At 45.3% G+C, this 65,000-nt stretch overlaps 1 protein-coding gene across 1 annotated transcript; it reads right to left on the bottom strand.

Moving 5' to 3' along the window:
- Nucleotides 1-8,747: 8,747 nt before the first annotated feature.
- Nucleotides 8,748-30,496, bottom strand: LOC311119000 (phosphatidylinositol-binding clathrin assembly protein-like). The gene is made up of 2 exons (XM_084193752.1): nucleotides 29,260-30,496; nucleotides 8,748-10,077 (listed from the first exon to the last, which is right to left on the bottom strand). Exons 1-2 carry the CDS (start codon nucleotides 29,387-29,389, stop codon nucleotides 9,857-9,859), a joined length of 351 nt encoding a protein of 116 aa, XP_084049878.1. The 5' UTR covers nucleotides 29,390-30,496; the 3' UTR covers nucleotides 8,748-9,856.
- Nucleotides 30,497-65,000: the final 34,504 nt, after the last annotated feature.

Genomic DNA, 65,000 nt, shown 5'->3' on the forward strand with positions numbered 1-65,000 from the left:
AACACATCACTGAGTACCACTCTTCATATTTTCAAGCATGGTGGTGGCTGCATCGTCGACAAGGACTAGGGAGTTTTTTTATTTTTATAAAAGGAAACGGAATACAGCTATATGCACAGGCAAAATCCTAGAGGAAAACGTGGTTCAGTCTGCTTTCCAAACAGACACTGGGAGACTAATTCACCTTCAGCAGGACAGTAACCTTAAACACAAGGCCAAATCTACACTGGAGTTGCTTACCAAGACGACATTGAATGTTCCTGAGAGGCCTAATTACTTAAATCAGCTTGAAAATCTATGGCATGACTTGAAAATGGCTGTCTAGCAATGATCAACTTGACAGAGCTTGAAGAAATATTGTACAATCCAGGTGTGCAAAGCTCTTAGAGACTTACCCAAAAAGACTCAGAGCTGTAATCGTGCTCCTACAAAAGTATTGACTCAGAAGTGTGAATACTTATGTAAATTAGATATCTGTATTTCTTTTTCAATACATTTGCAAACATTTCTAAAAACATGTTTTCACTTTGCCATTATGGGGTATTGTGTGAAGAAGGGTGAGAAAAATCTATTTAATCCATTTTGAATTCAGGCTGTAACACAACAAAATGTTGAATAAGTGAAGGGATATGAATACTTTCGGCTTTTTTTTTTTTTTATCACAATATCAATCACAATTTCTCCAATCAGAATTGGATCAGAGGCCAACATTGGAATAATATTCAAATAAATGTTTCAAGTACATAAATAAAAAAAGCCTACAGGTCAAAGTGTAGGTCATATGAATATTGGCTACAGGCTCATGTCCAAACCGATGCTGACATGAGGGAGGACCCATAAAATGTAGCCAAACTTTTAATTAGACTTAATTACATATTAGGCTAAACACCAGTCATGTTTGACAAATATAATGAAGGATAATTAACATTAACGTCTAAAGGCTTGATTCTATCCACATACTCGAGGCATGGTTCATTCAGATCAAAATGGTCACATCACCCACCTCGAATCTGAGCAGAGGCGGTCAGCATTTTGAAACGATTTAACCATAAACTTAATTGTTTAAAACCTGGACATTTGTCATTTTATGAAGCATGTCTTACCTTGTTTCAAAGTAGCCTAGACAAAATACGACCATAGAAATGAAATAATTATTTTATAAAACACTTAATATGCCATTGAAACCAGCATTTTTCTCATGATCAATTAGTTTTCCAAATCAACTTTATTTTATTGTCCAGCAACCAAAGGCATAATCCCAGTCATATTAGTGACCAATGCTAGTCAATGCATCTTTAGATCTCCTTTCATAACCTCTAATGGATATTTTCATCTTGTTGAGCTTATAATATGAACAAATAAAAACAATTACATTTTAAGCTGAACCGTCTGATTTGTTGCATCAGCCTCATTGTTGAATCTTCCCCTTTTTTTTTACTTTTTTTTTTATGTGCAGTGGGTCTGTAGTCTCAGAACTGCCCCAGAGTCCGTTTTGACGGTATAAATATTTTTCCCCCACTGACGACTTGAATTTTCAGCACTGGAGGGAATTCTTTTTAGCATTTTGAGGACAAGTGACTTGAGCTTTTAGACAAGTAAAAACACCTGTCCTACTTGTCTGAAGGGCTAGTGGCTAAAAATGGTAATGTCAAGCCCTGGTGTGTGTGTGTGTGTGTTCATCCTGCTGGGCTGGGCCAGCCTGGAGCTCCGAGATTGGGTGTTTGTGCTTTACAGATAAGGGTACACACACACACATCTCTGTCCTCCCCTCATCATTCCTGTACACCCCACCCCACCTCGTGTCCACCCTGCCATTGAGTGTGCCATATGAGCCGTGTGCGCGCACAAGGTCGCTAGATTATTGTGCTTGGCAACCTCCATTAGTCAGTTTGACCCTACACACGATAACAGATTTCTCAGAGCTCTCCTCAATCTCCCCTCTGACATAACAGTCACGGTCAACACCTTTCTACAGCCTTTTTATTTTCTCTGACACACCCGCCTTTTCGTACCCTCTTCCCCGCTCTCGCTAACTCTCTGCCTTCCTCTCTGTCTCTCTCCATCTCCCTCCTTCCTCTCTCTCTCTCCCTCCTTCACTCAATCCCCTCACGCTTTGTCATTTTCTATCTCATCCATCTCTCCCCCTCCCTCCTTCACTTCCCTTCTCTCCCCCATCCTTCTCTTTCTCCTCTATTTACTCCATCTCTCTCTTCCAGGGTTATTAGTAGTTGTATTGACGACACAATCTTCCAGTGGCATCACTGAAGCAGATTGGCCCATTCTCTCTCCTCCTTTGACTCGCTCGCTCGCTCCCTCTCTATTTTTGCTTTCCTTTCATTTTCTCCCCCTCCATTCTCTCTCTCCTCCTCTACCTCTTTCTTCTAGTAACGTCACTGAGGCAGATTGGTCCATTCAGTATCTGGGACAGCAGGGAGGTGACTCATAGTGTTAGTATAGTTTATAAAACGGGTTGTTTGGATCCTGGATGCTGATTGGTTGATAGCAGTGCAGTTATAGAACCGCAATCCCAGCATTCTCCGGGTAATGCTTGTTAAAGACATGCTCCGGAACATTGGCGACCACTAACTCTTTTTTTAACCTCCCGCTTTGGGCTGGATGTGTCAGTGTGTAGTTCATACATGCATAATCTATGAGCATAATTACTGTCTTGCCTCAATTAGCCACAAAGCCTCTAGTTTGAAAGGGACTTTTTCTGGAAGCTGTGCTGCGCCATTTTCCCTTCATTTTCCCTCACGTGGGCCAGCACCCTAACAATTAGAGTTCAACCAATGAGCATCATGTGAGTGACAGCTAGCAAGAGGCACATCATGCATACATAGCAGAGCGAGCGAGAGAGAGCAATGACGGGGTGCACATATCTGCATATAATGTGACATTGTATGCAGTTTTTGGGGACCACTTTTGGCTCGTGAGCGCTATTTTCAGCAGTACTACAGTTAACAGTTCCATTATATTTATCAATACCCATCCACAGTCTCACAGCCCAGCCAGTCAACATTTGACAGTTTTAAAGCTAGTTTCCGGAAATTCTAAAAAAAAATTGTCACGGGGCTGAGAGTAAATATTGCATTTTGTGTTTACTTATTTTTTGCACGAAATGTATCCGCTATCATTTCTTATTACAGACAATAACTTTTGAACATCAGATCGGCAGTTACTAACCTCAATTCCGGCTTCAACTTTGACTCGTCAGCCCAGGGCTCTTTGTAAAATTCCGACCCAACTTTCCGTGACAGACTGACCAGGGGAATCCAGGTGAAAGCTATGATCCCTTACAGATGTCACCTGTTAAATCAAGCAAGCATACAAGGCCCTCCCTCGTCCCCCCTTCGGCAAATCAGATCATGACTCTATACTCCTGCTTCCGGTCCACAAACAGAAGCTCAAACAGGAAGCACCCTTGACGTTCTCCGTAGAGAAATGGTCCTCCGTATCGGACGCTATGCTACAGGACTGCTTTGTTAGTGCTGACTTGAATATGTTACGGGACTCCGGCGACAGCGTCAACGAGCTAACCACCTCAGTCACCGACTTCATTTGGCAATGCGTTGTTGACGTTGTCCCCACAGTGAAGGTTCGCTACTTCCCCAATCAAAAGCCCTGGATTAACACGGAGGTAGGCGCTAAGCTAAAAGGACAGGGCTAACGCACACAGGGCTATCGCAGACAACCCCGAGGCTACGACGAGGATGCGAACAAGACGTCCCGCTACGACCTCCGCAGAGCCATCACACAAGCAGAAGGACAATATAGGAACAAGGTGGAATCCTATTACACAGATTCTGACGCCCGCCGCATGTGGCAGGGGGCTACAGTCCATTATGGATTACAAAAGGAAGACCCCAGCCGTGATCTGCCCAACGATGCCTCCCTACCAGACTAACTCAATGCATTTTATGCACGCTTTGACAACAACAACATCAAGCCTTGCATGAAGGCCCCCCGCCATCCCGGGGTACTGGGTGATCTCACTCTCCGACGCGGGTATGGTTTCGAATTAGTGTTGTCAAAATACCAGAATTTTTGACTTTGATACTGATACCAGGATTTGTATCACAATACTCGCTACCATCACGATACTCGATATCAAAACGATACCATAGCAAAAAAAAGAATGCATTTTAGCCAAAGTCACAGAAAGAAACTCAGCTACTGCTGTTCAATCGTTGGGCATCTTTTAAGTTCAATATCATTACATTTGTCATTTTATGTAAATCTTTGCATTAATGAATCAAATCATATAATCAATCAATTAGACTTTGTTTTTACCAATCTAACAACATAATGGTAACATATATTTGAATGGTAAATCTATTGATAAACTGTGTAAATGAAGCTGCAGCCTAGGCCTATACACAATACAGGTGAATGCATATTCAATACGAGTGTGTGCATGCATTGAGTTTTGAGCTTGTTTTGGCTGATTTCATGGGGCTACAGATGACAAAAAAAATGTGTTTCCCTTCCATTTGTGACTTATTTTATTGTACTGATCAACAACATTTGCATAGAAGTAGCAATCTCTTTAACCCAGTAATGACATTCACAAGCTTTACACACACACAGTCAGTTGGATGAGGAAGGAGACGTGAGGCAGAGATACTTTTCTTTTCTTCAGTATCTCTGCGTGAAGGAGACAATTAAGGGAATTAATAAAGTGTGAAAATAAGCATATTTTGTATTATGGTTTGCATATCACAAAGTAGTGAATTCATGTTAGCTTTAGCTGTCAGCTAGCAAGGAAAGTTAGCCTACAAAGCTGGACGCTACCTGTATCGTCTTTTATTGTAAATTGTTCTAGCCTGTACGGACATTGTTTTGCAAACAGTAATTAACAGTTTCAACATTTCCACCGTGTTACGTTACTCAAGTATGTAAACTTGTGTGCCGCGTGAACGTGGCGCTAACCTGATGCCGCCCAGACTCCCAGTGCAGTGGTTCCAGATCTATCTCTAGCGATGACTAAGTGGAGCATGCAAGAGAAATGCACAGTGTGCGCACGCTAAAGGGGATATTGGCTACACTGATAAGACTTGATCCTCAAAGTCAGTACATACGACGTCAGACATTTGACAGAAGTACTGAAAGTAACACATTCTAGTACCAAACTCTTTTTTTTCCATGTTCTAGTATTGGTATACCATGCAGCACTATTTTTTTTAATCAGGTCAACACACGCAAACATGCAGGGCCGGATGGTATTCCAGGGCGCGTTCTCAGAGCATGCGCAGAACAGCTGGCAGGCAAATTCACGGTCATTTTCAACCTCTCCTTGTCCCAGTCTGTAACCCCCACAAGTCTCAAGCTGACCACCATCATTCATGTTCCCCAACAACTCTAAGGCTTCATGCCACAATGACTACAGCCCTGTAGCACTCACCCACCTAGATAAGAGGAATACCTACGTGAGAATGCTGCTCATTGACTAAAGCTCAGCGTTCCAACACCCTAATCCCCTCTAAACTCGTCACCAAACTTGGGACCCTGGGACTGAACACCTTCCTCTGCATCTGGATCCTGGACTTACTGATGGACCGAGCCCAGGTGGTGAGGGTAGGAAACATACCCTCCGCCACGCTGACCATCAACACGTGGTGCTTAGTCCAAAACCATCATCAAGTTTGCTGACAACACGACGGTGGTAGGCCTGATCACCGGCGACGATGAGACAGCCTACAGGGAGGTGGTCAGTGACCTGGCAGTGAGGTGCCAGAGCAACAACCTCTCCCTCGACGTCAGTAAGACCAAGGAGCTGATCGGGCACTACAGGAAACAGGGGGGCGAGAACGCCCCCATCCACATCGACGGGGCTGCAGTTGAGCGGGGCGAGAGCTTCTAGTTCCTCGCTGTCCAAATCTCCATTATCTTAAAATGGTCCACAGGCACAGTCGCGACTGCGCCTTTTCCCCCTCGCGAGGTTGAAAAGTTTGGCATGGGCCCTCACACCCTCAAAAAGTTCTACAGCTGCAGCATTCAGAGCATCTTCACTGCTTGGTATGGCGATCGCCTGGCGCTACAGAGAGTGGTGCGGACAGCCCAGCACATGGGGCTGAGCTCCCTGCAATCCAAGATCTCTATATCAGGCGGTGTGAAAGGAAGGCCTGGAAAATTGTTAAAGACCCCAGCCACCCAAGCCATAGACTGTTCTCTCTGCTTCCGCACGGCAATCGGTACCGGAGCAACAAGCCTGACATCAACAGGCTCCTGAACAGCTTCTATCCCCAAGCCATAAGACTGCCTAATGGCTAACTAAATGGACTATCTGCATTGACCCTTTTTTTTCTCAAATTGCACTGACTATGCACACTCACACTCCAACACACACACACACTCATATTCATACTGACTCTACACACTCACACTCCAACACACACACACTCATACTGACTCTACACACACACACACACACACACACACACATATTCATACTGACTCTACACACTCACACTCCAACACACACACACACACTCCAACACACACACACACACATATTCATACTGATTCTACACACTCACACTCCAACACACACACACACACACACTGACCCTCCAACACAGACACACACACATATTCATACTGACTCTACACACACACACACACACAATGATCATATACACTGCTGCTACGTTTTATCATATATCCTGATATCTACCCCTACCACTCCATAATCCCCGCACATTGTAAATATGGTATTGGCACTGACCCTGGAACTGACCCTGTATGTAGCCTCTCATATTCTTCTTATTTCTGTGTGTTTTTTGTTCTACTTTACAGTACTGATATTGATTACTGCATTTTCGGGAAAGAGCCAGCAAGAATGGCATTTCACTGTACTTGTGCACATGACAATAACTTGAAACTAATTTCCTGCAATTGAACACATTTTGCCATGGATTATACCATGTTCTATCGGAGTTACTCAAACATAACATCTAAAATTGGGGCCCCATGCCATGACATTTTGGGGAATTTTAGATTGACTGTCTAGTTTTTATTTTGATGATTGTTAGTTCTCAAAGATTCTCATTTAAAAATGATATAGCTCCATTATCTTTTCTGCATACTTTATACATGGTTTTAGTCGTTCAAGTTTACACTGCTGCTGCTAAATGAATATAGGGGAAACTGCATCACTCCATCCTATTTCATCACACCCTCTCCCCCGACCTTACTGTCACGCCCTCCATAACTCCATCCTCTTTCCTAAGTCTCTCCATCCATTTCTTTAACTCCATCTCACCCCCTCTCCATCTCTCTCTTTCGCCCTTCGCCTGCTCCCATCCCATCTCCCAGTCTACCCTCTCTAGAGTAACCTTGTTCAGGCTCCGGTGCAGTATAGTACAGTCAGCAGCCAGACTTCCAGACTCCCTGGAGGGGGGCCCAGTAACCTGAGTAACCGTGGCCAGGATCAGAGCACCTGATGGGGGCTTGAGGGGCCCTCGTTCTCCCTCTGTGTCACTCTCTTCAGCTCATTGTCTAAGGCTTCCTGTAATGTGTTTGTTTTGGTACACTGAGGCCTGCCTACACTCGCCAGCCACACACACACACACACACACACACACACACACACACACACACACACACACACACACACACACACACAAGCTAGACGCGTGTGTACATGCATGTCCGTGTACAACAGGAAAACACCCTTGATCTAGAAAGATATTGACTATTACATTCTGCATAGGAATGGAACTGTCCAAGGAACTGTTTCTGGGCAGCTGTAGAGAGAGAAGTACAGGTGAAGAATGGATAGAGTATTGATACTGAGAGGGGGAGAGAGCATGCGCGCGCAGGGGAGAGCCAGCCAGAGCGAACGAGCCAGAGAGAGCGAGCGAGCCAGAGAGAAAGAGCGAGCCAGAGAGAAAGAGCGAGCCAGAGAGAAAGAGCGAGCCAGAGAGAAAGAGCGAGCCAGAGAGAGCGAGCGAGCCAGAGAGAGCGAGCGAGCGAGCCAGAGAGAGCGAGCGAGCCAGAGAGAAAGAGCGAGCCAGAGAGAGCGAGCGAGCCAGAGAGAGCGAGCCAGAGAGAAAGAGCGAGCCAGAGAGAATGAGCGAGCCAGAGAGAATGAGCGAGCCAGAGAGAAAGAGCAAGCCAGAGAGAAAGAGCGAGCCAGAGAGAGCGAGCGAGCCAGAGAGAAAGAGCGAGCCAGAGAGAAAGAGCGAGCCAGAGAGAATGAGCGAGCCAGAGAGAAAGAGCGAGCCAGAGAGAGCGAGCGAGCCAGAGAGAAAGAGCGAGCCAGAGAGAAAGAGCGAGCCAGAGAGAATGAGCGAGCCAGAGAGAAAGAGCGAGCCAGAGAGAATGAGCGAGCCAGAGAGAAAGAGCGAGCCAGAGAGAAAGAGCGAGCCAGAGAGAATGAGCGAGCCAGAGAGAAAGAGCAAGCCAGAGAGAGCTGAGAGACAGGGTAAGATGGGCCTTCTACGCCATCAAAAGGAACATAAAATTCGACATACCAATTAGGATCTGGCAAAAAATACTTGCCCTTTATGGTTGTGAGGTCTGGGGTCCGCTCACCAACCAAGAATTCACAAAATGGGATTACAGAGATCCACAAAGAATTCGAAAACAAACCCAATTTTGATAAACTCCCTTATCTACTGGGTGAAAAACCACAGTGTGCCATTACAGCAGCAAGATTTGTGACCTGTTGCCGCAAGAAAAGGGCAATCAGTGAAGAACAAACACCATTGTAAATACAACCCCTATTTATGTTTATTTATTTTCCCATTTGTACTTTAACTATTTGCACATTGTTACAACACTGTATATATACATAATATGGCATTTGAAATGTCTTTATTCTTTTGGAACTTCTGAGTGTAATGTTTACTGTTAATATTTATTGTTTATTTCCCTTTTGTTTATTATCTACTTCACTTGCTTTGGCAATGTTAACATACGTTTCCCATGCCAATAAAGCCCTTTGAATTGAATTGAATTGAGAGCCCGAGCGGGAGAGAACCCGAGCGGGAGAGAGCCCGAGCGGGAGAGAGCCCGAGCGGGAGAGAGCCCGAGCGGGAGAGAGCCAGAGCGGGAGAGAGCCCGAGCGGGAGAGAGCCCGAGCGGGAGAGAGCCCGAGCGGGAGAGAGCCCGAGCGGGAGAGAGCCCGAGCGGGAGAGAGCCCGAGCGGGAGAGAGCCCGAGCGGGAGAGAGCCCGAGCGGGAGAGAGCCAGAGCGGGAGAGAGCCAGAGCGGGAGAGAGCCAGAGCGGGAGAGAGCCCGAGCGGGAGAGAGCCCGAGCGGGAGAGAGCCCGAGCGGGAGAGAGCCCGAGCGGGAGAGAGCCCGAGCGGGAGAGAGCCCGAGCGGGAGAGAGCCCGAGCGGGAGAGAGAAGGAGAGAGGGCGCGAGAGAGAAAAGCTTGGCAGGTGTACAGTATAAACCTCGGGTGAAGAATTAATGGAGTATTGATACTGGGTAGACTAAAACTAAACTCTACAACACAGTGCTGCCAACCGATCCAATCAAGACCAACACTATGGAATGGAGATTGGGATCCCTCTCTTTCTCCATGGTTCATTGTTTTGATCTCTCCCTCTTGCTCCATCTTTCTCCCTGCTCCATATCCTTCTTTTGATCCCCCTCTCTCTTTCTCTGGCCAGAGGACGTCTTAGAAACAACAGCATAAGAGAAAGAGGAAGCTACAAGAACGCTTACATCATCCTCATATGTGGAAATGTGCTTCTTGCTAAACTAGGGTGACAAGGTCCAGTGCCATTTCTACGGAGTCGTCACAGAGTTGAAACAGTAAAAGTAGCTGACGTAATCATTATCAGTACAGTGGATGTTCTGCCCTCTTATCAAATAGAACATTTACCAGGAACACATTTCTCAAGAGCTCAACGCAGGCGTGGACTGAATTTAAAATGATCATTGAGAATACTATTGAAGGCCTTTGGGAGTGTGTTTTCACTTACCTCATTGCCGTACATCATGAGGTGGTGTGTAGCGATCAAAGCTTTGAAGACCACCACCCAGCTACTATTGGCTGTCCTCTCAAACAGGGTGTCAGCCAGCTGGGGGACCGACACGTTCATCTCATTGGTGCAGTGGATCAGGTCTGGAGGAGACAGAGAGAGACAGAGTTAGAGTTTAAGACACAAACACATGGAGAGACAGATGGAGAGAGAGACAGATGGAGAGAGAGACAGATGGAGAGAGAGACAGATGGAGAGAGAGACAGATGGAAAGACAGACAGATGGAGAGAGAGACAGATGGAGAGAGAGACAGATGGAGAGAGAGACAGATGGAGAGAGAGACAGATGGAGAGAGAGACAGATGGAAAGACAGACAGGCACACACACAGATAGAGCCAGAGATCCAAACACGGACAAGAGAGAGGGTGGTGAGATCAGGGCCTGTATGCAGTTTAGATAGGGAAATCGAGGACAAGGAACGCTCTCACTCTCTCTCAGATACACACACACTCACAGCGGTGTGACAGTGGACCTGAGCAAGTTAGAAATGAAGGACAAAGAGGGTAATAGGGGATTTCACTCACACAAACAGAGACATCAAACATAGACTAGTACAAATTGGCCTTGGTGAGTTAAGGACATTTGATACAATGGATGGGGGCCTCAACATTTCAATTTGTTTCTTTTAGCCTAATATTGGAAGCCCCTAGAAACCTACCCCATCAAATGCAAATGAGAAGAAATCATAGAACGAGACCTTCCAATTCCAAAGCAACAGGGCTGTGACGATAGCAGTACCGCAATATTTTTTCCATGGCAAAAAGCAAAACACGAAGCAGACCACAATCTTCGGTCCTTTAAAAACCTTCTGTATGTAAAATATTGTGCTATAGTTTGGAAAATAAATAAAATGTGACTACGGATGACAACATAATGATGTTTGTTTCCAACATTAGGGCAGTTTTCGTTTCCTTGCCATGATACTAATGAGTATCGTGATACTGGTATCGTCCCGGCCCTACAAAGCAATGTTCTGTTCTACATCGGCTGTTCCATTTAGATCATTCTATTGATAGTATGCGTATTGCATCATCCCTCTGCATGGGTCACACGTCTCCTTCTTATGCACCACAACAACAACTTTCACGGCCACTAGGGCTGTCACCGACTAAAAAAAACATCTGTTCTTTCGACCAATCGATTGGCCGAGATTTTAAAACGTGTATTTTTCCATAGATAGGATGTTTCTATGTGGTTTTAATCAAATCAACTATATTCACTGAGCTTGTCTGATGCGTTAAGCACACTGTTTGATTAAATAATTAAGACACACAAATGACTAGAGGGAGTCCGACCAACAATTGATTTGATTGTACACTGGGCTCAGAATTGCTGCGCTGTGTAAAATAAAAAAGACAGCCAGTGACTGTGTGACTATAATTCAATCCTCCTGATTCCTGCTTACAAGCAAAAACTAAAGCAGGAAGTACCAGTGACTCGCTCAATACGGAAGTGGTCATATGACGGGGATGCTACGCTACAGGACTTTTTTGCTAGCACAGACTGGAATATGTTCCGGGATTCATTCAATGGCATTGAGGAGTATACCAACTCAGTCACCGGCTTCATCAATAAGTGCATCGACGACGTCGTCCCCACAGTGACAAATATCCCGACCAGCTGCCATGGATTACAGGCAGCATCCGCATTGAGCTAAAGGCTAGAGCTGCTGCTTTCAAGGAGCGGGACACTAATCCGGACGCTTATAAGAAATCCCGCTACGCCCTCAGACGAACCATCAATCAGGCAAAGCATCAATACAGGATTAAGATTTAATCCTACTACACCGGCTCTGTCGCTCTTCGGATGTGGCAGGGCTTGAAAACTATTACGGACCACAAAGGGAAACCCAGCCGCGAGCTGCCCAGTGACGCGAGCATACCAGACGAGCTAAATGCCTTTTATGCTCACGTCGAGGAAAGCAACACTGAAGCATGCATGAGAGCACCAGCAGTTACGGACGACTGTGTGATAACGCTCTCGGTAGCCGATATGAACAAGACCTTTACACAGGTCAACATTCACAAAGCCGCGGGGCCAGACGGATTACCAGGATGTGTACTCAAAGCATGCGCGGACCAACTGGCAAGTGTCTTCACTGACATTATCAACCTCTCCCTGACCGAGTTTGTAATAACTACATGTTTCAAGCAGACCTGCCAAAATTATTACCGCCCCGTAGCACTCATGTTGGTAGCCATGAAGTGCTTTGAAAGGCTGGTCATGGCTCACATCAACAGCATCATCCCGGATACCCTATACCCACTCCAATTCGCATATCGCCCCAACAGATCCACAGATCGGGCCGCCCCCAGGTGGTAAGCGTAGGCAACAACACGTCTGCCACGCTGATCCTCAACACTGGGGCCCCTCAGGGGTGCGTGCTTAGTCCCCTCCTGTACTCCCTGCTCACCCACAACTGCGTGGCCAAACACGACTCCAACACCATCATTAAGTTTGCAGTCGACAACAGTGGTAGGCCTGATCACCGACAACGTTGAGAGCCTATAGGGAGGAGGTCAGAGACCTGGCAGTGTTGTGCCAGGACAACAACCATTCCCTTAATGTGAGCAAGACAAAGGAGCTGATCGTGGACTACAGGAAAAGGCGGGCCGAACAGGACACCATTAACATCGACGGGGCTGTAGTGGAGCGGGTCGAGAGTTTCAAGTTCCTTGGTGTCCACATCACCAACAAACTATCATGGTCCAAACACACCAAGACAGTCTTGAAGAGGGCACGACAAAGCCTATTCCCCCTCAGGTGACTGAAAAGATTTGGCATGGGTCCCCAGATCCTCAAAAAGTTATACAGCTGCACCATCGAGAGCATCCTGACCGGTTGCATCACCGCCTGGTATGGCAACTGCTCGGCATCTGACCGTAAGGCACTACAGAGGGTAGTGCGTACGGCCCAGTACATCACTGGGGCCAAGCTTCCTGCCATCCAGGACCTACATACTAGGCGGTGTCAGAGGAAGGCCCAAATAATTGTCAAAGACTACAGTCACCCAAGCCATAGACTGTCCTCGCTGCTACCGCATGGCAAGTGGTACCGGAGCGCCAAGTCTAGGACCAAAAGGCTCCTTAACAGCTTCTACCCCCATGCCATAAGATTGCTGAACAATTAGTAAAATGGCCACCCGGACTATTTACATTGACACCTCCCCCCCATTTGTTTTTACACTGTTGCCACCCGCTGTCTATTATCTATGCATAGTCACTTTATCCCTACCTACATGTACAAATTACCTCGACTAACCTGTACCCCCGCACATTGACTCGGTACCGGTACCCCCTGTATATAGCCTTGTCATTGATATTTTATTGTGTTACATATTTATTTTTACTTTAGTTTATTTGGTAAATATTTTCTTAATTCATTTTTAACTGCATTGTTGGTTAAGAGCTTGTAAGTAAGCATTTCACATTAAGGTCTACGCCTGTTGTATTCGGCGCATGTGACAAATAAAGTTTGATTTGATTTGACTAGCACCCGTTGGCTGTCTCTCCTCCCTGCTGTAGTGACCCCCACAGTGTTTATCGCGCTGTCCGTGTTGCTGAAGCTGCAACATAATTACAGCCATTTCTGACTGAAAAGTTGTGTTACAGAAATTCCTCATTTGTTTAGGGAAAAATATTCCCTATCCCTTTGTTCTCTTTACGTGACACATGTACGCATCGCATCCACTAAAGACATCTCTGTCGACCAACAGCTTATCGACCAAATAATCGACCAGTTGCCTAAATGGGGTCAGTCCTAATGGCCACCAATTAGTACTTGTCCACCATGAAAAGTGAATGTGTTTTTTTAAAATTGTATTCTTACCCCTGCCGTCTCCTCCCACTCGCTCTCCCAAATCCCTCCCTCTTTTGTTCGACAACACGGGTACAGACTACACACACCCACCTGGTAACTAATTCGTCTGTAGCATCTCTCTCTCGCATATTAACATGTATATTGGGCAATGGGTCCAGGCTACATTAGGATTTCAGTGTGATATGAAAATGAATATTTAAGCAATAAGGCCCGAGGGTGTGTGGTATAACGGCCATTATAAACTGGGTGGTTCGAGCCCTGAATGCTGATTGGCTGACAGCCGTGGTATATCAGGGTATCACAAAACATTTATTTGCACTGCTCTAATTACGTTAACCAGTTTATAATAGCAATAAGGCACCTCGGGGGTTTGTGATATATGACCAATATACCACGGCTAAGGGTGTTGCATCGTGCCTAAGAACAGCCCTTAGCCGTGGTAAATTGGCCATATACCACACCCCCTCGGGCCTTATTGCTTAAATATACCGTACCGAGGCTAAGGGTTGTTCTTATGCATGACACAATGTGGAGTACAGCCTGGATACAGCCCTTAGGCGTAGTATATTGGCCATATACCACAAACCCCCGAGGTGCCTTACTGCTATTATAAACTGGTCACCAACGTAATTAGAACAGTAAAAATTAATGTTTTGTCATACCCGTGGTATACAACGGCTTCCAGCCAATCAGCATTCAGGGCTCGAACCTCCCAGTTCATAATTAGTAATAAAACATGGGATCACTCTTTCCCAGAGCATGTTTCTGTCATTATACGCAGCAGAGCTGAGCAAGACCTGTTTAACAAAACCAATTTCAGATTTCTGTACTCTCTCTCTCTTCCCCATCTCATCACAGTCTCTTCCCCAGTCTCTTCCCCAGTCTCTTCCCCAGTCTCTTCCCCATCTCTCCCCCTCTTTCCAGTCTCTCTCCCCCTCTTCCCAGTCTCTCTCTACCCCTCTTCTCCCAGTCTCTCCCCCTCTTCCCAGTCTCTCCCCCTCTCCCTCTCTTCCCAGTCTCTCTCTCCCCCCTCTCCCCAGTCTCTCTCCCCCCTCTCCCCAGTATCTCCCTCTCTTCCCAGTCTCTCTCTCCCCCCTCTTCCCAGTCTCTCCCCCTCTTCCCAGTCTCTCCCCCTCTTCCCAGTCTCTCCCCCTCTTCCCAGTCTCTCCCCCTCTCTTCCCAGTCTCTCCCCCTCTCTTCCCAGTCTCTCCCCCTCTCTTCCCAGTCTCTCCCCCTCTCTTCCCAGTCTCTCCCCTCTCTTCCCAGTATCTCTCCCCTCTCTTCCCAGTCTCTCCCCCTCTCTTCCCAGTCTCTCCCCCTCTTTCCAGTCTCTCCCCCTCTTCCCAGTCTCTCCCCCTCTTCCCAGTCTCTCCCCCTCTCTTCCCAGTCTCTCCCCTCTCTTCCCAGTATCTCTCCCCTCTCTTCCCAGTCTCTCCCCCTCTTCCCAGTCTCTCCCCCTCTTCCCAGTCTCTCCCCCTCTCTTCCCAGTCTCTCCCCCTCTCTTCCCAGTCTCTCCCCCTCTCTTCCCAGTCTCTCCCCTCTCTTCCCAGTCTCTCCCCCTCTTCCCAGTATCTCTCCCCTCTCTTCCCAGTATCTCTCCCCTCTCTTCCCAGTATCTCTCCCCTCTCTTCCCAGTATCTCTCCCCTCTCTTCCCAGTCTCTCCCCCTCTCTTCCCAGTCTCTCCCCTCTCTTCCCAGTCTCTCCCCTCTCTTCCCAGTCTCTCCCCCTCTTCCCAGTCTCTCCCCCTCTTCCCAGTATCTCTCCCCTCTCTTCCCAGTATCTCTCCCCTCTCTTCCCAGTATCTCTCCCCTCTCTTCCCAGTCTCTCCCCCTCTTCCCAGTATCTCTCCCCTCTCTTCCCAGTCTCTCCCCCCTCTCTTCCCAGTATCTCTCCCCTCTCTTCCCAGTCTCTCCCCTCTCTTCCCAGTCTCTCCCCTCTCTTCCCAGTCTCTCCCCCTCTTCCCAGTCTCTCCCCCTCTTCCCAGTATCTCTCCCCTCTCTTCCCAGTCTCTCCCCCTCTTCCCAGTCTCTCCCCCTCTTCCCAGTATCTCTCCCCTCTCTTCCCAGTCTCTCCCCCCTCTTCCCAGTATCTCTCCCCTCTCTTCCCAGTCTCTCCCCTCTCTTCCCAGTCTCTCCCCTCTCTTCCCAGTCTCTCCCCCTCTTCCCAGTCTCTCCCCCTCTTCCCAGTCTCTCCCCCCTCTTCCCAGTCTCTCCCCCTCTTCCCAGTCTCTCCCCCTCTTCCCAGTCTCTCCCCCTCTTCCCAGTCTCTCCCCCTCTTCCCAGTCTCTCCCCCTCTCTTCCCAGTCTCTCCCCCTCTCTTCCCAGTCTCTCCCCCTCTTCCCAGTCTCTCCCCCTCTTCCCAGTCTCTCCCCCTCTCTTCCCAGTCTCTCCCCCTCTTCCCAGTCTCTCCCCCTCTTCCCAGTCTCTCCCCCTCTCTCGCTCTTTTTCTGCACTTGTGTTTTTTCATCAGGATTGTGAAAGAGAGAAGAGCTGATTGGGTCCTGGGGGACCTGGTCTGAGTGTGTGTGTGAGAATGTGTCTATGCAAACGTGTGTGTGGCGTGTGTGTGTGGCGTGTGGCGTGTGTGTAGCATGTGCGTGTGGCGTGTGTGTGTGGTGTGTGCATGTTCGAGGTGTGTCTGCTGTAATGTAGGGGATATGTGCTGACTTAATCAAAAGGGGGTGGAAACACATTTGGATGCCATTGATCACAGTCAGAGTCAGTTGTCTTAAACGGAGGGAGGAGGGAGGGAGACAAAAGAGACGGGGCAGATGGAGAGAGAGAGAGAGACAGCGAGAGAGCTGCAGTGTGAGCAGAGGCTGGTTCCATCTGGGGCGTGGTGGTGGTGGTGGTGGATCTCATCTTATCCAGCCTGCAATCTGCAGAAACCCTGACCATGCAGGGCTGAACAATTCCTCTTTTCCATCTCCTCTCTTCACCCTCCTCTTTTCTTCTCTTCCCCCTCTTGCTGTCCATCAGCAATGTTCGAGAGTGGCTGTGAAAACCCACATGCCAGCTAGACTTAGTGTGTGCGGCACCCTACACATGATGGCAATGTGTAACACAAACTCTCCTCTAATATCATGGCACAATTCTGGGAGATTCTACAAATATACACTGCTCAAAAAAATAAAGGGAACACTTAAACAACACAATGTAACTCCAAGTCAATCACACTTCTGTGAAATCAAACTGTCCACTTAGGAAGCAACACTGATTGACAATACATTTCACATGCTGTTGTGCAAATGGAATAGACAACAGGTGGAAATTATAGGCAATTAGCAAGACACCCCCAATAAAGGACTGGTTTTGCAGGTGGTGACCACAGACCACTTCTCAGTTCCTATGCTTCCTGGCTGATGTTTTGGTCACATTTGAATGCTGACGGTGCTTTCACTCTAGTGGTAGCATGAGACGGAGTCTACAACCCACACAAGTGGCTCAGGTAGTGCAGCTCATCCAGGATGGCACATCAATGCGAGCTGTGGCAAGAAGGTTTGCTGTGTCTGTCAGCGTAGTGTCCAGAGCATGGAGGCGCTACCAGGAGACAGGCCAGTACATCAGGAGACGAGGAGGAGGCCGTAGGAGGGCAACAACCCAGCAGCAGGACTGCTACCTCCGCCTTTGTGCAAGGAGGAGCAGTAGGAGCACTGCCAGAGCCCTGCAAAATGACCTCCAGCAGGCCACAAATGTGCATGTGTCTGCTCAAACGGTCAGAAACAGACTCCATGAGGGTGGTATGAGGGCCCGACGTCCACAGGTGGGGGTTGTGCTTATAGCCCAACACCGTGCAGGACGTTTGGCATTTGCCAGAGAACACCAAGATTGGCAAATTCGCCACCTGCGCCCTGTGCTCTTCACAGATGAAAGCAGGTTCACACTGAGCACGTGACAGACGTGACAGAGTCTGGAGACGCTGTGGAGAACGTTCTGCTGCCTGCAACATCCTCCAGCATGACCGGTTTGGCGGTGGGTCAGTCATGGTGTGGGGTGGCATTTCTTTGGGGGGCCGCACAGCCCTCCATGTGCTCGCCAGAGGTAGCCTGACTGCCATTAGGTACCGAGATGAGATCCTCAGACCCCTTGTGAGACCATATGCTGGTGCGGTTGGCCCTGGGTTCCTCCTAATGCAAGACAATGCTAGACCTCATGTGGCTGGAGTGTGTCAGCAGTTCCTGCAAGAGGAAGGCATTGATGCTATGGACTGGCCCGCCCGTTCTCCAGACCTGAATCCAATTGAGCACATCTGGGACATCATGTCTCGCTCCATCCACCAACGCCACGTTGCACCAGACTGTCCAGGAGTTGGCGGATGCTTTAGTCCAGGTCTGGGAGGAGATCCCTCAGGAGACCATCCGCCACCTCATCAGGAGCATGCCCGGGCATTGTAGGGAGGTCATACAGGCACATGGAGGCCACACACATTACTGAGCCTCATTTTGACTTGTTTTAAGGACATTACATCAAAGTTGGATCAGCCTGTATTGTGGTTTTCCACTTTAATTTTGAGGGTGACTCCAAATCCAGACCTCCATGGGTTGATAAATTTGATTTCCATTGATAGTTTTTGTGTGATTTTGTTGTCAGCACATTCAACTATGTAAAGAAAAAAGTATTTAATAAGATCATTTCATTCATTCAGATCTAGGATGTGTTATTTTAGTGTTCCCTTTATTTTTTTGAGCAGTGTATTGTAGAACACTGAGGGATTCCAGAACTCAGAAGACATTCTAGAAAACCAAAGACATTCTAGAACACCAGAGATTCTAGAGATTCAGTGAGAGATGGACAGTGACAAAGAGGGCATGAGCAGTGAGCTCATCTGTCCTCCTCAGAGTTGACAGACAGCCCCTCTCTGTGTTCCAGTGTGTGTGTGTGTTTCTGTGTGTGTTCCAATGCACACAGCGCCATTGTTCCTTTCAGCAGGGTTCAACAGGGCTGGCATGACCTTTGCCCTCTGGGTTGCACTGGTCAGTCCCCGTAATGGGGAGCTCCTGGTACAGGCCTGAGCTTAGGGCTCTTACCTCATCACCACACACACACACACACACACAGTCAAATACAATAGGCTAGGAGACGGAGAGGCAAGGGACTATGGTGGGGTGAGAGTGACCAAGCAAACAACAACTGGAGAGGAAGGATAGCTAGGACTCTCAACGGACATGAAGTCAGTCAAGTGAGACTATCAGTGGAAGCATTTCAAGCCTCAAGTATGAAACATCCCTCTAAAATGTATATGCCCACTCCATTTAGAAGACGAAGCCTGTTGACTATTGAGAGATGCAGCCCTCGAGATGAGCTACATAAGGTGAAGTGAGTTGTAGCACACTGTAGGTCAGCCACTAGCTAGCCTGACCTAGAAGGAGATATGGAGGGGGAACAGTCAGTGCTGCCAGCTGTAGGTCAGCCACTAGCTAGCCTGACCTAGGAGAGATGGAGGGGGAACAGTCAGTGCTGCCAGCTGTAGGAAGTAGGACGTGAGCAGGTGGAGAGAGAGGGAGCACTAGGCGCCAGGTGGTCGAGCCAGGCAGGGGAAGAAAGACTACATCTGGCCCAGCTGCCAGCCTCGTTGCTGGGGTCGGTTCTCCTTGCCTCCCCCCCGCCCCCTCCTCCTCGCCTCCCGCTTGCATATCTATAAAAAGGTATGCTAATCTGCCATATTATCTGTACAAAAAATTCTAACACACACAGATGCATACATGTACACAACCTAAAGATGGGGAGGATAGGGGGAAGATTAAAGAGGAGCACCTCGCATATCTTATCATCTCCTGCTGTCTGCCTGCCTGACACACACGATGGTGGGTTTACCGAAAAGAGAATTCCCCTGCATGAAGAGAGAGAGAGAAAGCGAGAGAAAGACAGACAAGGGGGGTAGAAAGAGAGGGAGAGAGAGAGAGAGAGGGAGGAGGTATAGATGGCAGAAGGTGTATAAATAACTATATTAAGAGTATACAGTTCCATCTCTTATTTCCCTTCTCCCTTTGTGTCTCCTCCGTGACTCTCCCGTCTTTCTCCGTTTTAGATTACCCTGTTTCTGTTCTCATGGCGACCAAGGCATGACCATGATCGAGTTTAGAACCACGTCGGCGTCGAGGGGATTCTACAATTCCTCCACAACACAATGGGAATTGGTATGTCTGTGTAGAAAGATGCAATATTTCATAATTCCTTTTATTCCAAAACCATAATTCCACCACTGAACCACAGGCTCTGGTGAAATTATTTGCTTGAGGCGCATCCTCTATTTTCAGTTCCGATCCATCAAAAGGAGGTGTGTGTGTGTGTGTGTGTGTGTGTGTGTGTGTGTGTGTACACAAAGGAAACTAGAGCCTGGAGCTGCAGCGAAAGAAGCCAAACCATCCTGAAATGCAGTCATATGGTTTTGCACTGCCTTCCTAACAATCCAACTGAATCATGTGCATTCAAATCTAAATGACGCAGACGATGTGAATAAAGCAAGATTGCTGCCGACTTGACGTTAGGCCAAACCAAGAGAAACCATGCCTGATCTAGGATCAGTTTCCCATTTTAGATCATAGTCAATAAGGTTATATTGCCAAAGGGGACCTGATTCTAGCTCAGCACTCCAACTCTCAGATGTTTTGTGAATATGGGCTCAGCCACCCAGGTTCCTGGCTCACTCTTGGTAGAGTATTCTCTCCAATCTCCCTCATTCCCTCTCTCTCTCTCTCTCTCTCCCCCATTCTCTGTCGTCTGTGTCTCTCACACCTCTCCATTTCCTCTCCTCTCGACTACTGTAGAGTCCTGTAGCAGCCTGCTCCATGGTCGTGTGAATCCAGAGCTGCCGATCCAGCCAGCCAGGGAGGGTACGAAGGTAGACAGTCTTCCATGCTCTCTTTCTCTCCCCCTCCCTCCCTGCCGATCCAGCCAGCCAGGGAGGGTACGAAGGTAGACAGTCTTCCATGCTCTCTTTCTCTCCCCCTCCCTCCCTGCCGATCCAGCCAGCCAGGGAGGGTACGAAGGTAGACAGTCTTCCATGCCCTCTTTCTCTCCCCCTCCCTCCCTCTGGAGTTGTGTGATTCCTACTAGCCTTGTGGACTCCCTCGCGCTCTCCTTCGTTCTCCCTTTAGGACGACTCTTGGTCTGTAGTCTGTTCCATGGTCGTGTGAATCCAGCCTAGACGAGCTGCCGAGCGAGAGAGAGAGAGAGAGGACAGGGAGAGGGAGAGGAAGAGGGAGAGAGAGCGTGCCAGGGGAGGGGAGAAAGGTACACAACAAGCCGGCAGACATGGCCAAAGGACCCAGCCAGGCTAAAAATACCCTGTAGATGACAGGAGCGCTAAAATGTTCCATACACATAGAGCTCCTAGACACACACACACCTTTTATTCGGAGTCCACTAAACAGAAACTCTTGCAAACACTTGACTCAACTACAGAGCACTATCCTTTTTCCGACCTGTTTGAGTTTTCCACTGTCTCGAGGGTCCAGCACTATGCTGCTCACTAAAAGCTGGCTCCACAGTGAACCCGACTGTCAGCTGGCTCCACAGTGAACCAGACTGTCAGCTGGCTCCACAGTGAACCCGACTGTCTGTCAGCTGGCTCCACAGTGAACCCGACTGTCAGCTGGCTCCACAGTGAACCCGACTGTCTGTCAGCTGGCTCCACAGTGAACCCGACTGTCAGCTGGCTCCACAGTGAACCCGACTGTCATGGCTCCACAGTGAACCCGACTGTCTGTCAGCTGGCTCCACAGTGAACCCGACTGTCATGGCTCCACAGTGAACCAGACTGTCAGCTGGCTCCACAGTGAACCAGACTGTCAGCTGGCTCCACAGTGAACCCGACTGTCTGTCAGCTGGCTCCACAGTGAACCCGACTGTCTGTCAGCTGGCTCCACAGTGAACCCGACTGTCTGTCAGCTGGCTCCACAGTGAACCCGACTGTCTGTCAGCTGGCTCCACAGTGAACCCGACTGTCAGCTGGCTCCACAGTGAACCCGACTGTCTGTCAGCTGGCTCCACAGTGAACCAGACTGTCAGCTGGCTCCACAGTGAACCAGACTGTCAGCTGGCTCCACAGTGAACCCGACTGTCATGGCTCCACAGTGAACCCGACTGTCTGTCAGCTGGCTCCACAGTGAACCCGACTGTCAGCTGGCTCCACAGTGAACCCGACTGTCAGCTGGCTCCACAGTGAACCCGACTGTCAGCTGGCTCCACAGTGAACCCGACTGTCAGCTGTTACCCTCTTCTGCCCTGTAACAAAGTGTCGCAATAGTCACACACACACACTACTACGCAACCCGTTTCCTTTGTCGATGATAAGCTGCATTAGTAGTGGACTAGAGCTAGCCTGTAGCTGCGTCCAAAATGCCCCCCTTTTCCCTTTAAAGTCCACTACAATATACAAGGAATAGGCCGTCATTTGGGACAGTGTCAAGGTTGAGAAGGGCTGTTCTGGCAGCATATCAAGTAGTCATAAGTGACATGCAGTGAGACAACAAAATGGCTTTAAAAAACAGTCACATCGCATTGTTGGTCGGACGGACAGACATCTTAAATGAGTGTGTTGACATTCTGACATGCAAACAGTATGTGAGAGGTAGGTCTAGGCTTTTATTCAAGCCTGACGAAGACCTAGGCTACAGTGGGCAAACATGGTTGTATTATTTACCCATTGTGGTGTGTCTAAGGTCACTTCCCCTCTCATATTCTGCTTCATATGGGATGTTCCACTGAATTAGCCCTATGAACGACTCATACGTCTATTCTACACCGCCCGGAAATCTGCCCCCTTTACTCTCTGTACCCAACGCACTAGAAGACCAGTTCTTAAAGCCTTTAGCCGTATCCTTATTTTAGTCCTCCTCTGTTCCTCTGGTGATGTAGAGGTTAACCCAGGCCCTGCAGCCCCCAGTATCACTCCTACTCCCCAAGAGCTATCATTTGTTGACTTCTGTAACCGTAAAAGCATTGTATTTTTTGCATGTTAACATTAGAAGCCTCCTCCCTAAGTTTGAGTTATTCACTGCGTTAGCACACTCCGCCAACCCTGATGTTCTAGCAGTGTCTGAATCCTGGCTTAGGAAGGCCACCAAAAATTCAGAAATGTCCATCCCCAACTACAACATTTTCCGTCTAGATAGAACTGCCAAAGGGGGTGGAGTTGCAATCTACTGTAGAGATAGCCTGAAGAGCTCTATCATACAATCCAGGTCTGTGCCAAAACAGTTTGAGCTCCTACTGCTAAAAATCCACCTTTCCAGAAATAAGTCTCTCACTGTTGCCGCTTGCTACAGACCCCCCTCAGCCCCCAGCTGTGCCCTGGACACCATATGTGAATTGATTGCCCCCCATCTATCCTCAGAGTTCGTACTGCTTGGTGACCTAAACTGGGATATGCTTAACACCCCGGCCATCCTACAATCCAAACTAGATGCCCTCAATCTCACACAAATTATCAAGGAACCTACCAGGTACAACCCTAAATCTGTAAACATGGGCACCCTTATAGATATCATCCTGACTAATTTACCCTCTAAATACACCTCCGCTGTCTTCAACCAGGATCTCAGCGATCACTGCCTTATTGCCTGCGTCCGTAACGGGTCCGCGGTCAAACGACCACCCCTCATCACTGTCAAAAGCTCTCTAAAACCCTTTAGCGAGCAGGCCTTCCTAATTGACCTGGCCCAGGTATCCTGGATGGATATCGATCTCATTCCGTCAGTAGAGGATGCCTGGTTGTTCTTTAAAAGTGTTTTCCTCTCAATCTTAAATAAGCATGCCCCATTCAAAAAATTCAGAACTAAGAACAGATATAGCCCCTGGTTCTCCTCAGACTTGACTGCCCTTGACCAGCACAAAAACATCCTGTGGCGTACTGCATTAGCATCGAATAGCCCCCACGATATGCAACTTTTCAGGGAAGTTAGGAACCAATATACACAAGCAGTTAGGAAAGCAAAGGCTAGCTTTTTCAAACAGAAATGTGCATCCTGTAGCACTAACTCCAAAAAGTTTTGGTACACTGTAAAGTCCATGGAGAATAAGAGCACCTCCTCCCAGCTGTCCACTGCACTGAGGCTAGGAAACACTATCACCACCGATTAAAAAAAAAAATCGAGAATTTCAACAAGCATTTTGCTACGGCTGGCCATGCTTTCCACCTGGCTACCACTACCCCAGTCACCAGCTCTGCACCCTCCGCTGCAACTTGCCCATGCCCCCCACCCCCGCTTCTCCTTCACACAAATTCAGACAGCTGATGTTCTGAAAGAGCTGCAAAATCTGGACCCCTACAAATCATCTGGGCTAGACAATCTGGACCCTTTCTTTTTTAAATTAGCCGCCAAAATTGTCGCAACCCCTATTACTAGCCTGTTCAACCTCTCTTTCATAACGTCTGAGATCCCCAGAGATTGGAAAGCTGCCACGGTCATCCCCCTCTTCAAAGGGGGTGACACTCTAGATCCAAACTCTTACAGACCTATATCCATCCTGCCCTGCCTTTCGAAAGTTTTTGAAAGCCAAGTTAACAAACAGATCACCGACCATTTCGAATCACACCGTACCTTCTCCGCTATGCAATCCGGTTTCCGAGCTGGTCATGGGTGCACCTCAGTCACGCTCAAGGTCCTAAACGATATTATAACCGCGATCGATAATAGACAGTACTGTGCAGCCGTCTTCATCGACCTGGCCAAGGCTTTCGACTCTGTCAACCACCGCATTCTTATTGGCAGACTAAATAGCCTTGGTTTCTCAAATGACTGCCTCGCCTGGTTCACCAACTACTTCTCAGATAGAGTTCAATAAGTCAAATCGGAGGGCCTGTTGTCTGGACCTATGGCAGTCTATGGGGGTGCCACAGGGTTCAATTCTTGGGCCGACTCTTTTCTCGGTGTATATCAATGATGTCGCTCTTGCTGCTGGTGATTGTCAGATCCACCTCTATGCAGACGACACCATTTTGTATACATCTGGCCCTTAATTCGACACTGTGTTAACAAACCTCCAAACGAGCTTCAATGCCATACAACACTCCTTCCGTAGCCTCCAACTGCTCTTAAACACTAGTAAAACTAACTGCATGCTCTTCAATCGAACGCTGCTGGCACATGCCCACCCGACTCTCGACGGGTCTGACCTAGAGTATGTGGACAACTACAAATACCTAGGTGTCTGGTTAGAATGTAAACTCTCCTTCCAGACTCACATTAAGCATCTCCAATCCAGAGTTAAATCCAGAATCGGCTTCCCATTTCGCAACAAAGCCTCCTTTACTCATGCTGCCAAACATGCCCTCGTTAAAAACTGACTATCCTACGGATCCTTGACTTCGGCGATGTTATTTACAAAATAGCCTCCAACACTCTACTCAGCAAATTGGATGTAGTCTATCACAGTGCCATCCGTTTTGTCACCAAAGCCCCATATACTACCCACCACTGTGACCTGTACGCTCTTGTTGGCTGGTCCTCACTACATATTCTTCACCAAACCCACTGGCTCCAGGCCATCTATAAATCACTGCCTTATCTTAGCTCATTGGTCACCATAGCAACACCCACCTGTAGTATGCGCTCCAGCAGGTATATCTCACTGGTCATCCCCAAAGCCAACACCTCCTTTGGCCGCCATTCCTTCCAGTTCTCTGCTGCCAATGACTGGAACGAACTGCAAAAATCTCTGAAGCTGGAGACTCTTATCTCCCTCACTAACTTTAAGCATCAGTTGTCAGAGCACCTTACCGATCACTGCACCTGTACACAGCCCATCTGAAATTAGCCCACCCAACTACCTCATCCCCATATAGTTATGTATTTTGCTCATTTGCACCCCAGTATCTCTATTTGCACATCATCTCTTGCACATCTATCATTCCAGTGTTAATACTAATTGTAATTATTTTGCACTATGGCCTATTTATTGCCTTACCTCAATAACTTGCTACATTTGCACACAGTGTATATATATTTTATGTTGTATTTTTGACTTTATGTTTTGTTTTACCCCATATGTAACTCTGTGTTGTTGTTTTTAATCGCACTGCTTTGCTTTATCTTGGCCAGGTCGCAGTTGTAAATGAGAACTTGTTCTCAACTGGCTTACCTGGTTAAATAAAAAAATTTAAATGAGAACCTGTTCTCAACTGGCTTACCTGGTTAAATAAAAAAATTAAAATGAGAACCTGTTCTCAACTGGCTTACCTGGTTAAATAAAAAAATAAACCAATACCATTACTCAGTGAAAAGGGGCAGAACTAGGCTCTGTCTGGACCTCCTGTAGCTTGAACCAACTGGTTGCTCTGTTCTGTGACTCTTGGCAGTTGGCCGCCATGACAACAGCACGGAAGTATTAGGAAAGGATTGGGCTTAAATGTTACAACTTCCACAAAATAACCATGACAACTAGGCCTCACGCAATGCAAGGCTGTGTAGGCAGAGTGGCAGACACAGGTCTCAGAACAAACTGGTTGATAGCATCAAGGCATCTCTCTCCCTTACAACATGCAAATAGCTGAGCAATTCATCTCCCCTATCAGAGGGGTACACTACAAAGCAGGATCAAAGCTAAACTTAGATATGCGTTATGGTTTGTTGAATCAATTACACCATGTCCATTTCAAGATTATCTTTAAATAAAAAAAAATACAAATAAACAAAATAATATTTAAGCGTTAGCTGGCTAACTCCTGGATCCTGCTTTGTAGTATACCCATCAGGTATGACCTTTATTTCAATGGGAGTCCACAGTAGGCCTACATCTTGGAATTTTTGCTGCTATATTAGCCTAATTCCTGTTTATTTAGGCGTATTCATTTAACTGGAACCATATCCGCAAGGTTTTCCTTTTACAACAGCTAGGCTATGTCATCTCTGCACCCAGAACCAAATTTCCCGCTACTTGAATTAACATAAAAGTTAACATCCATCACGATAGACTAGCCTAAAAAAGCCTAACAAATCACAAACACTAGTTCACCAGTTCCAGTTAGAACCAATGGTGTATATATAAATCATTGGCTATAACCATGACAACAGATAAGCCTACTTAAAATGGAGGAGGGAACCAGCATCATCTCTAGGAGCCCAGCCAGGAGTAATTGAGGGGGACAGTCCCAATCATAAGACTAAATGGCTTCAAAACACCATACATTTTCTCCAACGATGCGTGAATGTCAGGCTGGGCTGATAGGGGCTGCTGCCTGCTGCAGTGTGGGGACACCAGTTATGATAAAACACCAGTTATGATACAATACCGTGATATGGACACAAGCTATTGGTACTAACTAAGCACCAAATAGATATCCACTGTAGCTTGTATAGCCGTTGCAGAGTAGCTTACCTCTGAGTGGCCCCCCTGTGTAGCTCAGTTGGTAGAGCATGGCGCTTGCAACGACAGGGTTGTGGGTTCGTTTCCCAAGGGGGGCCAGTATGAAAAATGTATGCACTCGCTAACTGTAAGTCGCTCTGGATAAGAGCGTCTGCTAAATTACTAAAATGTCAAATGTAAAATGTAGGTTGGCACTGGGGACACCAGAAATGATACAGCACCCGTTATGATACAACACCATTCAGTGATTCCTCCCGAAACCAGGACAAAAAACATACCATGATGTAATCCATAGAACGGCTCTTTAGAGGTACGATTGTTGGCACATATTTGACATTTATATCTAAAAGCATAATTGAGAAATCATTTATGAAAGTTGACATATTTATTACATTTTGGCCTTAGCCAGGCCTCCTTTAAAACTCCATAATGTTTCATATGTCACAACACCATAATGCAATCCTATGCATTGTAACAGCTGAGTAGTGTAGAGACACCAGCTATGATATAGCCCTAGTTATGACAACACCATAATGAAATCCTAAGCATTGTAACAACTGCAGAGCAGATGTATCCTTCTCCGCTTCATGTATTGTCTCCGATCTAGTCTTGACTCATTATCTCATTCAGACTGTGACACATGAACTCGGCTTTCATCAACGCCGCTTCCTCAATGACCTTCAGTCTCTTCACATAGACAGTGGTGACATTGACAGTAACCAATAATGGCCACTGCAAAATAAATAGGCATCAAGTTCTCATTACAACTTTATTGTCCCGGGAGAAAATTGGTTTTGCAGCAAAATGCCATACATGTCACATGAATTCCGTCGGTGAGGGTGTTCAAAAAGAATGGAACGGCCATCATACTGCGGGGACCAGGAACGGCAGCATGGTGAAAAAGGCACAATGACGTCAGTCAACTGGACCTTGGAAAGCAGTATTTTATTTTATTTTACCTTTATTTAACTAGGCGAGTCAGTTAAGAACAACACTGGCCAAACCCGGACGATGCTGGGCCAATTGTGCGCCGCCCTATGGGACTCCCAATCACGGCCGGTTGTGATACAGCCTGGAATCGAACCAGGGGGTCTGTATTGAAGCCTCAAGCACTGAGATGCAGTGCCTTAGACCGCTGCGCCACTCGGCAGCACTACTCATGATCATCATATTAACAAATTCATGACCAGTATCCACTGTCCAGACAGAGACAGTAGGGGGATGCAATATCCACACAAATTCACTGGCAAGGTCTGCTAGTCTATGGTCTGCTTGCTACAATGTAATTCTAGCTAGGGAAGTGGCTACAGTGTGATTGAATTCAACAATGTAGCGAGCTAGCTACAGTACCGGTATGTTTGGTTTTGATAGCCAGTATGTTTGGTTTTGATCGAAGCACTACGCACACAGGCTTAGCCCAAGATGTACTCTTAAGGAGCCACCATTACTCCTTAAGGTCCAAGGACTCCATCTAAATGTGAATCGATTGTCAATTGCAATACGGTTCTAGAAACATAAAGCCCTGTACTTTCATATCACACTAAAATAACTTCATAATTGCAAAATATACATTTACTGTACACTATTTTAACCGGCTTTATCAAAGTTGCAGCCGACAGGATTTCTCAGTGACAACACCTTTCTGGCGGCTTTTGTTACACAGTCTTATTCTGTTACACACAGGTGTTTGGAGCATGCTAGATATCTAATTGACACAGGTGGTCCCTCGGTCTTCTGTAAACATGCGCTGTAACATTGAGATATGGCCGTGTGGGAACACTAATCCTAAAAAGGTGTATATCCATTTACATTATTTAGCAGACGCTCTTATCCAGAGCGACTTACAAATTTGAACCTTTTATTTTATTTTTCATGATTCATCGCTGATCTGAAAGATAAGGTCCTTATGCTTCCAAAACCGTACCGCAAGAGATGAGTGTTAATGTTCAGACCAAGCGTCAGGGCTCTTAACAAAACTCCCTCCATACAGAAGACGCTTCTTCCAAACGCTTATGTGTAATGGAACTGTGAGTCATGATCAACGGCTAACACTCAGACCGACAGCAGACAGATCAGAAACATAAGGATTGACAGTTGACAGACAGCCTTCCCCTCCTACACACACACAAATACTCACAATCAAGGTGTTTCTTCTTAGGGCCGCTGACTTCGTGCGTCGTGGCTTTGCACACGGCTTTACTGATAGCAGACCCGGTCATGCTGTGCTGTGCCGCTGCGAAGCGATCCGTTATAGACTGTCCTGACATTGTGTTTCACTGTTTCGCTACAAAACCCACAATAATTAGCTAGATGATAAACACATACACACAATGTCCACTGATTGGATATTAGCTGACGTGCGTAACACCAGTTATGACAAGTGTGGAGGTTTCAGGCCACGTCAATCGGTTCCGTGAAAAAATAAGAAGTGGTATGACGTCCTAGCCCAGTATCGTTGAAAAATGTCAGGCTAATTTTAGGTATTTGTTGCAACCGCAAACCTGGGGGTTTAGCTACCAGCTGGCTGGAAAAAAAAAACCGGACACACAATATTTGATTGGCTTGAATAGGCAAATCAGTGAACAATTATCTAGCTAGTTAACGTTAGCTATAATTAACAAGGTATTCTGTATAGTAAAAAAAAACGTTGACAATTGACATTAACAAGTGAACTAGCTTGTGTTAGCTAATATTTCCGTTGCTGCATTCGAACCAGGAAAGAGTCCCACTGTACAATTTGTAAACAGAAATGTCAGCTCGCTGGCTACATATAAACATCGCTAGCTAGCTGGATACCTACTGTCAATTAACAAGACCAGAGCTCACTGGCGAGCTAGCTATGTGCCCAGACTTATGATCACAGTTTAGCCAAGCTAGCTAACAGTTACTAGCTAACGTTCGCTAAAATAAAATCCTTCTTCCGAGCTCTTGACTTCAACTTCCACTGACGTTTTGTGTGTTTAGGCTACCTCGAACAGACCAGTCCCTTGGTTTTGAGCGAAACATAACGAACGGAAATGGGCAAAATTAAACTGTCAAGCTTGCCAACTTGTCTTGCGCTTCAGGCTAGTGGTAGACGGATACAAGACAGCAGCCAGTTGGCTAGCCTTCCTGCTAACACAACACTAGCTAGCTACCTAGTATACGGTTCGGGTTCTGTCTCAACCCTGCTTCCTTCGAGGAACAACTGAATTTAACGTATTTAGTCCGATATATCCATGAAATTGGCAACAACAAAAAATCTCAGTAACCTCTGAGCCTTGACATCCAACTCATATCGTCGTCTTTTTTATTATTCAGCTTTTTCTTGAATGTGTAGGGGCTTTGCTCAGCTCGCTGCCTGCCTACTACCGCGGACAAAATGGCAGCGTAGAAATCAGCTGATCTGAGAAGTAGTTCATTGGATGCGACTAGGAGTGTGTCGGACATTTAAGGTAGAAATGTGACGATAGTCATGGCATGTCTAACACAGATACAGAAATAAAAACGTTGTTTTATTGGTTAAAAAACCCCACAGCCATTTACAATGTTGTTATTGAACAGTCCCGTGTAGCTCAGTTGGTAGAGCATGGCGTTTGCAACGTCTGGGTTGTGGGTTCGATTCCCACGGGGGGCCAGTATGGAATAAAAAATGTATGCACACACTAACTGGAAGTCGCTCTGGATAAGATCGTCTGCTAAATGACTAAAATGTAAGATAATTTATCCGCTGTAAATGTGATTTTAACAGTGTAATATTTACACATTTAAGGTCGTATTGAATTATTTCTCAAACTCAGTGTCCTTGATTGACTCTCCCGCTCCGAGTATGGAACATTCTGTGTCTAAAAATCCTGAGAAGGACAATGATGTGCATTATTATTAGCCTGCCTGCCATATGTATGACGTGCGCACACAATATATGACAACGCTAGAGGTAATTTCCCCCGGTGGTATTTCACAGTGGATGCAATAAATTAGGCGATAGCCTATAATAGATGTTTTCCTATAATGAAACACATTCTGTTCCTGCCATAGGCTACTTCACTACTGAATGCGTAGGTCTATTTATACTGTATGATGATCATTAATATAAAGCTACTGTTTATTTTTGCCTGACTGAATATCAGGGGATGTAGGGCTTATACAGTGGGATTATGTTTTGCCTTATCAGACCCCCTCTTACTTTTACAAAGCCCTGGTTAAGAGTTCAAAGTCCTGATGATGATGATGATGATACAGAAATCAGTGCTTCAGAATGATTCTAAAAGCTTTTGCTAATCCCCCACAAACACACACGCATGGACGCAAACACACACTGTAAAACAGCATAGAGGTGTGCAGCAGATAAATCATTTTCCAGGAAGTGCATGTATGAGAAACGATGAACCACATTCTGGCTTTGTAGTTAGAGGAAGTGGTGAGGAGGGGTGGCGCAAACAAAATTCTTAATCTGTGGGGAAAGTCACGTAGGTTCGACTTCAGAGTACAGACAATATTATGTGCACACACACACATTAGTCCTCATACACATTAATAATTATAATTTTCATTTCAAATGAACACATGTGGTTAATTGTTTCCGGTCCTGTGTGGCTCAGTTGGTAGATGATGGTGCTTGTAACACCCGGGTTGTGGGTTCGATTCTCACCGTAGACCAGTATGAAAAATAACTAAGTATGAAAATGTAAGTCCCAGAGCATCTGCTAAATTACTAAAATGTCAAAAAATATTGAATGTGATTATTTATAGTAGTAAAATAAAAGGCCATATCACCAGTTGGTAATGTTTACCAGTATTTACATAACATATATTTAAAAACTGTGTTGGTTTCATGAGCTGAAATAAAAGATCCCAGAAATGTTACATATGCACAAAAAGCATATTTCTCTCAAATTTCGTGCACAAATTTGTTTACATCCCTGTTAGTGAGCATTTCTCATTTGCCAAGATAATCCATCCACCTGACAGGTGTGGCATATCAAGAAGCTGATTAAACAGCATGATCATTACACAGGTGCACCTTGTGCTGGGGCCAAAAAAAGGCCACTCTAAAATTTGCAGTTTTGTCACACAACACAACAGATGTCTCAGGTTCTGAGGGAGCGTGCAATTGGCATGCTGACTGCAGGAATGTCCACCAGAGCTTTTGCCAGAGAATTGAATGTGCATTTCTCTACTAATCCTCCTCCAATGTTGTTTTAGAGAATTTGGCAGTACGTCCAACCGGCCTCACAACCGCAGACCACGTGTAACCATGCCAGCCCAGGACCTCCACATGAGGCTTCTTCACCTGCGGGATCGTCTGAGACCAGCCACCCGGACAGCTGATGAAACTGAGGAGTATTTCTGTTTGTAATAAAGCCCTTTTGTGGGGAAAAACTCATTCTGATTGTCTGGGCCTGGCTCCTGTGTGGGTGGGCCTATACCCTCCCAGGCCCACCCATGGCTGCGCCCCTGCCCAGTCATGTGAAATCCATAGATTAGGGCCTAATTAATTTATTTCAATTTACTGATTTCATTATATGAACTGTAACTCCGTAAAATCGTTGAAATTGTTGCATGTTACGTTTATATTTTGTTCAGTATACATTATAGACGTTTACATTCATCCAATAGAAAAATGTATCGAACAAATGTTGAATGTTCCTTCCTCTTCCTCGTTCGACGTTCCAAAGTTCTATTCTATTCCAAAACTCCATTCTCTCCAAAACAGTTGGAGGACACCGCCATCTAGCGGCACGAGGGTAGTTATTTCCATGGCAACTAGACGTGAACCAGTAGCCCATGGCAACAAGCAGCAGCAGCAGTCAGCTTCAGGTCTATTCAACTAAAATGAGTCTTCATAGGTACTAGCTGCTTGTCACGTCTGAATAACCCAATTATGTTATTCTGTTATATGTCAACAATATGAACATAATGGCACTTGATTGACACACTATTAAAGAGAATTAGGCATCTGACATATTAACACTTGAAAATTCCCATTAAATAGTTATTTAATTGAAGTGTCAAAAGCAGTCTGTCATAACATCAGAGTGCCAACCTTGATTATCACACCGCTAATGCATCCTCATGAATAGGCATACTCAAGAACCCTCTGGTAGCTTACTTAAGGTCTGCCTCAATAGATCTATTCAGGAAGATGGGCGCTACAGATGTAGGATCTTAATTTGACCTATATTGTTACAGCAAAATAATCCTGCAGCAACAGGATTTGAACATTTAATCCATAATGTTGCTTGATCGGCAGTTAGGCTATTAGCTGTCCAAAAGTAGGCTACATGAAAAGTGCAACACTGTTAATATAACTGTGTGTTAGTGAGGGGTTTTCAATGAATTTATGTAAATCGCAGAGCTCATCTGCATTTCCTGCGGTGCAGTTAAATTCTCAGCAAGAAAAGAGTGAAAAGAGAAACTAAATAAGTTGTGGCTTATAAACCCCCCCCCACAAAAAAAAAAAAACGAGCACCCTTTCGATACCATTTATATTTTCTTCACAGAAGCAAAGACGCACTCCCTATTTTCAGTTTTCTTGATGCCTTTATTTGTCTAGGAAGGAGGGACACCAAATGTCACAATGTCCATGTAATTACAGGACACCGGACAGAGCCTCCGACTCAGGGCCAATCACTCTGGGCTGGCAGCAGCCGACGCAGACATACTGCAGCACACACTGGTAGACACTCGCAGATATTCCCACGGTTAAAGCCAGGAGTAGGAGACTGAGGTAGAACTGGGTAGGAAGATGTAGAGATCTGGGTCAGGGGGAGTGAGCTGTCGTCACTGCTGTCGAGGATTGGGGGAGGAAGGTCTATGTTTTTTGTTGGAAGAGAGAGAAAAGGGGGGATGGTGAGAGAGGGAGAGAGAGAGCTAGAGAGAGAGAGAGAGAGAGAGAGAGAGAGCGTCACTCTCAACATCTCCCTGCGACTGGTCTGTGAGTTTCAGATTAATTTTGTTATCTGTGTAACTAGGATCCTTGTTTGTTAGACATTTACATTTATATTTACATCATTTAGCAGACACTCTTATCCAGAGCGACTTACAAATTGGTGCATTCAACTTATGATAGCCAGTGGGACAACCACTTTTTTTTATGGTTATGGGGGGGTATAAGGATTACTTTATACTATTCCAGGTATTCCTTAAAAAGGGAGGGTTTCAAGTGTCTCCGGAAGGTTGTCAGTGACTCCGCTGTCCTGGCGTTGTGGGGGAGCTTGTTCCACCATTGGGGTGCCAGAGCAGCGAATCCAAGAGTGAGCAGCGCCGGAGATGCCCAACTCGGAGAGGGTGGAGAGGAGGATCTGATGGTTCACAGTATCAAAGGCAGCGGATAGGTCTAGAAGGATAAGAGCAGAGGAGAGAGAGTTAGCTTTAGCAGTGCGGAGATCCTCCATGACATAGAGAAGAGCAGTCTCAGTTGAATGACCAGTCTTGAAACCTGACTGGTTTGGATCAAGAAGGTCATTCTGAGAGAGATAGCAGGAGAGTTGGCTAGAGACGGCACGCTCAAGAGTTTTGGAGAGAAAAGAAAGAAGGGATACTGGTCTGTAGTTGTTGACATCGGAGGGATCGAGTGTAGGTTTTTTGAGGAGGGGTGCAACTCTCGCTCTCTTGAAGACGGAAGGGACATGGCCAGTGGTCAAGGATGAGTTGATGAGCGAGGTGAGGTAAGGGAGAAGGTCTCCGGAAATGGTCTGGAGAAGAGAGGAGGGGATAGGGTCAAGCGGGCAGGTTGTTGGGCGGCCGGCCGTCACAAGTCGCAAGATTTCATCTGGAGAGATAGGGGAGAAAGAAGTCAAAGCATAGGGTAGGGCAGTGTGAGCAGGACCAGCGGTGTCATTTGACTTGATGAATGAGGATCGGATGTCGTCAACCTTCTTTTCAAAATGGTTGACAAAGTCATTCACAGAGAGGGAGGAGGGAGGGGGAGGAGGAGGAGGATTCAGCAGGGAGGAGAAGGTGGCAAAGAGCTTCCTAGGGTTAGAGGCAGAGGCTTGAAATTTAGAGTGGTAGAAAGTGGCTTTAGCAGCGGAAACAGAGGAAGGGAATGTAGAGAGGAGGGAGTGAAAAGATGACAGGTCCGCAGGGAGTCTAGTTTTCCTCCATTTCCGCTCGGCTGCCCAGAGCCCTCTTCTGTGAGCTCGCAATGAGTCGTCAAGCCACGGAGCAGGAGGGGAGGACCGAGCCGGCCGGGAGGATAGGGGACATAGAGAGTCAAAGGATGCAGAAAGGGAGGAGAGGAGGGTTGAGGAGGCAGAATCAGGAGATCGGAGGGAAGAGATGATAGGATGGAAGAGGAGAGAGTAGCGGGAGAGAGAGAGCGAAGGTTGCGACGGCACATTACCATCTGAGTAGGGGCAGAGTGAGTAGTGTTGGAGGAGAGCGAGAGAGAAAAGGATACAAAGTAGTGGTCGGAGACTTGGAGGGGAGTTTCAGTGAGATTAGTAGAAGAACAGCATCTAGTAAAGATGAGGTCAAGCGTATTGCCTGCCTTGTGAGTAGGGGGGGACGGTGAAGGGTGAGGTCAAAAGAGGAAAGGAGTGGAAAGAAGGAGGCAGAGAGAAATGAGTCAAAGGCAGACGTAGGGAGGTTAAAGTCACCCAGAACTGTGAGGGGTGAGCCATCCTCAGGAAAGGAACTTATCAAGGCGTCAAGCTCATTGATGAACTCTCCAAGGGAACCTGGAGGGCGATAAATGACAAGGATGTTAAGCTTGAATGGGCTAGTGACTGTGACAGCATGGAATTCAAATGAGGAGATAGACAGATGGGTCAGGGGATAAAGAGAGAATGTCCATTTGGGAGAGATGACGATTCCTGTGCCACCGCCGCGCTGACCAGATGCTCTCGGGGTATGCGAGAACACATGGTTAGACGAGGAAAGAGCAGTAGGAGTAGCAGTGTTTTCTGTGGTAATCCATGTTTCCGTCAGCGCCAAGAAGTCGAGGGACTGGAGGGTAGCATAGGCTGAGATGAACTCTGCCTTGTTGGCCGCAGAACGGCAGTTCCAGAGGCTGCCAGAGACCTGGAACTCCACATGGGTCGTGCGCGCAGGGACCACCAGATTAGAGTGGCAACAGCCACGTGGTGTGAAGTGTTTGTATGGCCTGTGCAGAGAGGAGAGAACAGGGATAGACAGACACATAGTTGACAGGCTACAGAAAAAGGCTACAATAATGCAAAGGAGATCGGAATGAAATGAACTAAACATCTGGGAAAGCGAGAGAGCGGGGCCTCCCTCACTTACGTTTCACTGAAACACTCAAATATAACTCTCCCAACTTCCACTTTAGAAATTATAATTGTTGTAAACTACAGCGGTTCAATGTTTTCTAGGAATAGACTCTAACTTAGTTTATTCAGCTAGCTAACTTGGTACAGTATTCTTCCGTGAAAACCGTCCAGGGCACAGAATCCTATGACGCCAAAGCCAACTAGCATGCCAGCCTCCAATAACACGGTTTAGCACCAATACTCAGTTAAAACAAACCACCAGTGTGTTAACACGCCAAGCAGATCATTTGTGTCCATGTCTAACGTTGTGTAAAGTTTTGGGTTAGTTTTGACAGTTTGAGTGAGTACGTCGTCAACTTATTCAGCCAGTTAGTTAGCTAGAATAGTTAGCATACTAGCTAGCCATTGCTCTCTGCCAACGAACTAACCCCTCCTCCCACGGCACGAACACACAGAGAGCCAAGCTAACGTTAACTAGTACCCATGTCCCGAATTCCCTTGAACGACTCTGGTTACCAGTATGTAAAAACAAAACAAAAATAAATGTAGGTTATAACTTACCCTTAGTAGCTACTGTTAGCCAGTTAACTGCAAAGCTAGCCACTGAATCGATTCAGCCAGTTCGCGTCTGTCCCAACGGAGAGAAAGCGTCTCCAAATATTAAAGCTAGGTCGTTCCAGTTATTGTTTGGTTAGCTATCCAGGTAGCTACATTTAGAGTACAGTAGCTACTAACTACCTAACGTTAACACTTCAGATAATGAGGTTAGAAAAACAGCTGAATGGTAGGTAGCTAGCTGGCATAATTACAGGTACTCTTAAGCGTGAAATAACATTGGAAACAACTATCCACAGTTGCTAATAGTTACCAGTAGCTACCCGCTAGCTAGCTAGCTTTATTGGTCCAGGTAGTGAGTTAGCTAGCCTCGTGCTTCACCGGGCTCAGCCGGTGACATGTTTAAAGGGTCAATATAAAGTTGCTACATATATTTTTTGGACTGTTAAATTAATGATATATAGCCATTGATTCTTGATGACTATAACTTACAATAAATGCCTGATGAGCTTAGTTCAACTGTTATACCCCATCAGAACCAAAAACCTGACTTGAAGTGTCAGGTTTCAGATACCACATTTGAAGTGCAGTTTGAAAAAAGTTGCTAACTAGCGCTAGCGCAATTTCTAACTAGCGTTAGCGCAATGACTGGAAGTCTATGGGTATCTGCTAGCATTTATGCTAACGCTAGTTGGCATTGGCTCGCGAAACTACCTCTAACTTCCTTCATTCTGGACACAGAGACATAAAATTGTATCCACGAGTTCATCTGACTCTGGGGAAGTAGATAAAGGGCCTCGTCGTCAAAATCCCAAAGTATCCCATTAATGTCAGAGGGGGTATTCAGATCATTCCCATAAGAGCTAACATGCATAGGGTCATCTGCAGCTATTTGTTATGTGAGCTGAGACTTTGCCAAGTTCACTGGCCAACCACGTGAGAGCAGATTGAGCAGTCGACAGACCTCCCTCAAGTCGCTAGATGCAGGGGCTGGGGCGGGAACTGGGTGAGCAGTGTTGGCAGAGCTCAGTCCACCCGGATAAAGCTCCTGCCAAAGGAGTGGAGCTGCTGCAGGCGACCGGCTGCCAATGCTGTCACGATCGTCGTATGGAGTAGACCAATGCGCAGCGTTAGTTGCGAACATACTGAACTTTATTATCTTAGTGATAATAACAACAACAAAACAATAAACGAAACGTGCAGTCCTACGGTTAACACTGAAACAAACCAAACGGAAACAAGATCCCACAAACACAAAGGGAAAACAGACAGTTTAAATATGGCTCCCAATCAGAGACAACCCGCAACAGCTGACACTCGTTGCCTCTGATTGGGAGCCACTCTGGCCAACATAGAAATACAACAACTAGAACTCCCGACATAGAAACACAACACATAGAATGAACACACCCTGGCTCAACATATACTCCTGAGTGGCGCAGTGGTCTAAGGCACTGCATCGCAGTGCTAACTGTGCCACTAGAGATCCTGGTTTGAATCCAGGCTCTGTCGCAGCCGGCCGCGACCGGGAGACTCATGGGCGGCGCACAATTGGCCCAGCGTCGTCCAGGGTAGGGGAGGGAATGGCCGGCAGGGATGTAGCTCAGTTGATAGAGCATGGCGTTTGCAACGCCAGGGTTGTGGGTTTGATTCCCACGGGGGGGGCAGTATAAAAAAAAAATATATGTATTCACTAACTGTAAGTCGCTCTGGATAAGAGCGTCTGCTAAATGACTAAAAATGTTTAAAAAAATATAGAGTCCCAGAGCCAGGGTGTGACAGTACCCCCCCCCCCCCTAAAGGCGCGGACTGCGACCGCACCTCAACAAAACCCAAACAGGGGAGGGCTGGGTGGGCATTCCTCCTCGGAGGCGGTTCCGGCTCCGGGCTTGACCACCACCCTTCAATAATCCCCCCGTAGCGCCCCTGGTCCGGTCTGGCCCCGCTGGCTGGAGCTGGACTGGACATCGAAGGAGCGGATTGCTCAAGCTCCGTTGTGGAGCAGCTGACCGGTACCTGATCAGGCACGGGTTGTGCCGGACTGACGACGCGCACCCCTGGCTTGGTGCGTGGAGCAGGAACGGACCGGACCGGGCTGACGATGCACACCCCTGGCTTGGTGCGTGGAGCAGCAACGGGCCGGACCGGGCTGACGATACGCACCCCTGGCTTGGTGCGTGGAGCAGGAACGGACCGGACCGGGCTGACGACTCGCACCCCTGGCTTGGTGCGAGTGGCAGGAACAGGCCGGGCCGGGCTGGCGACGCGCACCGTAGGCTTGGTGCGAGTGGCAGGAACAGGCCGGGCCGGGCTGGCGACGCGCACCGTAGGCTTGGTGCGAGTGGCAGGAACAGGCCGGGCCGGGCTGGCGACGTGCACCGTAGGCTTGGTGCGAGTGGCAGGAACAGGCCGGGCCGGGCTGGCGACGCGCACCGTAGGCTTGGTGCGAGTGGCAGGAACAGGCCGGGCCGGGCTGGCGACGTGCACCGTACACTTGGTGCGCGGAGCAGGAACAGGCCGGGCCGGGCTGGCGACGCACACCGTAGGCTTGGTGGGGGGAGCAGGAACAGGCCGGGCTGGGCTGGTGACGCGCACCGTAGGCTTGGTGCGAGGAGCAGAAACAGGCTGGGCCGGGCTGGCGACGCGCACCGTACACTTGGTGCGAGGGGCAGGAACAGGCCGGGCCGGGCTGGCGACGCGCACCGTACACTTGGTGCGAGAAGCAGGAACAGGCCGGGCCGGGCTGGCGACGCGCACCGTACACTTGGTGCGAGGGGCAGGAACAGGCCGGACCGTACTGGGAACACACACCACTGGCCTTAAACGGGGATCAGGAACGGGCCGGACCGGCAATACACCTCAGTACCTCTCGCCGTGCCTCTACATCTTCCCTCCCTCTTCTCACCAATGGCTCCCGTAACCTGGTGGCCTTCTGAATTCGCCCCTTGTCTGCCTCCGTCAGCCCCGTCGTCCATGCCCTGTGCCCCCCCCTAAAAATTTTTGGGGGTTGCCTCTCGTCCGTCCGACGACGACACTGATTACGCTGTTGCTCCTCTCTCCGTCGCGCCTCTACCGTCTCCCTCCATGGCCGGCGATCCATCCCGGCCTGGATTTCCTCCCAGGTCCAGGACCCCTGCCCGTCCAAGATCTGCTCCCACGTCCAGGCTGCCTGCTCCTAGACACGCTGCTTGGTCCTGGTATGGTGGGATCTTCTGTCACGATCGTCGTATGGAGTAGACCAATGCGCAGCGTTAGTTGCGAACATACTGAACTTTATTATCTTAGTGATAATAACAATAACAAAACAAACGAAACGTGCAGTCCTACGGTTAACACTGAAACAAACCAAACGGAAACAAGATCCCACAAACACAAAGGGAAAACAGACAGTTTAAATATGGCTCCCAATCAGAGACAACCCGCAACAGCTGACACTCGTTGCCTCTGATTGGGAGCCACTCTGGCCAACGTAGAAATACAACAACTAGAACTCCCGACATAGAAACACAACACATAGAATGAACACACCCTGGCTCAACATATAGAGTCCCAGAGCCAGGGTGTGACAAATGCTCCATTCTAGCGGTGCACAGGAGGCCTTGGTGTGGCTCCTATTGCAGGTTTGGGGCTACCATGGGGGGCAGGAGGGTCCATGGCCTGTCCTGGGGATGGGAGTAGGGAGGGTAACCAAAACTAGCCTGGGAGGGAGGTTGTGGGTGGAATTGGGGAGGGTGGTGCTGAGTGCAATGTGGCTGGCAAAGCTCCAAACTCTCAGCATTTGAGGGCTGATTTTGTGCAAGGAACTTGCAAGAAAGAAGAAGAAAAAAAATCATGGCTTATGACATGTTCATATGCTAAAAATATTTACCCCAGATAGCATATGAACATGTTTAGAAAATTTAGTGAAAAAAATGTTTAGAATGACAGGAAATTTGCTCTAAAACAGCAATGTTTTCTCTCAGTCTCATGGCAAAATGTGTAAAATAGCATGAGATTAGCTATAGAACTGCAAATGTTTCTCTCTGCCCCATCATAAGGTGACCCCATGTCCCGGATTGTGCACGACTGTCCCACACTTTGGTCCTTTGTCCTGAGTCCCGCAACCAAACAATCATGTCTCGCATTTTATCAACTAATTCAAACTGCGAAGAGACCTGGGAATGAGTCACTGTTGGTCTGCCCTCCGAATTGGCTACAACGTTCTGCTGCATAGACCAGGCAAACACCTTACATAGCCTACATACAGTAGTTTAGAGAGTCTAACTAGGCCTCTATGAGGAATGGGAAGTTCAAAATAGGCAGGAACAAAGAACGTCAACTATTAATGACCTTATCCATGGTAACAGTAGTATTTCCCCCTTATGGAAACTATCCTCTGACAACTATAGGCTAGTCGGCTACGTGAGCACACCCAATGGGATCCTGGAGACTTTTATATATATTTTTATTTTTATTTAACTAGGCAAGTCTGTTGAGAACAAATTCTTATTTACAATGACGGCCTACCCCGGCCAAACCCGGACGACACTGGGCCAATTGTACGCCGCCCTACGGGACTCCCAATCACTGCCGGATTGTGATACAGCCTGGAATCGAACCAGGGTCTGCAGTGATCCCTCTAGCACTGAGATGCAGTGCCTTAGACCACTGCGCCACTCGGGAGACCAGGGGGCTGTGCGTGTGTGTGGGTGTCCTATGTCAAGCTGCTCTCCAAACTCGCTACAGCGCCTGTAATTTGCAGCCCATTATAAACCCATAGTGGCCCACTATGTTGAGTACCCTAACCTGTAGGCGAATAGTACCGTGGGCAAGTGAAAGTAAAGTATAGGCCTATCCAATGGTTGAGGGAGGAATGAAGCAGGGATTTTACGCAAACGTGTCTGTGGGAGAAGAGGCAATTCAAGGACCACTCCTGCATGCGCCTAAGATTAGCTTCTTTGTGCATGTCAGGAGTGATCCTTGAGTTGCCTCTCCTGGATAGTAGCCTACAACTGCAAAGTTTTTTTTAGGACATTACAATTTACTGTTGGATGAATACAATAGGTAGCCTATTATATTCAGAGTTAGTGATGTAGTTAATGTGTTTTGAGTTTCCACTTCCTCAGGTGTTGAAGCCCAAATGAATTAGCCTCTGATATTAGTTAGTGCACATAAGGATTTGTGTAATTCATCTCTATTGAAAAATCTGGAACTTTTGACTAAAGTGTAACAACTGTAGTCTAATTGTCAACCCAGAATGCATGACAATCACTGGATTAGGTTGCACAAAATATCTTGAGTCATGCATTCCTGCTTGTACGTGTTAAATGAAACAACTTATGATGTGGCAAAATGTGTCCTTACACTAATCAAAGAACCAAAGTATTTCAGAGTTTTTGTAGAATTAAGATAGACTTTATTACATACGCAATAGAGCCGAGGTGGTTTGCAAAACATCTTCCTCCTACCTATCAGCTCTCCGTTTATATAGTCATATTCACATACATATCAGTTTAAAGCCCCTACGTCTTGGGTTCCCCCACCACTATCCTCAGTTTCCCCCTCTCGACCGCTCCGCCCACTTCCTTAGTCTATGATAGCGGCTAAATTTGACTTCTATTTAGTTTAGAAATAATAGTGGTACAATCAATCAAGCCCTTGTCATGCAAAAATAATCATGTTCAATTTCAACTCTGTTCAATCCCGGCTCACCCTGGCTTGACCTGGAGATTGATTGTTGGACATGGCAGGTCCACACTCAATCTCTCAAACATACCCAAACCCAACTCCTCTCTTCCCTCCCGTCATGCTGTAATTACTCATGTTTAGTCTGAACTCTGTTCAACTCTGGCTCCGCTCTCAGGACTTTGTCTGAGGAGAGAGGCAAAAGGCAACAGTCTCGTTTCAGTCTCTGATAAGGTAGGACAGCCGTGGATTAGGTAAGAGCGAGGAATTCGACCCGAGGTCGAAAAATGACTAGGCAATCAGGATATATAATAAACAGAGTAGCAGCAGCGAATGTGAAGTGTGCAAGTGTGTCTGTGTGAGTGTATGTGAGTGGCGTCAATATCCATGTTTGTGTGAGCGTGTGTGTCTGTGTGTGTGTGTATGTGTGCCCAGTGCAGTGTTTGAACGAGTGTATTAGATCATTATGATAAGCACCCCCTACCCCCCACTCACACACACACACACACACACACACACACACACACACTGCATACACACACAACCCACCCGTCTCTATATAATCAAATCAAATCAAATCAAATGTTATTGGTCACATGCGCCGAATACAACAGGTGCAGACATTGCAGTGAAATGCTTACTTACAGCCCTTAACCAACAGTGCATTTATTTTAAACAAAAAAAGTAAGAATAAAACAACAACAACAAAAAAGTGTTGAGAAAAAAAGAGCAGAAGTAAAATAAAGTGACAGTAGGGAGGCTATATATACAGTAAAATAAAGTGACAGTAGGGAGGCTATATATACAGGGGGGTACCGTTGCAGAGTCAATGTGCGGGGGCACCGGCTAGTTGAGGTAGTTGAGGTAATATGTACATGTGGGTAGAGTTAAAGTGACTATGCATAAATACTTAACAGAGTAGCAGCAGCGTAAAAAGGATGGGGTGGGGGGGCAGTGCAAATAGTCCGGGTAGCCATGATTAGCTGTTCAGGAGTCTTATGGCTTGGGGGTAGAAGCTGTTGAGAAGTCTTTTGGACCTAGACTTGGCACTCCGGTACCGCTTGCCGTGCGGTAGCAGAGAGAACAGTCTATGACTAGGGTGGCTGGAGTCTTTGACAATTTTGAGGGCCTTCCTCTGACACCGCCTGGTATAGAGGTCCTGGATGGCAGGGAGCTTTGCCCCAGTGATGTACTGGGCCGTACGCACTACCCTCTGTAGTGCCTTGCGGTCAGAGGCCAAGCAGTTGCCATACCAGGCGGTGATGCAACCAGTCAGGATGCTCTCGATGGTGCAGCTGTAGAATTTTTTGAGGATCTGAGGACCCATGCCAAATCTTTTTAGTCTCCTGAGGGGGAATAGGCTTTGTCGTGCCCTCTTCACGACTGTCTTGGTGTGTTTGGACCATGATAGTTCGTTGGTGATGTGGACACCAAGGAACTTGAAGCTCTCAACCTGTTCCACTACTGTATATGTGTAACCACAAGGACTCGGTTGAAATACCTCATCCGAATCCGTGTGGTTCTTTCTTCTGAAAATAATCTGTGGCACAAGTATTGTGGTGACAGCATCATGTTATGGGTATGCTTGTCACCATCAGGGACTGGGGAGTTTGTTAGCATCAAAATAAATATGCAAGGAGCAAAGCCCAGGTAAAACGTTAGAGGAAAACCCACCCCAGTCTTCTGAAAACCTAACCCTGGGATAGGGTTTTATTTTTCTGCGGGACAATTACACAAATTTTTATGCAAAAGAACCAGAATGGCTTTCCCAAAGGTGTTGTTTGTTCCTGAGTGGTCTAGTGTCAGTCCTGACTTAAATCTGCTTTTAAAAATCAGTGACAAGGTTTAAATATCGCAGTAAATGAATGATCGATGGATATAAGTTGCCCTAAGAGTTGTGCAAAGTTGGTAGAATCTTAATGAAAATCATTCAAAGCTGCAATGGCTACCAAAGGTGGGAGGCGGGAATAGAATAGGTCACTTCCTTTTTGGTCGATTTACGTTATTCCACACAGTTCTATCGAGGTTGCAGTGAGTGGGAGGAAGTTCAAATAACCCTGTGACGTAGCTCTTGCTCTAGCGCTACCTCGCACTAACGGAGTGGGAGAAAGTTAAAAAAACAGAGTCAGAGGGGTCATTCCCCTTTAAATTGTACCACAACGTTCACATAATAAAAACTTTTTTTTTAAAGTGTTATATTATAATAATAAGCCATTTAGCAGACGCTTTTATCCAAAGCGACTTACAGTCATGTGTGCATACATTTTTACGTATGGGTGGTCCCGGGCATCGAAACCCACTACCCTGGCGTTACAAGCGCCGTGGTCTACATAGGACCACATGTGTAGCTCCTTAAAGCAGATTAGAAAACACCCCCATTAAGTTACTGTCCAGGTTTAACAGCAACTTGCATTTGAGGACTGTATTGTAGGTGATAGAGAGACACGTTGCATTTTAATTTGTAGGATATTTGAACAGCATACAAACAGAACCATATTTTTAACACATACAATACAGACAATCTGCACATATGGGGTTTGAACCTGCAATATCTGATTACCTAGCCAGGTCTTCTATCCTCTGCACCACCAGGGAAGCACTCTTCCAGCTTCTTTCTTAAATATTTGAATAACTCAGAAATTGGGTTCTGTGTCTTGATTGAACATATTTGACTGAAAAAAACCACAAGTCCACAGCCTAATCTTAGGCGCAGTGAGTTAATGGTCTTGCAGCAGAGCTGAAGATTGCAGGTTCAATCCAACATGTTCTTTAACCATGTTTCTTTAGAAGAAGAAAAAACGGTGGAATTGAGGCTCAGATACACTCTACTAGAAGAGAGGATGTATTCATTTTAAAAAAGTGATTTTTTTTTTACAAATCAATTTTAATGTTAAGGCTGTAACGTAACAAAAATGTGGAAAAAGTCAAGGGGTCTGAATACATTTTCCGAATGCACTGTATATCCTGGGTTAGTTTAATTCTAAGGCTAGAAAGGAAGCACAGAATTCCTGATTGACCATACTGCCATGTTCTGCTATATCCTGAAAAAAAGAAGCTGCAAAAGTGCTTCCCTAGTTGTGCATAGGATGAAAGACCTGGCTATGGAACCAGACATTGCAGGTTTCAACCCCATATGTGCAGATTGCCTAACATATGAAGTGTTAAACATATGGTTGTGATTGTATGCTTAAATGCTGTTCAATGTCCTATGAATGAAAAAGAAATGTCTCTATTTCAACTTATTTCAACTATACAGTCTTCAAATGAAAATGTTGTGGTAATATTAGGTTAAATATACAATTTTCTAAATGTTCTTGATTATGATCTGAGGACTTCCAAGAGAAGGTAAAATGTACAGTTGAAGTCAGAAGTTTACATACACTTAGGTTTTTCAACCACTCCACAAATTTCTTGTCAACAAACTACAGTTTTGGCAAGTCGGTTAGGACATCTACTTTGTGCATGACACAAGTAATTTTTCCAACAGTTGTTTGCAGACAGATTATTTCACTTATAATTCACTGTACCACAATTCCAGTGGGTCAGAAGTTTACGTACACTAAGTTGACTGTGCCTTTAAACAGCTTGGAAAATTCCAGAAAATTATGTCATGGCTTTAGAAGCTTCTGATAGGCTAATTGACATCATTTGAGTCAATTGGAGGTGTACCTGTGGATGTATTTCAAGGCCTACCTTCAAACTCAGTGCCTCTTTGCTTGACATCATGGGAAAATCAAAAGAAATCAGCCAAGACCTCAGAAAAACAATTGTAGACCTCCACAAGTCTGGTTCATCCATGGGAGCAATTTCCAAACACCTGAAGGTACCACGTTCATCTGTACAAACAATAGTACGCAAGTATAAACACCATGGGACCACGCAGCCATCATACCGCTCAGGAAGGAGGCGTTCTGTCTCCTAGAGATGAACGTACTTTGGTGCGAAAAGTGCAAATCAATCCCAGAACAGCAGCAAAGGACCTTGTGAAGATGCTGGAGGAAACAGGTACAAAAGTATTTATATCCACAGTAAAACGAGTCCTATATCGACATAACCTGAAAGGCCGCTCAGCAAGGAAGAAGCCACTGCTCCAAAACCGCCATAAAAAAGCCAGACTATGGTTTGCAACTGCACATGGGGACAAAGATCTGACTTTTTGGAGAAATGTCCTCTGGTCTGATGAAACAAAAATAGAACTGTTTGGCCATAATGACCATCGTTATGTTTGGAGGAAAAAGGGGGTTGCTTGCAAGCCGAAGAACACCATCCCCACCGTGAAGCATGGGGGTGGCAGCATCATGCTGTGGGGGTGCTTTGCTGCAGGAGGGACTGGTGCACTTCACAAAATAGATGGTATCATAAGGAAGGAACATGATGTGGATATATTGAAGCAACATCTCAACATTTACATTTTTGTCATTTAGCAGACGCTCTTATCCAGAGTGACTTACAGTTAGTGAGTGCATACATTATTTTTTTTATTTTTTTCATACTGGCCCCCCGTGGGAATTGAACCCACAACCCTGGTGTTGCAAACGCCATGCTCTACCAACTGAGCTACATCCCTGCCGGCCATTCCCTCCCCTACCCTGGACCAATTGTGTGCCACCCCATGGGTCTCCCGGTCGCGGCCAGCTACAACAGAGCCTGGATTCGAACCAGGATCTCTAGTGGCACAGCTAGCACTGCGATGCAGTGCCTTAGACCACTGCGCCACTCGGGAGGTTGACATCAGTCAGGAAGTTAAAGCTTGGTCGCAAATGGGTCTTCCAAATGGACAATGACCCCAAGCATACTTCCAAAGTTGTGGCAAAATGAGAGAGAGAGAGAGAGAGAGAGAGAGAGAGAGAGAGAGAGAGAGAGAGAGAGAGAGAGAGAGAGAGAGAGAGAGAGAGAGATATGTTCTTGGTCAGTAATGTATTTTACAGCATTGTACACATATAGCATTTTGCAGTTGACAACAGAAGTTTATCTTCAACTTAAAGAAGAGAGTCTGTATCGGTCTGACTGAGAGAGATGAAGAGGGGACCTGGAAATGGGTAAACGGGACACCACTGACCACAGGGTGAGAGATTTGTCCATCCGGTTGTGATGTGGAGACAGGAGAAGAAATATGGGTTCAAAACATGTCCATTCAAATGTATGTTTCCACTCATAGATGTCATTCAATGAGCCCTCTGGATGTATCGTAGAAACCAAGATGATGGTTCACATCTTAAAGAGTGTGGCTTTAAAACTGGAAAAAACATAGGCCTATGTGTGTCTATAATTCAGTGGTGTAAAGTACTTAAATAAAAATACTTTAAAGTACTACTTAAGTAATTTTTTGTGGTATCTGTACTTTACTTTTCTATTTATATTTTTGAAAACTTTTACTTTTACTCCTCTACATTCCTAAAGAAAATAATGTACTTTTTACTCCATACATTTTCCCTTACACCCAAAAGTACTCCTTACATGTTGAATGCTTAGCAGGAGAGGAAAATGGTCCAATTCACACACTTATCAAGAGAACATCAGTAGTCATCGCTACTGCCTCTGATCTGGCGGACTCACTAAACACAAATGCTTAATTTGTAAATAAAGTCTGAGTGTTGGAGTGTGCCCCTGGCTATCTGTAAATTAAAATTTAAAAAATGTTGCTGTCTGGTTTGCTTAATAGAAAACATTTGAAATGATTTATACTTTTACTTTTGATACATAAGTATATTTTAGCAATTACATTTACTTTCTATACTTAAATGTATTTTAAACCAAATACTTTTAACTGAAGTAGTATTTTGCTGAATGACTTTCACTTTTACTTGAGTCATTTTCTATTAAGGTATCTTTACTTTTACTCAAGTATGACAATTGGGTACTTTTTCCACCATAGCTATAATTTAGGATGATGTTTTTACTTCCTGATTCTGGTTCTCCATGTTGTTTACCCTGTAGGTACTGGCATGACAAAGAGCCTAATAATCAAGGTCTGAATGGGTAGGACTGTGCTGAGATGAATACAGCTTGGAATGACATGCCATGTGAAGAAAATCTTCACTGGATTTGTGAGAAAATGGTTTAACAACACCATAACAATATACTGTAGCACATAGAGTAGCTTACAGTGCACACAACTTCCTCATTCTCTCTCTCTCTCTCTCTCTCTCTCTCTCTCTCTCTCTCTCTCTCTCATGTAATTTGTTCTGAACATATTAATCTCTCTCTCTCTCTCATGTAATTTGTTCTGAACATATTAATCCCCCCCCCCTCTCTCTCTCTCTCTCTCTCTCTCTGTGTCATGTAATTTTTTATTTTTTAAATATTAATACAATTCCTATTTACTTCCTGAGATGCAGTAGTAACTTCCTGTCTTCAGTAGTTGTATGATCGACACATCATCAGACACAGACGATGAAGGAGACACAACAACACTAATGTACACGTGTTGATAACGGGATATGAAGGAGGACGGGCCGGCCAAGGATCGATTCAGACTAGGTGGTAAATTGTATGACAAGCGGCAGTTTATTCAGAGTAAAAATGTCTGGTACAAAACGTGCACGGTCTCGTTCTTTCAGCTCATAGGGAACCTCCAGAAAAAAGCCCCAAAAAACAGTACACTGGTGTTTTATACTGGTTGTAAAGTAGGTTGAGCCTGGCAGATCTGGTCTTCTGGTTGGTCCATGCTGCTCGGGCGTCGTCCTCTGTGATTGGGTCTAGGAGATCTACACACTGTAGCTCAGGGCCTTTGTTCCGAATGTTTCAGCAAAGTAGGAGATTTGGTGTGTGTGTTTAGTTATCTGTGTGTGTGAGTGCATTTGTGGCAAGAGTGTGTGTGTTGGTCAAAGCTTGTCTTGGAAAAAGGAATTAGTTATAGCAATGTAATAGCAATAAGCTATTTATAAAAATAGCATTTCTTACAAATCCCCCTCTACACGTCTCTAAAGACGTGTCATATAGGGAAAGGCGTGACATAAACTAAGTAAAAAACAAACAAAAGGGAAACTTTCTCAGAGAGAAATTTATGGTCCCCCTCTTCACGTCTCCCAGACGTGATCCATTATTTATGGTACATGAAGCATAGTTGAATCAATCTTAAAAGAAAAACAATAATGTAGAAAAGAAAAACAACACATGATAACGCATAATGCAATTTGTAAATTTTTTAACCATTCCCCCTCTAGCATACTATTTGTATGGCCAGTTAATTAAACAATGTTAGTCCCCCTCTAGTGAGTGAACACAACAATCAGAGTTGGTCTTCGAAATTGCTAACCTCCAATTGTCGTTGTTCAGGTTTGTAATCATGACAGGCCCATCCACCCTTAATATTATATAAGGGAGGATAGTCACTTTCAAAATCGTCCAGTTCCAAATCATTAGTTCCCAAAAGCGGATACAAGGCAACATCCACAAAGAACAAGTATACCCATAGAAGCCATAACTTCACCCAGAATTGTCACAACAATAGTTATCCATTTACCAAATATGTTATCAAACCAACCGTTTATGGAGCTATCAATACCAGAGTTCTTAACCAGTTCATTCGCCAGCGTGGTGATGGTCACTCAAGCGCTTTTGTCACGGGCCCGTCCGGTGCTATATTGTTGGAGATGAAAATACAGCACATATATCCAAACAGAACACAAACTCCGCCCCTCTCAGCCAAAAGCATATCTAACGCTATTCTATTCTGCTTTGTCATTAAGATAGTTGCCGCTGTCTGCTCATCTAATCCCTTTATTGCATCACAAGTGTGGTTTATAAATCTTTGCTGGTTATAGTAAATATAATTTATCCAATCTAAGTTTTTATTAATTGTTGACCAACAAAAAATACTTGATTCAAACTCAACTCTGATTCCTAGCTTTGAATTGTTCTGGAACCTCTCGAGGTACTCCTATCCCATCACAGGATCCTTTCATCAAAGGATCCCAGGAGGAGGTCCTACTTTCTATTTGACAACTCACCAGTCTCTGACACATTTGATTGTTTATATATGTAGTTGAGTTCACAATCAGTTATCACCACACAACCATCAGATGTCAGCACAGGCCTGGTTTTGGGTCCTACAATCCTCTGTCTGCAACAAAGAGGAGAGATTAGTCATGTTCTCTTTCAGTTGTGATATTCTCTGTGTAGGAGCAGAGCTAAGATGCCCTACTCTGTATCCTATCTTACTAGTCCTAGAATAACAATTAGAATCCCCTGAGACTTCAAACGTAGGCAACCTAGGTCGGAATGACTTTGTTATCGGGGGACACAGATAGTTCAAGTTACTACAAGACTCTTTCACCAGTCTTTCAACAGTCCTCTTTAGACATAGTTCTTGCCGTATACTAAATCCATTCCAACCACCGGTCAAGATTCCTACACCCTGTCTCCACCTGTCCCCAAACTGTGTATGGAGATTTACATATCATACATATCCCCCACGCTCTCGATATGAGCAACTACATAGTCCCAGGATGTACACGGCGACACACATATAGTGATGTCCTCCCCTAAAGTCCCTAATCTTCCCCTTTCCCTACGTCTAGCTGTCTCCTATGCCTTCATAGACTGTGCTCAGGTATTATTTTATCAACTTGTTTTAGGTTAACTACTACTTTTGGCTGATCAGAAGGGCTTGAGTGTGTTAGGAATATGGCCCCCACAATCAGACAGCTACCTACCGTCAGGAGACCTGTGAATCCCCACCCTTGCCCTGAGAACATGTCAGACGCCAACCCATTACTTCACCTTCTACCAAACTCACACAGGGATGATCAGACAGGGTAAGGGAATCTTCGTTAAGGAGCCAACCCCCGAGCCCTAAATGGTGATCGGATCTTTCTCCTAACTCTGTGTTTGTTCATCAGGTGTAACTGGGTTTACCTTTTTGCAGTGTGTGACATGCACCCAGATTAATCTAATAGGACTTGATAGGGCCCTTCCCAACAGGCCTGCTTCCAGTTTTTTCTTCTTTTAGGGACTGGATCCACACCCAGTCTCCTGGTGTGATAGAGTGGGTCACCTTCTCCTTTAGTTCACCTGTGGGGCACAAAACCTCTGACATACAGGTGTGGTTAATAAACTATCATACATGTTTTTCTGTTTTGTTTTTTAAAAGTATTTTGTCCTCTCCTTCGTATATATTTAATATTTAATCCATCCATCCCCCTTTTTGACACATTATTTGGCCATGTGTCAATATTACCACCTACCTAAACAATCACTTTGGTAATATTGGTATTTCATTATCCAATTGCCATTCCTCCACTCTCTCTTCTGTTATTTTATGGTTCAAATCAAATATGCTATTACCAAACTATAATCTTCTTCACAATTTGCACAGTATTACAAATTACCCTCAACTTAGTAAAATAAACTATCTTAAAGTCCCGTCTCATGCCTTTAGAATTTACTAGTGTGGATGATTAATTAACACCAAAATGTTAAAACAGAGTTCAGAGGCAATTGAAATCATTTAACGAACTGTTTAATCCCATATTATACTAAACATTACCATTATTCTAAATATTTCATAAATGTTAGTTATCCCAAGTGTTCATTAAGTCCTCATGACAGTCATTCTCATAAGAAATCATATATACCCCAAACTCAGCCAAAAGCTAAAAAACTCCATAAAATTCACTGTGTGCTCCTCTAAGACCTATCACCCTTGACCTGCTGAAAACCCTCCAAAATTGAAACAACAACCCTTTATAAACATCATACTAGGTGTGTTGTTCTTTATTTGAAAACCCCAATTAAAACCAACAACCGAACAGCCAGGTGATGATGACTCCTGATTTCTCTCTTCCCCTTCTGCCTACAGTTTCTTAACTGGTGCTCTTTCCTTGCACAGTAACTACACGGTTCCTCACATTCTCTAGCAAAATGTCCCGTTTTGTCACAATTGTAACACTTCCACTCACTCCTGTCTCCACTATTACTATTTCCTTCTTGGCTGTCTTTGCTACCGTAACCTCTCTTCTCTCCTAGGTATTGACTAATAGTCTCACTGTCTCTAATTCAACATAAAACCCCATCATCCAATCAATTTTCATACCCATTACTGTCAATGCCAAATTAGGTTTCTCTGTTCCTGTTGAAGTGCTAAATCAATAGTAGCCAATTCAAACACCTCACAATTTGGATCAAAGGGTTCCTTAGTCTTCCCCCCACTAGAGTCTACTATTTCTCCCTCAAGGACTTGTCACGCCTTATCTTCCTCTTTCTCACACTCAAAGCTGGGGGATGGACTTCTCTCTCTCTCTCCTCTCTCCTTTACACACCTTATGTATCTGTTTTAAGCATGGATTCGAGTTTATCTGCGTCCAGACGTCCCTCAAAACCATACCTCTCCCTCCACCTGGTTATATAATGGAGATTTCTTCTATCCCTAGATTCCATTTTAATTACATCAAGCATTTCTTGTCCCCAGTAAATTCTGGGACCTCTTGTGAGGATTTCCCCCCCCCATGGTTGGTACTGTTAAAAATCCCTTAGCCACCTTTTCTATATTACAAGTCAATTTAACAAGTAATTCAAAATAGCTTCACACAACAACACCTCATAAGGAGTGCCCAGCAGGAGTCCAATTCCTATCAGAAAACATACATACAAACATTCAGACACTCCCAATCTCTCCCAGGGGGAAAAAGTTATCCTTCTCCCTGAGTGAGATTGTTGTTCCCATAAGGGTTTCTTCATTTTGTTGTCAGGATTGGTTCTCGCTGCTCAAATCAGCTCTTACTTCAGACAATGGTCTGGAAGGAGTGGGGGCTGGTGTGCAGTGTGTTAGATGGTGCCAGGGTGCTCCTGATTTACCTCTGACCTGGACTGAGTGTGAAGTAACCTCCTTCACTTCGTACGGTCCAGTCCACCTGGGTTCCCGCCACTTTCTTTTGTGGACTTTCACCCTCACCCAGTCTCCCATTTTTTACCTTCAGTGGTGGCGTGTTACCCGTCAGCTCCCCCTCCTGGGCCTTCTACACCTGAGAAGAGAGTGCTGCAGAAAATTCCGTCAATTTCATCACATAATCAGTCATTTCTATCTGTTGTACATCAAGGGCGGGCATATGACCTCCCTCCCTTGGTGGACCTTGCATTTCTCTCCCTTACATTATCTCATGAGGAGAGAGATGGGTCCCTGCCCCTGGTGATGCTCTCATAGCCATCAAAACCAGTGTTGGGGCTTCAACCCATGTCAATTTTGTCCCTGCACAAACCTTATTCAGTTTCATAAGTCTCACTCATTTACCACTGTTCACTTTAACTACATCCTTCACCGAACGAATATTCAAGTTTTTAGATAAGGCTTATACACTTTAAGACTATCGGAATCCTATTTTATTTTTTATTTTTTACTAGCAATGTTCATCATTAAACAATATCCATTAAACAATTGACATTTACACATCCGACCCTATTGGTACATGGAGCGTTTGTCATTAAGTAATACACATTTATCAGTTGACATTTACACATCCGACCCTATTGGTACATGGAGCGTTTGTCATTAAGTAATACACATTTCTATCTCTCCTAGCCACACAGTTCCCCCCGGTCTGACTCTCTTGGTCCGTCTCTGTGAACCAACTCTCCCAGACGGTTTAAACTTAATACATATTATCACACATTCCCCGATCTGACTCTCTTGGTCCGTCTCTGTGAACCAACTCTCCCAGACGGTTTAATACATTTTATCACAAAGTCCCTCCCGGTCTAACTCTCTTGGTCCTTCTCTGTGAACCAACTCTCTTAGCCGACTCTCGACTTATTAATTATTCCCAGACATGTTTACTACACTGCTTTTCAGTTTGTCATCTATGTATAAATTTTATCAACAATTCATACTCACACTCGGTAATACTGATCAAAATTTGGATAGACTATTCGACAATATGCAAAGTTTGATTTAACAGGTTTTGCTTACCTTTTTTTTTTATAGTCGACTTTAGGATCAGTTTCCCGAGCTGAGTTGAATTGTTGTCCTCCCTCCGAATAATTACACCAGTCTTTCCGTGAATCGTCCTTTTACCAACTCGCCCCCCCACATCCACATCAACCACTCTGGACCGTGTATCTAGACAACCATCCTCTGCTACCAAGTTTCTGTTGATAACGGGATATGAAGGAGGACGGGCCGGCCAAGGATCGATTCAGACTAGGTGGTAAATTGTATGACAAGCGGCAGTTTATTCAGAGTAAAAATGTCTGGTACAAAACGTGCACGGTCTCGTTCTTTCAGCTCATAGGGAACCTCCAGAAAAAAGCCCCAAAAAACAGTACACTGGTGTTTTATACTGGTTGTAAAGTAGGTTGAGCCTGGCAGATCTGGTCTTCTGGTTGGTCCATGCTGCTCGGGCGTCGTCCTCTGTGATTGGGTCTAGGAGATCTACACACTGTAGCTCAGGGCCTTTGTTCCGAATGTTTCAGCAAAGTAGGAGATTTGGTGTGTGCGTTTAGTTATCTGTGTGTGTGAGTGCATTTGTGGCAAGAGTGTGTGTGTTGGTCAAAGCTTGTCTTGGAAAAAGGAATTAGTTATAGCAATGTAATAGCAATAAGCTATTTATAAAAATAGCATTTCTTACACACGGGTGCATAAAACAGATAGAAGGGAACAGCATGAAGTTAGTAGCCCTTTACCTGGATATGGGCACTACTAGGCGTCTAAATTGGAATGTAGTGGCAGTACCGTAACACGCTATACATGACGTCAGAGCTCAGGTTCTCCACAGCGCTGTGTGGGTTTTGATTTACAGCCGTTGTGAACTTGAGCACACGCACGCAACAAGACGTTTCCCCCATCCCTCCCGCTAATTGGGCTACTTTTGCATTTTTGCTGTTGACTTAGTGATGGAAATGCTGTAAATTACGAGGACTCAATGTATTTTGAAAGATGAGACATTGAGGATTATATTAAATACCGCTTTGACGTCGTCAAGCCAAACACCATGGAATTTTTTTGTCATTTAGCGGACGTTCTTATCCAGAGCGACTTACATGAGCAATTAGGGTTAAGTGCCTTGCTCAAGGACACATCGGCAGATTTTTCACCTAGTCGGCTCGGGGATTAGAACCAGCGACCTTTCGGTTACTGGCACGACGCTGTTAACCACTAAGCTACCTGCCTACCTGTGCACTTCACATTTCCATATCATAACACTCATGTAATATACAGTGTGAACGTTAATGATCACTATGTTTGATGTACACAAGATGACAGAGCATTATACCCTGGGTTGTCCTCAACAGCCAATCAGCTGTCCTCCTCAACAGAATGAGCATGTTTGTTGTATCGAAGAAACATTTGCCGCGGACCACGCTTCTGAATGCATTCATGATTCCATCCTATGCGCACCAAAATTACAATCCTCTTCTCTGGATTGCCTTGTGAAAGCCTAACACTGTAAGATCATATTTTATAATTTAGCTAGTCATGTTGCAAATAGAACAAGCTTTCAATGTATACCGATCTGACCCAGACAGCGATTAAAACGGACCGTTTTTGGATTGCGTAAACAACAACAGTAATTGTGTAAAGGCGGGGATGCAGGTCTACGTTCCAAACAAAACAACTGCAAGTGTGTTTGCTCTTGTTCCTCAACGACACACCTAGGAGAGCTCAAAAAAGCACCTTATAGTCGAGGACTCTTATTACGGTCATAAAAGTGCATTGCAATTACTTAGGATCTGTGAACACTTTGGAGAGGTGGGTGGCCACTTGGAGACACCAGTTAGTGCTCTCACTCAAACCCTTTTTTTTTTTGTCTTATGTTGCACCTACCCCACATTTTCGAGTAATTTTCTTATCATGTTACTGAATGCATCCTGAGTATTTTCAGATTTCGTTATCAACAAATGCAGCGAAAAGTACCATAAATGTAAAATGCACATAAAATCAACAGTGTAATGTTTAGATTCAGTCTGTTGTGTGCTCACCTTTAGTCTAATAATTTCCCTGATAAGTGCACATCAGATAAGTGCCAGACCTGTGTTCAAATACTACTTAAAATATTTAAAATACTTTGCTAATTTGCTTTAGCCTGCATGGAGTGGCAGATGGGCAGGGTTGAAACTTTTGGGACTTTTCTATTGCAACAGGCAAGCTCAATCAAGCACATCTTAACATGGCCTCAAACTGCACAATTTTGTTTTTTAGATATTAAAGCATTTGACCACACTCTTGATAACATCATGCTAGTTTCCTCAATGATGTGGATGTGTGTATTGTATCCACTGTGATGTGCTTAGATCTCATGTCATCCAGGTTCATCTCTCTCTCTCTCTCTCTCTCTCTCTCTCTCTCTCTCTCTCTCTCTCTCTCTCTCTCTCTCTCTCTCTCTCTCTCTCTCTCTCTCTCTCTCTCTCTCTCTCTCTCTCTCTCTCTCTCTCTCCCCCTTAGTCCCCCTCCATCCTGGCAGAGAGTTTGTTGGAGCCATCACACCCAGCCAATCAGCTGTCCTCCTCTCTCCTCCAATCCTTCTCCCTCTGTCTACCCCGTCTTTCATATTGTAGTCAAAGCCCCCTGTCCCCCCTCTCTCTCTCTCTCTCTCTCTCTCTTTTCCTGTATCCATCTCTCCCTCCTTCTCTCCCCCTTTACCCTTCAGATATCACCCATCTCTCTCCATCCCGGTAGAGTCATCTTTTTATTACACCCATCTCACCCCAGTGTAGGAACTTTAGTGGTCTAATAATTGTTGTATAAGGGCACCAGTAATCGTTTTTTATTCAAAGAAAACAACTAACTTGAAACTCTGATTGGTAGTTTAGCCTCCATTCATCAAGTATCATAGCAACAATCTTAAAGGATATGTAATGTCTTTAATTGTATTAGAGCAATTATCAACGCAATAGAAAACCACATAATAAAAACTAAAAAAGATTATGATTGATCTGTTAAGATAATAATTTTGCAATGCCGAATAGTCATGGAGGAAACACAGAGAATGCTTTCGTAGTTATTAAGTCAATGGTCAGGTCCTCTCTCTCTCTCTTTCTCATCGACCCGCGTTGGTACCGTCTATTGGCGCAGTCAGCTTTGTGTTGCACTCGCGGTATGAAGATATCCAAGACCCCACTCTTGAGGGCCATTCATTCTTCAAAGTGTAACAGGTTCCTGGTCAGTGTTCCATCTTTGTATCTCCGTGAGGAAGACGGGCCTCTTTGAGAGGCCATTTCCTAAAGTTCTGTTTCAGTCCAAGACTGACAACTCTTTGTCATGCCTACTCTCCTCTCTCCCTCCCTCCAGCAAGACAAGTCTATTTCTCTTTCAAGTCGATTGAATTCTTCCATTCGTCTGTCTGTCTTGGCTGAGTTTTTAACTCCAGAGATATTAGCACGTCGTTGGACAGAGATTAATCTGTTTTTCCCTTGCTCCTTCTCTTCTTTTCCCATTCCCAATTTTTTTCTCCCATTCCCATGTTTTTTTTCCCATTCCCATGTTTTTTCCCATTCCCATGTTTTTTCCCATCCCATGTTTTTGAGCTAGTTGTCTGTTAAATCCTCTACTTTATAGGGAGACTCCAGGAGGTGGGCTCTAATGTCCAAACAGTGTGACATTGGGAACGCCCCATTGATTCAGAGAACTCAATGTGTTTAATGTTCATATGCGATTAAACCAGGGGCTCAACTTTCACTGGGGATGGGGGGTCATGTCCCCCCCACATTCTGAAATTGCATTTTTGTCCCCCCCAGATTTAACATTGTAATGTGATGCAAAAAACTGACGCCTCCGATCGGTCAGGTGGTCCGGCTGGATTTAGAACCATGCAGTCACCAAAGAGCGGGCTGACAGGCTGTGTGAAGGCAAAACTTCTGGGAGGCTGGCTGGACCAGCACGTGAGAGTTGAGCATAGTTCAGTGTGTATGTGTTGCACTCTTTCACCGAGTTTTAAAAGCAAGCAGAGCAGAAACTGGCTACTCTTTAGTTGACTGATGTAGCTGGCAAGGTAAATGCTGTCTAACTTAACAGAAAAAAATACAACCCACGTTTATGTTTATTTATTTTCCATTTTGTACTTTAACTACTTTTGTACTTTAACTACTATTTATAACATTTGAAATGTCTGTATTCTTTTGGAACTTTTGTGAGTGTAATGTTTACTGTAAAAAAGAAAACATTGTGGGCCTCCCGAGTGGCGCAGTGGTCTAAGACACTGCATCGCAGTGCTAGCTGTGCCACTGGAGATCCTGATTCGAGTCCAGGCTCTGTCGCAGCCGGCCGTGACCGGGAGACCCATGGGGCAGCGCATAATTGGCCCAGCGTCGTCCAGGTTAGGGGAGGGTTTGGCCGGCAGATATGTTCTTGTCCCATCGCGCACTAGCGACTCCTGTGGCGGGCCGGGCGCAGTGCACGCTGACACGGTCGCCAGGTGTACGGAGTTTCCTCCGGCACAATGGTGTGGCTTGCTTCCGGGTTAAGCGGGCATTGTGTCAAGAAGCAGTGCGGCTTGGTTGGGTTGTGTTTCAGAGGACACACAGCTCTCGACCTTCGCCTCTCCCGAGTCCGTATGGGAGTTGCAGCGATGGGACAAGACTGTAACTACCAATTGGATACCACAAAATTGGGGAGAAAAAGGGGTATAAAAAAAGTAATAAAAAAAAAATGTTCATTATCTATTTCACTTGCTTTGGCAATGTAAACATATGTTTCCCATGCCAATAAAGCCCTTTAAATTGGATTGAATTTGAAATTGTTTTTTTTTACCTGGTCACATACAGCTGATTTGTTGTGCATTGAAGTCCACAAGCGAAGGGAAGAGAAGGAATACAACATGGCTGTTATGAGAGCGAACTCTGTTTACGTGTGATCAGGGGTGTATTCATTCCGACCGATTCTGTTGAAAAACGTTTCTTAAACGGAAGCAAACGGAACAAAATGGGGATAAACATACCTGAATTTGTCGAATAGAAACTCTCGTCTGCAATGGTTGGACTAAAGATTACACCCTATATCAGCTAGATGCAGGCAAGAGTGTGCAAGGCGGTATTGAATGTCACTGTCTGTCACCTTAAATTTGTCTCTCGACCTGTGTGCATCTACGTTGACTGATGTAGCTGGCAAGGTAAATGCTGTCTAACTTAACAGAAAAAAATACAACCCAGGTTTATGTTTATTTATTTTCCCTTTTGTACTTTAACTACTTTTGTACTTTAACTACTATTTATAACATTTGAAATGTCTTTATTCTTTTGGAACTTTTGTGAGTGTAATGTTTACTGTAAAAAAAAAAAACATTGTGGGCCTCCCGAGTGGCGCAGTGGTCTAAGGCACTGCATCAGAAGCAAACGGAACAAAACGGGGATAAACATACCTGAATTTGTCGAATAGAAACTCTCGTCTGCAATGGTTGGACTAAAGATTACACCCTATATCAGCTAGATGCAGGCAAGAGTGTGCAAGGCGGTATTGAATGTCACTGTCTGTCACCTCAAATTTGTCTCTCGATCTGTGTGCATCTACGTTGTAAACTTTCATTAATAGGCTAGGTTGTAGCAACCTCATGACGGGTATAGGGAAAATTAGAGTATCATGTATTAGCCTAAACCTATCGATGTTACATTGATCTGGGTGAGTGGAATATGAATGAGAGTGATCCAATATGCTGTATTAGAAATAAGGCCATGCTCATGGAAAAAAAATGGTCCTACCTCATCTTAAACGGCACTGACCGCTTCTGATGTAAATCCCTCTGCTCATCTGGAGCACATGGGTTAGAACATGATAACTACCCTAAAGAGATGTCAGGTGACCTTACACACAAACACACACACACACACACACACACGCTCGTGCACATGCACTCTTGTGCATGCGGAGACACACACACAGACAGATACACAGACGACTCACAGACAGGGCAGAGGCACCGATATCACTAGAACCTGAAACTTAACGTACAGTAGACCTACAGTACATAATAGAAAGCATCAAACATCGTTGAAGATGTCTGAGGCCATCTATGCTGAGCCAGATATGACCAAGAAGGTCAAGTTTGACAGAGGTAAGGTTGTGGATATCTACGTCAGTGCCCTGAGAGACGGTGAGACCACCAAGAGATCAACCTACAGGTAACACACACACACACACAGTCTCAGTCACACACATGCACACACGACACGTCTCTCTTATGTGTCCATAAAGCGTGAGAGGTCAGGGAAGAGAACCTTCCTAGCTGCTGCAGTCTGTCTGGGGCTGCTGTGGTGTTCTCCCACTGGCTGGCATCATAGGCCTGTCCGTCCACTGTAAGTACAAGTTATCATTCCTACAATTTACCAGCAGTTCTGTGGTTATCCGTTTTTATTGAGCAACTTTTTGTTGTCATTGCAGATAACGGACTGACTGAAGAGGGAGACCGGCTACAGACCAGATACAACAACCGGACTAAAAGAGAGAGACCGGCTACAGACCAGATACAACAACCGGACTAAAAGAGAGAGACCAGCTACAGACCAGATACAACAACCGGACTTAAAGAGAGAGACCAGCTACAGACCAGATACAACAACCGGACTAAAAGAGAGAGACCGGCTACAGACCAGATACAACAACCGGACTAAAAGAGAGAGACCAGATCAAACATCCCTTGGTCAGTAATTTATTTTCCAGTATTTTACACATTATTGCAGTTGACATATTTAACTTTCTCAACAACAGGAGTTTCTCTTCAACATCAAGAAAAAAAAAGCCTGGATCGGTCTGACTGACAGAGATGAAGAGGGGACCTGGAAATGGGTGGACGGGACACCACTGACCACAGGGTGAGAGATTTAACCATCAGGTTGTGATATGGAGACGTAAAAAAATAAAAAATATATAAAAGAGAGTATTGCTTCCAGTCATGTTTATAAAAATGTTTTCTCTCATAGATAAATGAGCTGTAGATGTACCATAGAAACCTAGTACTATTTTCATATGAAAATGTAATGGAAAGAGTTTTGTTTGATGATGGTATGTAGAGTACATCTGACAGAGTGTGGCTTTAAAGCTGAAAAACATAGGAATATGTGTATGCTTAACGTTTCTTAATACTTTGTTATATACCCTTTGTTGGCAATGACACAGGTCAAACGTTTTCTGTAAGTCTTCACAAGGTTTTCACACACTGTTGCTGGTATTTTGGCCCATTCATCCATGCAGATCTCCTCTAGAGCAGTGATGTTTTGGGGCTGTCGCTGGGCAACACGGACTTTCAACTCCCTCCAAAGATTTTCTATGGGGTTGAGATCTGGAGACTGGCTAGGCCACTCCAGGACCATGAAATGCTTCTTACGAAGCCACTCCTTCGTTGCCCGGGCGGTGTGTTTGGGATCATTGTCATGCTGAAAGACCCAGCCACGTTTCATCTTCAATGCCCTTGCTGATGAAAGGAGGTTTTCACTCAACATCTCACGATACATGGCCCCATTCATTCTTTCCTTTACACGGATCAGTCGTCCTGGTCCCTTTGCAGAAAAACACCCCCAAAGCATGATGTTTCCACCCCCATGCTTCACAGTAGGTATGGTGTTCTTTGGATGCAACTCAGCATTCTTTGTCCTCCAAACACGACGAGTTGAGTTTTTACCAAAAAGTTATATTTTGGTTTCATCTGACCATATGACATTCTCCCAATCCTCTTCTGGATCATCCAAATGCACTCTAGCGAACTTCAGACGGGCCTGGACATCGTTCTTGTGATCATTTTGACCCCACGGGGTGAGATCTTGCGTGGAGCCCCAGATCGAGGGAGATTATCAGTGGTCTTGTATGTCTTCCATTTCCTAATAATTGCTCCCACAGTTGATTTCTTCAAACCAAGCTGCTTACCTATTGCAGATTCAGTCTTCCCAGCCTGGCGCAGGTCTACAATTTTGTTTCTGGTGTCCTTTGACAGCTCTTTGGTCTTGGCCATAGTGGAGTTTGGAGTGTGACTGTTTGAGGTTGTGGACAGGGGTATTTTATACTGATAACAAGTTCAAACAGGTGCCATTAATACAGGTAATGAGTGGAGGACAGAGGAGCCTCTTAAAGAAGAAGTTACAGGTCTGTGAGAGCCAGAAATCTTGCTTGTTTGTAGGTGACCAAATACTTATTTTCCACCATAATTTGCAAATAAATTCATTAAAAATCCTACAATGTGATTTACTGGATTTTCTTTTCTCAATTTGTCTGTCATAGTTGACGTGTACCTATGATGAAAATTACAGGCCTCTCTCATCTTTTTAAGTGGGAGAACTTGCACAATTGGTGGCTGACTAAATACTTTTTTCCCCCACTGTACTATGGACAAGAAGACCCTGTTAAGACATGGAATTATTTAAATTGTGGCACAACCCGTAAATGGATTTGTGAGAAAATGGTTTAACAATAAACTACTGTAACAACTCCCCCCTGTCATGACTTGCCCTCATGGGTTGAGGATCAAACATGCCTGCCAGGCATAACTTCCCAGTTATGAGGTTTGCATCTAATTGTTGTATAAAACAAATTATTAAGTATAATAATACTTTTGTGAAGATAACAATGTGATTTTAGCATTCTAGATGAGATGATTGTTTTCCATATTGATTTGTTCTCAGTCAGTGAACAAATCAATATGGAAAACAGATGAGCACAAACATGATGGAACACCCTTTTACCCCAAGTGCATAAAAAGCCTTGTGACGAAATTCACCTCAGACCAGCAGACATGAAGCGTGAGCTAAACGTTGCAAATGGTTGAATTTCTACCAGACCAGGAAGTCCACGGCTTAAAATGGTTGACACTCAACAAGACCAGCAGACGTGAAGCGTGAGCTAAACGTTACAAAATGGTTTAAAACTACAACTCCATTACCAAAGGAAGACCAAGCATACTACGGTATAAACCGGATGTTGCAAATGGTTGAATTTCTACAAGACCAAGAAGCGTGAAGCTGAAGCTACATGTTACAAAATGGTTAGACCAGAAAGACCAGAAAACGTGAGACGTTAGTCCACACGTTTGAAATGGAGAAACTCTGAAACTCTCAACCTCTACACGAGGTGAAGAAGACAATGCACTAGACCTTATCATTTCAGTCTGCAGCTGGCATGTATAGTCGTCTAGAGAACTTTCACTAAAGACACGAGAGAGGAGAGGACAATCCCTCTCAGACAACCGCTGGTACATCTGACGTATCCATTCTAACCACTACTACGACCAGAAACTCTACCAAGGACATTGGGATCTCTGGTTGGCAAACCAGAGTCCTACATCATCAACTCAACTATCGAGGCCAGCTACACGTAAATACATGTTGAATTTCTAATCCGAATGAGCGGTATTAGGCGCATAAGTATTATGATTACTGTGAGCGTAGTCTCCAAAGTAACCAAGATAGTTTGAATCTCTCTCTCCCTTCCACTCTGACCCTCCTTCTACCCAAGCATTCATGCTATTGTCAGTCCAGTCCTCTAGGGACCTGTTTTCATTGTATTACGTCAGTAATCAATAACCTCTGTGTGTTTGTATTGTGTTATTATTTAGATAGTTAGTAAATAAATAAATAATTAAGCCAATTTGTGTATTGCTGATTCATCAATAAGGTTCGGGGTACTTGCAGGTTCAAGGATTATGCAACGTTCAGAATGAGACTGATAAGAGGTAATTCTTTAATAAGTGACTGTCACCGATATATAACATATCTCTTCTAAGAGTTTAATACGGGAGATGGTAACTCGTTAAACAACTTCTTCCGTGGTGCCCCAAATTCTTAATGAGTTAATTGTTACATGATTAATTTAATCGAGTGACAATTAAACATAGTTAGGTGATTCGATAAATAACAGTGATACATTAAAGTGAGTCACGTCACGACACCCCTCTCTCGTACTATCTCCATCTCTCTCTCTGGTGATGCGTTTTCTGTTCTGAACATATTAATACAATTCCTATTTACTTCCTGATATACAGTAGTAACTTCCTGTCTTCAGTAGTTGTATGATCTAAACATCACCAGACACAGACGATGAATGAGACATAACACTATGCCAAGAATACTATTACTGACATACACACAGCTGCTGCTATTTTGCACAATACACAACACTAATGATATTGCTGTAAGAAGAAAGTGCTACTCACAAAATAATCCTGTTTATCAAAAAGTGTTTATTGATACAAAGTCATCATCACTTTGTTATATTATGTGTTGTACATGAGCATGTGCTAACTAACTAACTGACCGACCGACAAATAACTAAATGACTGGCTGACTGACTGACTGACTAAATACCTAACTGACCGACAAATAACTGACTGGCTGGCAGGCTGGCTGACTGACTGACTAACTACCTACCTACCTAACTAACTAACTGACCGACAAATAACTGACTGACTGACTAACTACCTAACTAACTAACTGCGACAAATAACTAACTGACTGACTGACTAACTAACTTACACCGCTCACCCTACCGGTTCTAGTATCTCAGACAATAACATCATTCTCAAGCTGTTGGTTAGTG

Source organism: Coregonus lavaretus (assembly GCF_964263955.1).
Source record: "Coregonus lavaretus genome assembly, contig: HAP1_SCAFFOLD_1054, whole genome shotgun sequence".
Lineage (NCBI taxonomy): Eukaryota > Metazoa > Chordata > Actinopteri > Salmoniformes > Salmonidae > Coregonus > Coregonus lavaretus.

What these genes read in the sequence shown, in the direction of transcription:
- LOC311119000 (XM_084193752.1), bottom strand. Translation starts at nt 29,389, where the DNA reads ATGTCAGGACAGTCTATAACGGATCGCTTCGCAGCGGCACAGCACAGC. An exon ending in TAAGAAGAAACACCTTGATT is followed by an intron (nt 10,078 to 29,259) that starts GTGAGTATTTGT and finishes TGTCTCCTCCAG; the next exon opens with ACCTGATCCACTGCACCAAT.